Source organism: Lathyrus oleraceus, chromosome 3, assembly GCF_024323335.1.
Source record: "Lathyrus oleraceus cultivar Zhongwan6 chromosome 3, CAAS_Psat_ZW6_1.0, whole genome shotgun sequence".
Lineage (NCBI taxonomy): Eukaryota > Viridiplantae > Streptophyta > Magnoliopsida > Fabales > Fabaceae > Lathyrus > Lathyrus oleraceus.
Window position 1 is genome coordinate 336,476,013 of NC_066581.1, and position 72,089 is coordinate 336,548,101.

At 39.8% G+C, this 72,089-nt stretch overlaps 1 protein-coding gene and 3 pseudogenes across 1 annotated transcript; all 4 read left to right on the forward strand.

Annotated features, from left to right (window-relative positions):
* Positions 1-12,981: 12,981 nt before the first annotated feature.
* Positions 12,982-13,081, forward strand: LOC127133827 (uncharacterized; annotated as a pseudogene).
* Positions 13,082-21,269: 8,188 nt separating this feature from the next.
* On the forward strand, positions 21,270-25,368 carry LOC127127509 (WD-40 repeat-containing protein MSI1-like; annotated as a pseudogene).
* LOC127131153 (serine/threonine-protein kinase ppk15) lies at positions 24,717-26,066 on the forward strand. Its single transcript, XM_051060091.1, has 5 exons — positions 24,717-24,863; positions 25,101-25,208; positions 25,295-25,573; positions 25,731-25,874; positions 25,974-26,066. Exons 1-5 carry the CDS (start codon positions 24,717-24,719, stop codon positions 26,064-26,066), a joined length of 771 nt encoding a protein of 256 aa, XP_050916048.1.
* Positions 26,067-33,625: 7,559 nt separating this feature from the next.
* LOC127127510 (uncharacterized) lies at positions 33,626-36,153 on the forward strand (annotated as a pseudogene).
* The last annotated feature ends 35,936 nt before the right edge of the window (positions 36,154-72,089 follow it).

The window sequence follows — 72,089 nt, forward strand, 5'->3', positions numbered from 1 at the left end:
TCAGATGGTAACCACGACCCAAGTCGCGCTGATCGCGTAACATTCCCATCTCTGTCCGACGGAAAAAGTTTCCTCCAGTATCGCACTACTGGGGTACATCTCTGATCCAATCATGAGGCTAAACTCTTCGGAGTAACGTCTTCACCGCTGGGCAAAACCACCTCTCAAACAATAACCACGGTCTGAGACTAGCTTATGCATGTGATGATGAATGATTGATTTTTCTGCGTAATGCTCCATAATTATGGAAATGCTACGCGATTTATTATTTTTCTATGCAACATGCCATGCTATTTTTTATGATGAATGTATAAAAAAGTGTCCCCCTTAAGGGACTCCTCTGAGGAGCACGAGACACTCCTTTGAGGAACTCGTCAATACTCCGATCTCCACCCCGCTGTGGAATAGCACTGCTGCTGGGAAAAGGCATCCCTTGCTGGGGAAGAACCTCCTTTGCACCCAATCCACTCGGGAAACTGCTGGGGATAAGAACCACCCACACTCTGTGGGGATACATCGGTCTTTGACTTGCTGAGGATATCAACTCCGAACCTTCTTTGGGAAATCCTCACAGATACCTGACGACTTCACTGGGGAAATGCCCACAGATACTCTGCTGGGAAACAGCAACCTCCAGTCCTGGCAACTGGGGAAGCATCGATCTGACACCTGCTGGGGATAACCATCCTGACCCTGCTAGGGAAGCGAATGCCACTCCGCTGGGGACAACCCATGCCATCCATAGGTAGAATCAACTCAGCTGGGGATGCAGATATCAGTCTGCTACGGAAACTCATCCAATCCACTGGTAGGATGAACACTGCTGGAGATATACTTCATTGAAACCCGCTCCACTCGGGGAATAGCAACCTTCAGACCTGGCTGCTGAGGAAACACCGTTTTAAACCTGCCGGGGATAACCATCCTGACTCAGCTAGGGGAGCGAATGCCACTCCGCTAGGGACAACCCATGCCATCCATAGGTAGAATCAACTCAGCTGGGGATGCAGATATCAGTCTGCTACGGAAACTCATCCAATCCACTGGTAGGATGAACACTGCTGGAGATATACTTCATTGAAACCCGCTCCACTCGGGGAATAGCAACCTTCAGACCTGGCTGCTGAGGAAACACCGTTTTAAACCTGTCGGGGATAACCATCCTGACTCAGCTAGGGGAGCGAATGCCACTCCGTTGGGGACAACCCATGCCATCCATAGGTAGAATCAACTCAGCTGGGGATGCAGATATCAGTCTGCTACGGAAACTCATCCAATCCACTGGTAGGATGAACACTGCTGGAGATATACTTCATTGAAACCCGCTCCACTCGGGGAATAGCAACCTTCAGACCTGGCTGCTGAGGAAACACCGTTTTAAACCTGCCGGGGATAACCATCCTGACTCAGCTAGGGGAGCGAATGCCACTTCGCTGGGGACAACCCATGCCATCCATAGGTAGAATCAACTCAGCTGGGGATGCAGATATCAGTCTGCTACGGAAACTCATCCAATCCACTGGTAGGATGAACACTGCTGGAGATGTACTTCATTGAAACCCGCTCCACTCGGGGAATAGCAACCTTCAGACCTGGCTGCTGAGGAAACACCGTTTTAAACCTACCGGGGATAACCATCCTGACCCTGCTAGGGGAGCGAATGCCACTCCGCTGGGGACAACCCATGCCATCCATAGGTAGAATCAACTCAGCTGGGGATGCAGATATCAGTCTGCTACGGAAACTCATCCAATCCACTGGTAGGATGAACACTGCTGGAGATATACTTCATTGAAACCCGCTCCACTCGGGGAATAGCAACCTTCAGACCTGGCTGCTGAGGAAACACCGTTTTAAACCTGCCGGGGATAACCATCTGATCGCTCGACTGGGTGAGTCGAGAATGGGATACAAACTGCAAGTGCACAGTTCTATCGCGTAGTTTTAAAAGATATCGATCCCACAGGGACTTATGAATCGATATACCGTTATCTAAGGTTACTACGTAAATCTAAGGTGAAAATGTTTGATTGTTTGGGAAAAAACTAAGAGCTAAACTAATATCTAGATTAAATATTAATAAGACGGATATCGGTATGTAGTTCGTCAAAACTAGGGAATCAAGTCTTTGTCGGTTTCTTAGTTTTAAAATGAATCGTTTCGGTTAACTTTATTGGTTAAAGGCTCTATCTCAAACTCTCGCTCTGTTGAATAAACCATGATTTTATATTAATGTTGCTGTCACTTATAATTAAGTCAAAAACCATATTTTGAAAACAATAAAGTTGCAGAAACTCTTTTTAAGAAAATACTGACCGTTTTAAACACCCTTATCTCAAACTCTCGCTCTGTTGACTTAGGTTATATAATTAAATCCAAATGCTTAACTCTCGTCCTCACATTCAATCTTTAAAAGTACTTTTTGGAAAAGGTCAGAATTTAATTAACTCTAAAACTTGCTCTCGCCCTGATCTAGAATTAATGCCTAACTTACACTGTCCAGTTAAAATCTCAAACTCTCGCTCTATTGATTTTAACTTCTTTATGTCTTTTACTTTTGTAAAAAATCTTGTTATTAAACCTGTAAGTTGAAACCGTAAAAAGATTGATTTTGATTTTAAGTTTAGATAGACCGACTCAGTCTTGATCCCTTATTCTGCTTACTTTACATACCGATACCTAGGCAAATTAGCCAGACATGCTAAATAAATAAGAACTTATATCATGCATAAACAGACTCATTCCAGGCAGATAATATAGATAAAGAATAAAACAAAATATTAAATAACGATTAAAGAACCTGAATGCGTAATACAATGGTCTTGAACACTCCACCACAAGCCGGTAGGATTTGTTCTTGGATTCTTCAATTAAATAGTAAATTAAATCAAGGAAATAAAACTGGAATATAACGTAAGGTTAAATCCAGTATAAAGTTGCACAATAGTTTCCGGTGTAGAAACTATTATGCGAAAAAATATCTAAAAGTTAAAATTGGAAAGGTAAATTTGCAAGGGAAAAAGAATGTAAAGCTTGCAAAAGAAATAAATAAAATAAACAATGCTAAGTGCTGGAAAGGAAAAAATAAGCAAAAGGCGTGAAAAGAAAATTTGGCAGAGCTTCGGCAATGTGAGCGTGGAAAAACCGGTCTTTGAAACTTCCCAATTAGTTCCTATTTATACAGCTGCTGGTGTAACTGCATTTCAAGGGTTTCCGTGTGCGTGGTCTCGTTCCGAGGGTTAAGCGTGCGTGGAAGTAGCTTTCAACGTGGTCAGTTGAGTTCCTTGCACCAAAAATATAGAGGACTGGTGTGACGTTCGTCACACCATGTGTGACGCTCGTCACAGGAGTGCTTTTAGTGTGACGCTCGTCACACTCCTTGTGACGCCCGTCACAGGCATAACGTGCACTTTCTTTGGGCTGGGCTTGGTCTTGGTTATTTGTTTCCTTTTTATTTCTTTTTACACCTTCTTTTCTTCCCTTTTTCACTTTTGCTTCAAAATGGATACCTGACATAAATAGCAAGGAAATACTGCATAATATCTGATAAAATGAGATAAACTAAAGTAAATGATAATATAATCTAATTGAATTAAGTCTTAAAATGTGATATAATTTCGTGTTATCAAACTCCCCCATACTTAAATCTTTGGTTGTCCTCAAGCAAAATTCAGTATAGAACTTGTTAAAAGTTTTAGCCAGATGAAATTTCAAAGCACACATCAATACGTACTAGGTTGCAAATGGGTTTTTGTTTGGGAGGACTTGAGTTTAATCTTGACATCAACAACTATCGTTACAACTTAGATAACCCTACCTTATGCCAATCAGTTCAAGTACCCTATGATAGCTATCCTGGTTCCTTTAGTCTTATTTTACCCGTTTTCATTCTAGCGAAATCACATTAAGCCCTTTATCTTTTCGCGCACATAGTGGAGTAACCGGTTAGTGATTATGATCCGCTTTTTGCTAGAAGTTCTGGTACATAAGTCGGATAACTTCATTATTCAGTCCATTGCAAATTGCGGGGGATCGAACCGTAGTCCGCCCTACCAAGTTCAGTACCAGATTCCTACTGAACCAATTCATAATGGATCTTTCGTATTGTGCTTTTGCATGATCTGCAACCTTTAGATTAAATGATCTGGTAAGGATCACCTAATTTACTTAGTGCATTTCTTGATATATTTATATATTTTAGGTTACTTTGGGGATCATTCACTTATATTCATCGGCTCTCCACGTAGTTTGCTATTAAGATGGTGCTGACTTCTGTATAAACTACTTGGGGTTGCCATAGAACTAAAAGTTCAAGGAATCGGTATAATAGGTACTTTATCCTGATCTAACATATTGAGGTTCTCAGAGTGTTGTTACGGTAATGATTTTGTTTTGATCTCACTCAAGTTTTATAAAGTAAGCAACCTTTATACTTATTGGGTGTGTTAAAAATTTTTTTTTGTTATGGCTCAAGAAAATTGAGGGGAATAGATAATAAGAATTTTTCACACTAGGGACTTGACTTAAAATAAATATATATTATAATAATTTTTTTTTTTTCTAATAAGAAAGGGAAATAACAATGAAAGGGAAAATAACATACTTGAAAAATGGTAATAGGAAGAATATTGTTTCCCCCCCATACTTAAACTAAACATTGTCCTCAATGTTTTAAGGGAAAGAAATACAAAATGGAAATGCAAAGAAAATAACAACTAAGGTTGCCTTCCGCCTCTGGTTCTTGGACCTGGTGATCTTTGACGTATGTCTAAGTTGTCGAACCTGCTGAACAATTCAGTAAACCGCTGGTCGGTTATGGCATTCCGAGCGTCCTGTTGCTGTTGCATTTGACGCATCATCTGCATCATCTCTACATTCTGTGCCTGCATTCCATCGATAGCATCCATAATGTCGTCGTTGGTCGCAGGCCTTCGTCGTCGACGACGTTGGGAGGATGGGCCGGCTGCATTACTGGAAGGGTTGAGCGGGGCTGAACGTTGTGTGGGAGGATGATCACCTTGTTCATTTCTTCAAACTCATCTGTTTGTGGGTTTGTTTGTAAAGGCTCGGTGGTTTCAGGAGCGTTTAGATCATAGAGGTGGCGGTCGGGGTTTGTGACATCAGTTAGGGCGATATTTGGTAGAACAACGCTTGGGACAGCCTGGTTGTTCACCATAAGATAATATCCTCCGCCGACTCTGTTTTTAATCAGGCGGCTGGAGCGGCAATAGCTGATATCCATAGACAGGGGAGGTAGGGATTCTAAAGTTTGGAGTCTATCCCCTAGGTGTAGGCCAAGTGCTATGGAGGTTATTAGTCCACCAATTATAAAGGGTTGCCGGCCTCTAGCACATAAGGTGCGGATATGATGAAAGAGAAAAGAGGCGGCGTTTACCTGAGTATCCGGTTCGAAAACGCATTGGAGGAAAAATAGCTCCTTTGAGTTGACCTTGCTGTTGTTTGGTCTTCCAAAAATTGTGTTTTGCAAGATGCGGATGAAGTACCGGATAGTGGGGTTATGTATATGGGAGAGAAGGAGTTCTTCCCAGTTGTAGGTATCTATACCGGTAATTTTCTTAAAAAGGCCAAAAACGCCAACTGTGTTCCAGTTTGAGTTTGGAGGGATTCTGGGATGTACCTGACCTTCTATGGGAAATTGTAACATGGTACTCAATTGGTTTTGGGTTAAGGAGTACTCAGTGTTGAACATGCGGAAGGTTGCGGTACCGGTTAAAAATTCGTCTTCACCGGCGGGAGTGGTGTAGTCGTATGAACTTAAGAATTCTAAGGTTAGGGATGGGTAGGTGGGTTGATTATGAGTGCAAAGGAAGGTTAAGTCGGCTAGGCGGAGCATCCATTCGATACCTTGGAGTAATCCTAATTGTTGTAAACAAGTTAAATCGGGGTACCTGGTGGAAGCGACGCCTCGCTGTTGGAAACGTTCGAATTGCTCTTGCTGGTAGTTGTCATCTCCGGATCGGAAGATGATATTTCCAAAATTTTGATTTCCCGCCATTGTGATGAATTTTTGAAGGGGTGATTTGGAAAGAAATGTATTTGATATGAGAGAATTGTTTTGTGGTGAATGAAGGAAGTTTTGGTAGGTATTTATAGGAGAAGGATTGGAAGATAAAAAGAAAAAGTGGTTGAAGAGTAATTAAGTGTGAAAAATGAATGGGGAATGTAAAAAAATTAAAGTGTAACGTTCGTCTCCAACGGCTCCCTAACGTTCACATGTCTGAGGGGTGTTACGCTCGTCACAAGGCTGTGACGCTCGTAACAGGCAATAGGCGTGCCGTCCGTTATGGGTAGTGTGACACTCGTCACACATTTCTTTTTGGAAAGGCTTTCAGCAGCGCCTCACAGAATTACTTTGGTAGGTATTTTAATGGTTCATTTTGCTTATGATCATTTTTAGTCTGCAGTTTTAATGTATTGTGCACGCTTACTTGCTTTGTATAATAATAATAATAGGTAACAACAGTAGAGCATAATAGCCATTGCATAATAAAATTAACTAAACAGCTTCAATAAGAATGATCATAATGTATTACAGGGAAAAAAAAACAATGAAATGAAATAGAAATAAACATGAATTCGAACAACATTAATGAAAAATCTAGCCTAAAACTAAATAACTTAGAAAGAAATAACTAAATTCCATCTATCTTCGGATCTCTGGCCGGAGGGGCAAAAGAGTTAACATGATGCCGTAACATACGTAACTGACTTGCCATGCTGCTCATGTATTCTAGGATTTCAAGTCTCAAGTTATGGAAATCTTCCCTGAGGGCGTCTTGTTCTGACATCAAGGCTTCAATGACGGTTTTAATATCTGTTCCTGGCATATGATGTCGGAGATCAGGCATGACTGATTCTTCGGTCAGGGCAGGCTGAGGGGGAGGATCAATATCATAGTAGCCTGAAGGTGTCTGAGGGTCAGATTCAGCAAGAGAGATATGGTCAACATAGTGCTCATAGTCATCACAAATCTCATAATCCTGGATGGATTCAGTGGATCCAGCAGGAGTTGGGGTTTCATTCAGGTTATAGAGCCAGTTCCTTTGATTATGAACACTAGTTCTAGGATCGGGCATGGTGAATAGGCAGAGAACCTGGTTATCAATAATAAGCTCGAACTCATCAGACCCTATGTTTGCTATAAACATAGTGTTGAAGAGGAAGGGTATACTCATAGTGGTAATGCCACAAAAGGGCTAAGGTCAAGCATAGGCTGACGTAATCCAATAGCATTACCTATCATAGTGATCAAACCGCCTATTCTAATGGGTGCTCGCTCATCCTGGATAAGGTGGTCCAAATTAGCTAACATAAAAGTAGCACCGTTTACTGGACGGTTCTGGGAAGCACAAAATATGATGAAGAGTTCATCACGTGAAACTGAAGTACTATTTGGCTTCTTCCCAAATAAAGTGTGGGTCAGGATCTTATGGAAATAGCGAAAAGTCGGGTTATGTATGTTTCCAGAGAGAAACTCATGTTCTTCGGGCTCATCATTTCCAGTCAGCTTCCCCCAAAAGTGTTCAAGCTCTCTATATTCAAAAAGTTCTTCCTGGCTTACAGTGAATGTATCAAAGGAGGTAGGAAAACCCAAAAGGTTGGTGAAGTCTCTAATATTAAATTGGTACTCCATATTGAACATTCTGAACTGGATAAAACCTCTGCTAATTCCTTTTCCATGGCTAGGTAGATAGATTAATGAACTAAGGAATTCTAGTGTGAGTCTCCGGTAGGTGGTGAAATGTCTCAGGATAGGGGAGGTCTCCCATCCTATCTGATTCAGCAAAAACAGGACACTCTGTCTCAATCCAAGGGCAGTCATAGCCCAATCATCAGCATATAAACTAGGTAGCATCTCTCTAGCGGCTAGTTCTTCAAACTTTCGTTTCTGAGCCATTCCTCTGAACTTGATACCCATACGATCAGAATGTCCCATCTGGTTAGTGTTAGCTAGAGAAAAGAAACATGAGTTTAAGTCAGGATTTGGCCAAATGCTGAAAGAAGAAAAGAATTATTATTATTATATATAGATATATTTTTTTGTTTTCTTTTTGAATAAATCAATAATGAATACTAAATAGAAATTAAAAGAATAATTAAGAGAAAAATAAGGAAATGATAATAATAGTAGAATAATAAAATAACAAATTAATTTGTGGGTTGTCTCCCACTAAGCGCTTTGTTTAAATGTCGCAAGCTCGACAAAGAAACTGTTAAATATAGTCTATGAGTCCTGGGGGCGTTTCGTCTAAGTGTAGAATTTGCGAATCCTCGTTGGTTTCCGCATAGTGATAATGTTTCAGACGTTGCCCGTTTACGGTGAACGGTTCTGTAGATTGTCCTTTTATTTCTACCGCTCCACTGGGAAAGATTTTAGTGATATGAAAAGGTCCTGACCATCTGGATCGTAGTTTTCCCGGGAATAACTTTAGTCTAGAGTTAAATAAAAGTACTGCGTCGCCTTGCTTGAAGATTTTCCTTGATATGCGCTTGTCATGCCATTGTTTTGTTCTTTCTTTATAGATTTTGGCATTTTCATAGGCGTCTCTTATGAGTTCCTCTAATTCGTTTATGTCAAGGATTCTCTTTTCACCGGCGGCTTTATAATTCAAATTTAAATTTCTAATAGCCCAATAGGCTTTATGTTCTAATTCTACCGGGAGGTGACAGGATTTTCCATAAATGAGCTTAAATGGGGTCGTCCCTATGGGAGTTTTATAAGCAGTTCGGTATGCCCATAAAGCTTCTGGTAATTTCAATGACCAATCTTTCCTTGAAGTGGCAACCGTTTTTTCTAGTATTTGCTTGATTTCTCTGTTAGATACTTCCACTTGTCCACTGGTTTGAGGGTGGTAAGGTGTTGCTATCCTATGTCTCACTCCATATTTAAGTAGTAGTTTTTCGAGTACCTTGGATATAAAGTGTGATCCACCATCACTGACTACTATTCTTGGGATGCCAAATCTCGGAAATATTATATTTTTAAAGAGTCTAGTTACTACTCGGGTGTCATTTGTTGGAGAAGCTATAGCTTCGATCCATTTTGATACGTAGTCAACTGCCACGAGTATGTATTTGTTACCGAAAGAGGATGGGAAAGGTCCCATGAAGTCTATCCCCCACACGTCAAAAATCTCTACTTCCAAAATACCTTTTTGTGGCATCTCGTCACGTCTAGATATGTTTCCCGTGCGTTGACATCTGTCACACTCCTTAATAGCCGCATGTACGTCCTTCCATATAGTTGGCCAATAAAAGCCAGCTTGTAGGATTTTAGAGCAGGTCTTGGATGTACTTGTGTGTCCACCATAAGGCGCAGAGTGACAGTGTTGGATTATATTTTCTACCTCTTCTTCGGGTATACATCGACGGAAAATACCATCGGGGCCTCTTTTGAAAAGTAAGGGATCATCCCAGTAATAGTGTTTTATGTCGTGGAAGAATCGTTTCTTCTGCTGGTAAGATAAAGTAGGTGGAACTATTCCGGCAGCTAAATAATTTACTAGATCAGCGTACCATGGTATGACAGATATAGCTAAGGTGGTTTCTACTTGCATGTCGGAGTTGTTCTCTTCCAAAGTAGCTATGAGTTTATCATACGAGAAATCATCATTAATGGATGTTCTTTCTGGTTCAAGGTTCTCAAGTCTAGATAGATGGTCTGCTACTACGTTTTCAGTTCCTTTCTTGTCCTTGATTTCTAAGTCGAATTCTTGTAGTAACAAGATCCATCTTAGGAGTCTAGGTTTAGCATCCTTTTTTGTTAAAAGGTACCTGATAGCAGCGTGATCAGTGTAAACTATTATTTTGGCTCCTACCAGGTAAGAACGAAATTTATCTAGCGCAAATACCACTGCTAGGAGTTCTTTCTCGGTTGTGGCATAATTCATCTGTGCTTCATCCAGGGTTCTGCTAGCGTAATATATAACGTGAAGCTTTTTATCCTTTCTTTGTCCTAAAACAGCACCTACAGCATAATCACTGGCATCGCACATTATTTCGAATGGTTCGTTCCAGTCTGGTGTCTGCATAATGGGTGCGGAGATCAATGCTTGTTTAAGAGTTTGAAATGCTTTTAAACAGTTATCGTCGAATATGAATTCAGCATCTTTCATCAACAGTCCGGTTAAGGGTTTAGTTATCTTAGAGAAGTCTTTGATGAATCGTCGGTAAAAACCGGCGTGTCCTAAAAAGCTTTGTACTTCTCTCACAGTTCTTGGGGGTTGAAGATTTTTGATTACCTCTATTTTGGCTTTGTCTACTTCAATTCCTCTGTTCGAGATGATGTGTCCTAAAACAATTCCTTCTTGTACCATAAAGTGGCACTTTTCCCAATTAAGTACTAAGTTTACTTTTACACATCGCTCAAGAACTCTTTCTAGGTTTTCAAGGCATTCTTCGAAACTTTGTCCGTATACAGAAAAGTCATCCATAAATACTTCCATGATGTTTTCGAGAAAGTCGGCGAAAATCGCCATCATGCATCTTTGAAAAGTTGCAGGGGCATTACACAGACCAAACGGCATTCGTCTATACGCGAAGGTACCAAAAGGGCATGTGAATGTTGTCTTTTCTTGGTCATCAGGGTGAATTGGTATTTGAAAGAAGCCTAAATAACCGTCTAAATAACAGAAATGTGAATGTTTAGCTAATCGTTCTAACATCTGGTCAATGAATGGTAAAGGGAAATGATCTTTTCGGGTTGCTTTGTTTAGTTTCCTATAATCAATGCACATTCTCCATCCCGATTCGATTCGTTTAGTTATAGTTTCTCCTTTTTCGTTTTCAATAACGGTTATGCCTCCTTTCTTTGGTACAACGTGTACAGGACTAACCCATTTGCTATCAGATATAGGATATATAATACCTGCTTCTAATAACTTGGTTATTTCTTTCTTTACTACCTCACTTAGGATCGGATTCAGTCTTCTCTGGTGTTCCCTAGAGGTTTTACAGTCTTCTTCTAACATGATGCGGTGCATACAAATAGAAGGGCTTATTCCTTTGAGATCGGTGATGTGGTATCCTAGTGCGGTTGGATATTTTCTTAAGATATGTAGGAGTTTTTCTGTTTCGAGTCTTCCTAGATCTGCATTAACTATCACAGGTCGTTCAAGTTCTAAGTCTAGGAATTCATATCTCAGATTTTTGGGAAGTGTTTTCAAATCAGGGGTTGGTTTGTTAAGACACTGCGTAGGATCCGGTGTTATTGCTAAGCATTGTTTAGATTTGTCCTCTAAAAGATAGTCTGATGATTTGTCTTCTCCTGACTCTGCTTCTTTTATGCATTCATCGATGATATCCATGAAATAACATGTATCTTCTATTGCAGGTGCTTTCAAGAATTGGGAAAGAATGAATTCAATTTTCTCTTCACCTACTTCGAAGGTGAGTCGTCCTCGTTTTACGTCTATGATTGCACCGGCAGTTGCTAAGAATGGTCTTCCTAGTATAATAGGTGTCGTATCATCTTCTCTAATGTCCATAATTGTGAAGTCAGTGGGAATGTAAAACTGACCTATGCGTACGGGAACGTTTTCAAGGATTCCTACAGGATATTTGATGGAACGATCTGCTAATTGCACAGACATTTTGGTCGGTCTTAATTCTCCCATTTCCAGTTTCTTACATATGGATAAAGGCATAACGCTAATTCCGGCTCCTAAATCGCATAAGGCTTTGTCGATGACAAATTTTCCTATGTGACAGGGTATAGAGAAACTACCCGGATCCTTGAGTTTAGGGGGCATGTTTTGGATTATAGCGCTACATTCGGCAGGGAGTGTAACGGTTTCGCTATCCTCAAGTTTCCTCTTATTAAAAAGAATTTCTTTTAAGAATTTAGCATACGAGGGCATCTGCGTAATAGCTTCGGTAAATGGAATTGTAACGTTTAATTGTTTAAGGAGATCAACAAATTTTCTAAATTGGCCTACATCTTTGGTTTTAACAAGCCTTTGAGGGTAAGGTATAGGTGGTTTGTAAGGTGGTGGAGGTACATAAGGTTCCTTCTTTTCTAGGGTTTCCTTATTACTCTCTTCCTTTTCCTTAGGTTCACTTTCCTCAGTAGATTTCTTAGGGTTTTGGTTTTCTATCCTTGGGTCAGACGGTCCTTCCACTTCCGTTCCACTTCTCAATATAATTGCATGAGCTTGGCTTCTCGGATTGGGTTGGGGCTGTCCAGGGAATGTACCAGTTGGTGCAGCAGTAGGTGCTTGTTGTTGAGCTACTTGAGATATTTGCGTTTCCAGCATTTTGTTATGGGTAGCCAGGGCATCTACTTTGCTTGCTAGTTGTTTAAGTTGTTCGCCAGTGTGTATGTTCTGGTTTAAGAAATCTTTATTGGTTTGTTGTTGGGAAGCTATAAAGTTTTCCATCATGATTTCCAAGTTGGATTTTCTAGGGGTATTATTGTTAGGATTCGGTTTCTGATATCCCGGAGGTATAGATGGGGCTTGATTTGGAGACTGTCCAGGTGCGTATAAAGCATTATTACTCTTATATGAAAAGTTTGGATGGTTCTTCCAATTTGGGTTATAGGTATTCGAATAGGGGCTTCCTTGAGCATAGTTTACTTGCTCTGCTTGGATTCCAGTCAAGAGTTGACATTCCGCAGGAGTGTGGCCTTGGATTCCACAGACCTCGCAATTCTGAGTTATAGCAACCACGGCTGCTGGAGGTGATACGTTTAAACTTTCAATTTTCTGGACCAAAGCATCCACTTTTGCATTAACGTGATCAAGGTTACTTATCTCGTACATGCCAGTTTTCGGTTGAGGTTTTTCCACATTCGTTCGTTCGGTTCCCCACTGATAGTGGTTTTGGGCCATGCTCTCGATAAGCTGGTAAGCATCAGCATAAGGTTTGTTCATTAGTGCACCACCTGCAGCGGCGTCTATTGTTAACCTTGTGTTGTATAATAGACCATTATAAAATGTGTGAATTACTAACCAGTCTTCCAAACCATGGTGTGGGCAAAGTCTCATCATGTCTTTGTATCTTTCCCATGCTTCGAAAAGAGACTCGTTGTCTTTCTGTTTAAATCCGTTTATCTGGGCTCTTAACATAGCTGTTTTGCTTGGCGGAAAATATCGGGCAAGAAAAACTTTCTTCAACTCGTTCCATGTGGTGACTGAGTTGGAAGGAAGAGATTGAAGCCATCTTCTAGCGCTATCTCTTAATGAGAAAGGAAAAAGACGAAGTCGAATTGCCTCTGAAGTGACACCATTAGCTTTAACAGTATCAACGTATTGGACAAATACGGATAAATGAAGGTTTGGATCTTCGGTAAGATTTCCAGAGAATTGGTTCTGTTGCACAGCCTGCAACAACGAAGGTTTAAGTTCAAAGTTGTTTGCTTCGATTGCGGGCGGAGCAATACTTGAATGCGGTTCATCTTGCGATGGAGCGGCGTAATCTCTAAGAGCACGAGCTGGTTCTGCCATCTCGGTTAAAGAAGGAAAATCTTTGAGATCAGGAAGGTCTATAGGAGGGAGATTGTTTTCAGCACGATATTCCCGAATTCGTCGTAAGACTCGGAGATATAGTTCGATATCGTTGATTCGTAAATAGAGCGGTTCGCCTTGAGAGCGAGTGCGTGGCATACAAATCAACGAAAGAAAGAAAATAGAAGAAAAAGAAACCTTAGTCTCTACAGCGTAACGGAAGAGTTACGATATCGATTGAATAAAAGTCCCCGACAACGGCGCCAAAAACTTGATCGCTCGACTGGGTGAGTCGAGAATGGGATACAAACTGCAAGTGCACAGTTCTATCGCGTAGTTTTAAAAGATATCGATCCCACAGGGACTTATGAATCGATATACCGTTATCTAAGGTTACTACGTAAATCTAAGGTGAAAATGTTTGATTGTTTGGGAAAAAACTAAGAGCTAAACTAATATCTAGATTAAATATTAATAAGACGGATATCGGTATGTAGTTCGTCAAAACTAGGGAATCAAGTCTTTGTCGGTTTCTTAGTTTTAAAATGAATCGTTTCGGTTAACTTTATTGGTTAAAGGCTCTATCTCAAACTCTCGCTCTGTTGAATAAACCATGATTTTATATTAATGTTGCTGTCACTTATAATTAAGTCAAAAACCATATTTTGAAAACAATAAAGTTGCAGAAACTCTTTTTAAGAAAATACTGACCGTTTTAAACACCCTTATCTCAAACTCTCGCTCTGTTGACTTAGGTTATATAATTAAATCCAAATGCTTAACTCTCGTCCTCACATTCAATCTTTAAAAATACTTTTTGGAAAAGGTCAGAATTTAATTAACTCTAAAACTTGCTCTCGCCCTGATCTAGAATTAATGCCTAACTTACACTGTCCAGTTAAAATCTCAAACTCTCGCTCTATTGATTTTAACTTCTTTATGTCTTTTACTTTTGTAAAAAATCTTGTTATTAAACCTGTAAGTTGAAACCGTAAAAAGATTGATTTTGATTTTAAGTTTAGATAGACCGACTCAGTCTTGATCCCTTATTCTGCTTACTTTACATACCGATATCTAGGCAAATTAGCCAGACATGCTAAATAAATAAGAACTTATATCATGCATAAACAGACTCATTCCAGGCAGATAATATAGATAAAGAATAAAACAAAATATTAAATAACGATTAAAGAACCTGAATGCGTAATACAATGGTCTTGAACACTCCACCACAAGCCGGTAGGATTTGTTCTTGGATTCTTCAATTAAACAGTAAATTAAATCAAGGAAATAAAACTGGAATATAACGTAAGGTTAAATCCAGTATAAAGTTGCACAATAGTTTCCGGTGTAGAAACTATTATGCGAAAAAATATCTAAAAGTTAAAATTGGAAAGGTAAATTTGCAAGGGAAAAAGAATGTAAAGCTTGCAAAAGAAATAAATAAAATAAACAATGCTAAGTGCTGGAAAGGAAAAAATAAGCAAAAGGCGTGAAAAGAAAATTTGGCAGAGCTTCGGCAATGTGAGCGTGGAAAAACCGGTCTTTGAAACTTCCCAATTAGTTCCTATTTATACAGCTGCTGGTGTAACTGCATTTCAAGGGTTTCCGTGTGCGTGGTCTCGTTCCGAGGGTTAAGCGTGCGTGGAAGTAGCTTTCAACGTGGTCAGTTGAGTTCCTTGCGCCAAAAATATAGAGGACTGGTGTGACGTTCGTCACACCATGTGTGACGCTCGTCACAGGAGTGCTTTTAGTGTGACGCTCGTCACACTCCTTGTGACGCCCGTCACAGGCATAACGTGCACTTTCTTTGGGCTGGGCTTGGTCTTGGTTATTTGTTTCCTTTTTATTTCTTTTTACACCTCCTTTTCTTCCCTTTTTCACTTTTGCTTCAAAATGGATACCTGACATAAATAGCAAGGAAATACTGCATAATATCTGATAAAATGAGATAAACTAAAGTAAATGATAATATAATCTAATTGAATTAAGTCTTAAAATGTGATATAATTTCGTGTTATCACCATCCTGACTCAGCTAGGGGATGCACAGACCTTGGATATGCTGGGGAGTTAGCCCTCACAACTCTGCTTGGGGACCTAGCTGGGGAAATGATAAAAGTTGGTACAGAACACCCGTCGACTCGTCGAACCACGGTATCCGCCTCCCAATCTCGTATCAGCTTTCCACTTTTGAGAACTCCCAGACTCGTCTGGACCTTTTCTGCTCCATCATCTTGTATTCCCAACCGCTCCGCGCTCGACGGAGAGCGAACTCCTGGGGATTGTACAGACTTTTCAATTTTCCGACTTTGAAGAGTCTTCTTGATTAATTCCAAAGGTCGTCGGACGTCTCTACGTCTCTGCACTGTTCTCCCACTTGCCTGTCCCTGATTGGACCCTGCGGGGAATTTCTACAGACTTTCCAATCTTCCGATTTTGAAGAGTCTTCTTGATTAAAATCAAGGATCGTCGTACGTCTCGACGTCTCTTCACCATTCCTTCATACATTCGTCCCTGATTGGACTCCCACGGGGATTTGTTTTTTTTTGTCGACAAGCTTCCACATCACAACCTGTAAGTGAGTGAAAAATAACTAACAGCACCTGCAAAACAGATCGTTAGATGAAACCATGCCTCAGGCGCGTCAAGATTTCAACACTTGGATCACTCAACCTTCAAAATAAGATTTCAAGCTTTCAATCTTATAAACATGCATCGGAAGGGACCTGTACGTCTTAAAATGCAAGATTCTTTATCACAATAATTGGATGTTTTTGCAATCAAAGCGGTAATGAAAAATAAAAAACAAAATTATTTGACTGAATATGCATTTTATTGATTGAAAAAGTGTGTGGCTCAAATTGAGCAATACAAAGGAAGCAATTCCTGAAAAGAGGTAATCGCGCACAAAAGGAAAAATCTATCCTAATGGCAATGTGAAACCCGTGATCTCATCGAGTTCCAACTCGGTTACACCCCATATGTCCTCAGACTCTCCTTGCTTTCTGCCTTCTGAACAAGACGTTTCTAATTGATCCCTACCGGGTATTATCCATGATGCTTTAACCAAAGCGCAAACGATCATGCCAGACGCAGTTGTTCGTTTCAATCCCTCTTTTGCCTGGACCGCCCTCTAGGGTTTTCAGTCCACCGGGATACCCATTTTTGCCCAAGTCGCCTTTTCAGGTTTTCGACTTGCCGGGTGTATAATTTTTTCATTTTATCCCTAATTTTTGCCCGAACCTTTCTTTCTGTTTTTGGTTCGCCGGGATGCCCATTTTTGCCTGGACTATTTTATTCTTTTCGTCCAGCGGGTCTCTTTACACGAAGTATTTTTTAACTGCGTCCGCATTCACAGGGGATGGAAAATCCTCTCCATCCATGGTCGTCAACAACAAGGCTCTGCCAGAGAAAACCTTCTTGACCACGAATGGACCTTCATAATTGGGTATCCATTTGCCCCTACGATCATTTTGAGGAGGGAGGATCCTTTTCAGCACCATATCACCCACGTGATATACCCGAGGTCGCACCTTTCTGTCAAAAGCACGTTTCATCCGCTGCTTGTATAACTGCCCATGACAGATGGCTGCTAGCCTCTTCTCTTTAATCAGGCTCAACTCTTCATAACGGGTCTTTACCCATTCAGCCTCTTGCAACTTGACGTCCATCAGGACTCTCAAAGAGGGAATCTGAACTTCAACAGGTAATACAGCCTCCATTCCATATACCAATGAGAAAGGAGTTGCCCCAGTAGATGTATCGAAGATCGATACCCAGGATACAAGCTTCATACTCAATCACACCATCGGTGCCTTCAAGCGTTATCCGGGCAGCAAAAGCTTATTCACCTTAACCTCCCCCTCAGACATCAGAATCCGTTCAGATTCAGGGTCAGGCCCCTCCTCCGGGATCGGTTACTCTCAATCTTTCGATCAGAGCACCTCGAGATGCCCTCATCAGGGAACTCAAACTTCCTCGGTTGATAATCCTCCACGGGTTGTTAGGCGAGGTAATCAGACAATACACTCCCCTCAATTGCTTTCTGAGAGCATCACAAATCAGTCAATATTCTTTTGCACTCTTGCAACCCGTCCGGTCACTGCTGGCTCTTTCAAAAATCTACCTGATCAGATCCATCTCGAAATCCATAAAGTGGTATGAACCAGCATATACTGTCTCAGCCGGCGAGCAGCCTATGCCAAAGTACATCAAGTTTTCTCGAACAGTGAATGTACTGTTTCACAGTCGGTAAACTTTTTGCTAAGGTAAATTGCATACTCTTTTCGACAAGACTCGTCATGCTGCCCCAATACACCTCGTAGACCTCTCGAAGGCTGTCAAGTACCAGATTAATAATCGCTCCTTCCACAGGGAGGCATCCGAATCGGAGGTTCCTGCAACTTATTCTTTTATTTTTCAATGCCCCTTGGCAATCATTATTTCACCTGACCGTTTGATCTTTCTTTTTTCAACATCTTGAATATGGGTTCACACGTGGCTGTTAGGTGAGATGTGAACCATGACATGTAGTTCAATCTACCTAGGAGACCACGAACCTCTTTCCATCCTCGGTTCAGGTATTTCTCTTATTGCTTTTTTTTTTTTTTTTTTTTTTTTTTTAAGCAGGATCAACCTCGATTCCTCTCTTACAATGAACCCCCAACATCTTACCGGACTGCACTCTGATAGTGCACTTTACTTGAATTCAACCTCAGTCTGAATTATCTCCACCGGTCAAACGACTTGCCCTGGTCTGCCAGATGCCCCTCTCCTGCTTGGGACTTTGCTATCATGTCATAGCATAGCATTCATTTTCATGATGAATCATATCATGAAACAAAGTCACCATGGCTCTCTGATACAGGCACTGACGTTCTGCTTCTTTAGAGGACAATCTTCTCTCCATGGCAGCTTGTGCACAACGACATCGGTATCCGACCCTGGCATATCCTGACATGACCAGGCGAAGGTATCCACATGTCCCTTCACCAGGACTACCATTCTGCTCTCGACTCGCCTCTGAAGCGGCCTCAATTTTCACTTCTTTTCTGACCTCGGCGGTGCTTGGAATAACAACCTCAACCCGCTCCTCGTGCGGCTGAATCACCTTCTCCTCTTGTTTTGACAACCTGGCTAATTCCAGCAGATCACAATCTTCTTCGCCTTCTTCTTCGGCATGATAGATCGGTTGTCGAAGTCATATGAGGTGTAACCAAATTGTTATCAACGAGATCCGGAGAGTTATTTTTGAATTCGGAACGAGACAAATCAAAAAAGAGAAAAATGAAAATAAACATTGCCATTTTTATTTGTTTTTAAACTGCAAAAATAAATGAAAAACAGGGAACACCACTTTTTGACTGAAAAACATCCATTTATTAATGATGCAGAAATGTTGCAAATTATGAACATGAGGTGGCCCTTACAATGAACCATTACGTGTCGGGCAACACGTATGGCTTTCATGCAAATAAAACTGAAAACAGAAATTATTACTCTTCAAGTAGAGTGACCGTGATGATCTTTTTAGGCCTTCCAGTTCTGGACTTCCATCCCTGGTACGCACGGCTTTATCCAACCATCAAACTTGCAGTTACCATCAGTCTCTTCACCCATCCCACATGCGTGATCCGAATCTTCAGCAATTGCACTCACCATTGCCTGACCATGTGCCGGCATGGGATTAGCATTAACATTCGGTGATGGCGCAAAATTGATAGCCTTGGAGTCTACCAGATCCTGGACAACATTCTTGAATGCTCTACAACCCTCAATGTTATGCCCCGGTGTTCCAGAATGAAATTCACACTGGGCGTTCTCATCATAATTAGGAGGCCTTTGATCTGATCTCATCGGAACCATCGCCCTCGGCTGAACCAACCCAAGATCCATCAGCTTTTTGAACAGAACAACGTATGTCACAGGCGGCTTGTCAAAATGGCGATCAACCCCTTTTCCCCTCACCTGGTACCCAGCTCTCTGTTGAGGTGGCTGACGTTGCTGTCGTACTGACTGATTACCAGCAGGGATGGTTACCGCAGCAGTGTGCTGGTAGTAACGATCCCTACCGTGTCCTCTCTGGGCATACACAGCACTTGATTCACCGTCATTCTTCCTTTGACCGTTCCCGAATGGCTTCTTTGCTCCAGATGACGGAGCATTTCCTTGTATCTTCCCCATTTTCAGCCAACTTTCAATTCTCTCCCCTGCCACCACAATGTCGGCAAAATTCGTGACAGGACATCCAACCATTCTTTCAGCAAAAACCCCCTGCAGGGTACCCATGAATAGATCAGACATCTCCCGATCCACCAGCGGAGGTTGAACTCTGGCAGCCAACTCCCTCCACCTTTGCGCATACTCTTTAAACCCTTCACTTGACTTCTGAGACATACCCTGCAGCTGGGTACGACTAGGAGCCATGTCAGCATTGAATTGGTACTGTTTAAAGAAAGCATCGCCAAGATCCTGCCAGCTCTTGACGTCAGCAGACTTCAGCTTGGTGTACCACTCCAGGGATCCTTCAGACAGACTGTCTTGGAAGAAGTACATCCACAGCTTCTGATCCGTCGTATAGGCAGAAATCTTGCGAACGAAAGCTTGGAGGTGGGTTCCCGGGCAGGAACTCCCATTGTATTTGTCAAATGCAGGCGCTTTGAACTTCTGTGGGATCACAACCCCCTCAACTAGCCCCATGTTTGACATGTTGACAAATCCCGGAGTAGCATGGCTTTCCAGAGCCCTTACCTTCTCTGCCAGTAACTGAATTTCTTTGCTTTGTGGTTGAACACCATATTGACCGAATGGCTCATTCAGCATAGAGAACTGATCAGCCTCTTTGTCCTCCTCCCTGTCATCATCGACCCCAAAGAAAGGCGGGAACAGACTATCCTTCAGATTATGCCCCAGACCGGGCCCACCGCCAGTAGCAGCACCAAATCCACCAGCATTATTGTTCACCATACCTACGGTCGCTCTTTTTTCACCGTCCCTGGATCCACCTAGCCCCTGGTTGGAGACACCATTCAGGTTAACAACACTGTTTGCAGCTGAAGCTCGCTCGAGCTTTTCAACCTTGTCAGCTAGAGCTTTCTGACCAACTGCAAAACCCTGCATGATGTTGATCAGCTCATTCATTTTGTCCTTCAGCTCGAGGATATCTGTATTTGGGAGATCCATCAGTCTGGGAGTATTGCGCCTGGTGAAGTATCTGTGAGGACGAGTCGAGTGCAAAGGTACAACTCTACGAGCACGAGCAATGGTTCCTGAAACAATCAAGCACGTTAGAACCCGACACCTGCAAAACAGCAAACAAGTTAATATGCATGAATGCAACGTCTATCCATATGAGGAAGATTTTGTCCTTTGATTCTGGTTTCATCGAGACAAATAATATTTTGACATCCACATTCTGAAATTCAAGATGTCTCTCAACCAGATTCTCAATCAATAATACTCCCCATATGGCTAGATGTAGGCTTGATGCAGATGAATGCAAACTGAGAATGATGCAGATGTATGCAATGCATACACTACGTCAAAAATGACTTTTAACAGCGCATCTTAGACAGCGCTTTTAAAAGAAAGCGCTGTCTAAGGTTAAAATTAAAATAAAACACGGAACATGTTCCAAAAAAATAATGAAAGCGCTGTCTAAGGGGTGGTCTTAGACAGCGCTTTCTAAAAGCGCTGTCTAAGACCCCCCTTAGACAGCGCTTTTAAATATAGACCTTAGTTAGCGCTTTTGATAAAGCGCTGTCTAAAGTCTTTAAATTAAAAAAAAAATTAAAACCAGTATTGTATTTTGAGAGTGAGGTAAGAAAGGTATTGTGGTGTAGCGGGGGGTTTTGGATGTGGATGGGTAAAGAAGACGAAGAAATGAAAGGTGAAATCGAAGAACGATTAATCAACGAAGAATACAAAATCTGGAAGAAAAACAGTCCCTTTCTCTACGATCTCGTCATCACCCACGCCCTAGAATGGCCTTCCCTCACCGTCGAATGGCTCCCGGACCGCCAAGAGCCACCGGGAAAAGATTACTCCCTTCAAAAACTCATCTTGGGAACCCACACTTCCGAAAACGAGCCCAATTACCTCATGTTAGCGCAAGTTCAACTCCCTCTCGATGATTCCGAAAACGACGCTCGTCATTACGAGGATGACCGTCCTGAAGTCGGTGGGCTCGGTATATGCCGCATAATAATTTTATTATTGCTACTAAAACTATTAGTGCTGAGGTTTATGTTTTTGATTATAGTAAACATCCTTCTAAACCTCCTCTTGATGGTTCTTGTAACCCTGATTTGAGGTTGAGAGGGCATAATACTGAAGGGTATGGTTTGTCTTGGAGTACTTTTAAACAAGGGCATTTGCTTAGTGGCTCTGATGATGCTCAGATTTGTTTGTGGGATATTAATGGTACTCCCAAGAATAAGTCTCTTGATGCTATGCAGATTTTTAAGGTATCCATCTATTTGTAGTGAGTTTGATTGTTTTTGTTGTTGTTTGGTGGTTTGTTGTTTGATGTTTTGTGTGATTGTTTCGTAGGTACATGAAGGTGTTGTTGAGGATGTGGCTTGGCATTTGAGGCATGAGTATTTGTTTGGTTCTGTTGGGGATGATCAGTATTTGCTTATATGGGATCTTCGAACACCCTCTGTTACCAAGCCTGTTCAGTCTTGCATTGCTCATTCAAGTGAGGTGTGTTGTGTTGTATAATCTGTCTTAATCTAGGAATTTGTTTGTGTTATAAGGTCTTTACATTTGGTTTTTCAAGGAAGGTTAATAGTTTAGTGATTGGTTTGTTAGAACATGTGTTTGATGTGAGTTTGTTTGTTGTGCAATATTTGACGTGTAATAAAGTTGATTTATTCAGAGCATCTGTTGGAATTGCAATGCTGTTGCTTTTTGAAAATAGTAAACTTTTTTTTTGTGGAAATTAGTGTTAGGAATCAGTGAGTTTGTCAAAATGAGTATGGCCCAGGTATAATTGATTTGGCAGGGAGATGTGGAAAAGTTAAACCAGAACCGCTTGATATGGTTTATGACCGCTTGATATGGTTTATGATGTGACGTTGTGAGAGGGAATTGGTGGTTCAACAAGCCCTATTAACCTAGTCATATTAGAACTAAAGGGAGTTGGTGATTCAACATTATGAGTGTGTTGTCAAATAGCAGCGCAATAGGATGGTTGATTTTGATGAATCTGCTAAGAATACCGCGACACTATCCTAGTTTCATTATTACTAGGGTAATATAGGAAGCTATTCCAGTTTCTGCTAGCTGATGCATCTGCAATAGTAGTGTAAAAGTGAATTTTAGGTTGTTTTTGAAGATTAGAACTGACAAGTCTGCATGTGTATGAAACATTACCTACATTACCTATTTGAATTTGAATTATCAAAATACTCGATTAACCTAGTTCAATGAATAGAAGGAAATTATATGTTTGTATAAGATGAAATTAGAGTTGTGAAGTCCTAACCTAGTTGCAATTTGCGAAAGCATCCAAGTTTAAACTACTGTTTCTTGTAGTTCTCTTTCTGAAATTATTATAAGTTGTGAAATTGTGACTTGTGATTTATTTGTATGTTAATTACATAGCTATATTTGGTTTATGGTTCTATATTGTCAAGTAATTGTGAAGGGAAGTATTTTACTCTTTTCAGGTACTCAAAGATGGACTTTCTACTTTGCATGCGCCGTATGCATATGGTTTTGCAATTATAATGCTCACTGTTCTTGTAAAAGCTGCCACATTTCCGCTGTCAAGAAAGCAGGTTTGTTGTTTTTGGAGCGTGCTTCACTTGTTTTGAAAAGCTGAAAATGATCTATATAAGTCGTGTGTTCTTTGGATACTACTAAATTTATTGATATAAATCGCGTTCTTTGACGGTTAAGAGACATTTTCTTCATGTTTTCAACATAATTTAGTTGGATAAATTTTTGTCTGACTATTCTCAGGTAGAATCTGCCATGGCTATGCGATCTTTGCAACCTCAAGTGAAGGCTATCCAGAAACAATATGCCGGGGATCAGGTATTTTATAGGGCTTCTATAAGTGTTATTTTTAATAATAAAACATGTTTTATAAATACAGTTGGGTATTCTTTTTGAGATATTCTGCATGGGTATACAACCAAGCAATTTTTTTTTTGATATGCTGTGACTAGGTAATTGAATGAGCTCTACTATATTGTTTGATGAAATTATGATGCCAACACTGCTGTTAATGTTTGGATTCGGATCCTCATGGACAATAAAGATGCGGAGAAGTTATGATAGTGATGAGTGAGCTTTGAGAATTGTTCCTTTTTGATTGAAGAGTGATGTATGTTTATATAGTTTGGAAGCCGTAATCGAGTCGGGTAGCTCGGGTAGAATGGTTAAGGCAGGTTAAATTTCAGTTAGATTTGAAGAGTATGATTGTTGGGAATGATTTTAACACTGTTAATTTCTGTTAAATAGTTTGTTAAGGATCTATTCATTTTTTGACAGAGCAATTGCACTTGGGGTTGGTTACGGGATGCGATTAAGTTTGTGAATCAGAAGGAAAATAGATTGGTTATGTTGATTTGGACTAAAACAGGTTATTGAAAAGAAACTGATTATAGTTCTGAAACCTGGATTGTGAGTTGGGTTAATTTCTAAAATCGTTTTCTCTTACTGTGACTTTCAGGTTTTAGTTGCCTAGTTATTCGCAGCTTTGAAGATTGTGCACAGGAAAAACAGGCATGTCTTCATTGTGTGTGTGTGTCCATTGGATTTTTACTTTTATCTTCATTAATATAAAAATGATTTGAAATTAGAACAATTAAAACTGTTCTTGGCCATTAAAAGTGTAGCCATGTCACAAAAGTCATTTTTCTTGAAGTGGAGATACTTGATTAGGAATTTGATCTAGTTAAATCAGTTTAAGAAATAATAGATCATCGTTCTATCCCAGGGATGCCAAAACTTTACGCCTTTTATTTTAGCTGCATGCGAAATGATTTTAACGAGTTTGTGATGATTTCTTGTTAGGCTGCAAAATAAGTATGATTTGTTTATTGTTTTATGTCTTCCATAGTTTTAGCATTTATGGTCTTTCAGAAACAATGATTTGTTTCTCAGAACTGGCTTTGAGGAGGACAAGAATTTCCACGTTGCTTTAAATTCTATAATAGCCGGAAGGTATCATGTGACCGAGCATCTGGGATCTGCTGCTTTTAGCAAAGCTATACAGGCTCATGACCTGTATACTGGCATGGATGTCTGTGTTAAAATTATAAAGAATAACAAGGACTTTTTTGATCAAAGTCTTGATGAGATCAAGCTTCTCAAGTATGTCAATAAGCACGATCCCGCAGACAAGTATCACCTTCTTCGATTATATGATTATTTCTATTATCGAGTAAGTTAATATGCTATTAATCCTGTCAAATTGCTAATGTTGTGTATGTCACATTTTGCTTTCTAATCAATCAATTATTATTTTAGACGGATCAAATTATTCATTATTTACATTTTTCCCTTATATTTATTTATTTTTGTCACCAATTATATTTACAAATGTCCTATTAATCGATAGTTCAACATAATTCTGATCAGGTGATTTTAGTGCTCCATTATTTTTCTTGTTCTATTGCAGGAACATTTGTTAATAGTATGTGAACTACTTAAAGCAAACTTGTATGAGTTTCATAAATTTAATAGAGAATCAGGGGGTGAAGTTTACTTTACGATGCCGAGATTGCAGGTTTGTGGTGTGCCATTTACATCAAAATGTCTAATGTTCATCTTATCTGTTGTTATTCTAAAACTCCTATGAATTCACCTGTGCAGTCAATTACCATTCAGTGTTTGGAAGCACTTCAATTTTTGCATAGCCTTGGACTGATACATTGTGACTTGAAGCCAGAGAATATATTGGTTAAAAGTTATAGCAGATGTGAGATCAAGGTCATTGATCTTGGAAGTAGTTGTTTTGAGACAAACCACCTTTCTTCGTATGTTCAGTCAAGATCTTATCGTGCTCCTGAAGTTATTTTGGGACTTCCATATGACAAGAAGATTGATATCTGGTCACTTGGCTGCATCTTGGCAGAGCTTTGTACTGGCAATGTAAGAATAGTAGATAATTACTGCATTTCACTATCACTGTTGTTAAAATCCCTGGACACCTCACTTGTGGGAAATCAGTTGCAGAAATTGTTGTGTTCTGTGGAGTGTTTCTTTTCTTTGTTAATATGTGTGACTTTCTGTATCCTCAATGTTGTAGGTTCTCTTCCAAAACGATTCCCCGGTAACATTACTTGCTCGTGTGGTCGGAATAATTGATCCAATTGATCAAAGTATGCTTGCAAAAGGACGTGATACATACAAGTATTTCACGAAAAATCATATGCTTTATGAACGGAATCAGGTAAGAATTGTACATGTTTGGCATCTTAACCAATTTATATTGAAATTGGTGTTTGGTGAGTAAGTGGTTTATTAATAATAATGTACAGGAAAGCAATAGGTTAGAATACTTGATTCCGAAAAAGACATCGTTGAGGCACAGATTACCTATGGGAGACGAAGGGTTTATCGAGTTTGTTGGTCATTTGCTTGAGATCAACCCAAAGAAGAGGCCGTCTGCATCCAAAACGATTCCCCGGCAACATTACTTGCTCGTGGTGTCAATTCATGATAAAGCTCAATGTTTGTTCATAAATTTGTGTAATTAATGTGTACATTTGTAGTATATGTTATGACTTGTAAATGTGTACATAAATTTGTATATATTTTGATACATTTAAGGCAAAATTGGTTTGAATTGGTATATATATATTTGTTAGCCAAAAATTGGTAGAAAAAAGGCCAAAATGGCATATATAAAATGTGATAATTGTCTGTCAAAATCTGGTTGAAAACAGGTAGAAATTCTGGTTTATAAACCTGGAAAAAATGTGGTTTAAAACAAAAGTTTTAAAATTTTTTGTATACCTTAGACAGCGCTTTTGTAAAAAGCGCTGTCTAAGGGGGGGCCTTAGACAGCGCTTTTTGAAAAGCGCTGTCTAAGGTATACCTAAAAAAATTAAAATAGGAGGGTCTTAGAAAGCGCTTTTGGCCAAAGCGCTGTCTAAGGGGGGGGGGGGGGGGGGGGGGGGGGGCTTAGACAGCGCTTTTAAGATTTAAAAAAGCGCTGTCTAAACCTTTAGCAGCGGAGGTTTAGACAGCGCTTTAAAGCGCTGTCTAAGGCTAAAAAAAGCGCTGTCTAAGGTCTTGTTTGTTGTAGTGATAGTGCCATCCTCCAAGTCCTCTGATCATCTATTGCTCTGAATCTCAACACTGATCTCTGAACCGATCACAACCATCTGAAGGAAAATGTAACCACAAATCCAACTCAAGGGTTCCGAAATAAACGGAACTGAAAAGATACATCATCATCATCATCATCAGACACCTCTGAGCATATACCCATATCCATCTGAATCGGCCCGGGGAATCCTGAAATAAACGGATCCCCACTGATAAATAACTCGGACAGCACTCCGGCGTCTCAGAAATAAACGGCCATAAATCCGACTTATAAATAGGACTCTGATCAACGGAACCATTAGTCACCATCTGAGTCACCATCTGAACATGCATTTGCAAGAATCACCCTCCCCTCACAGGTAAATTCTAATCAGGTTATCCTAAGGCGGATAATAGTCTCGACAATCGGGCAGAGATACTCAATGGGTTTGCCCTTTCGGGTGTGCCATTGTAGCTCTCCTGAGATCGTCTAAACCAAAGATCCGGGAAATGATCGGTCACCAGAGTCAACAGCTCAAATGAAGTAACTCAACCAAAGTGGAGTACCCCACAGAGGAAAGCACTATCAAATGAACCTCGTCCGGTTTGTGGTACATCACGTTGCCAGGCACATGTTGACCTAACATGAAGGAGGCAACATGAGACCACACTAATCCTAGGTGTATACTCGGGCCTGGGTTTTAGCCCCACTCAGAACACCCACCCCAACAGAGGAACCACCTGCACAGAGGACGGCAGAATGATAGTATGATGCATGCAAGTATTTATGCAAATATATACACAGTCAGAATAATAAATGCAATAAATGAACAACACAAGCAACCTAAACTATCCTAGAACGCTAAGAGAGACTCGCTTAGGGAAGATGGACCAGCACAGGTCAACATCTGTAAAGTCCCCAGCAGAGTCGCCAGCTGTCGCATCCGCGAAAAACAACCGGCGAGCTGAAACAGAAAAACAACACAGAGCCGCCACTGCGCGTTATTTATCCCAAGATAGGGAAAGGAAACGCTCAGAGAAACCTGGAAAAAGCATGGTCTCGCGACCAAAGAGAAAGGGTAAGGGAGTCGGTTACGCAAGAGGAAGGTATTAACACCCCTCACGTCCGTCGTACTCGACGGGATCCACGCTCTAAGAAAAGAAAAGGTTGCTAAAACACCACACACACACACGCACCGAAGACAACACAGGTGGGGTTAAGAGGAAGAGAGCTCGATAGGACATCGCATCCTATGCCTACGTATCTCGTCTGGAACGAGAATCAGAGCTGCCGTAGTTCGGCTCACGCACGCCAAACAAGACACACACAAACACAGGCAAACCTGGAACCCGAACGCCAATCGCTGGATTTACATCGGCTTCCGAACCAAACAAACACACTCAGGATACGTACAGCCAATCGCTGGGCTTACGTCCATATCCTAACACACAAGAAGATAACAAGTAAACACACACAAAAAGAAAAAAAAGTGCCCGGAGAGACCTCGCACGGTCTCCTGCCTACATACCTCGTCTGGAACGAGGATCAGGGCGATGTAGTTCCCCTGAACGGGAAAGAAATTCTAGCCAGAAACCAAGGGGAGACACACTACCAGGGAGCTGTACTCGAGCCTAGTGTTATCATGCATCATTGCCCTATGTTATGGTTTCTACCTACTTGCACAACAGCAAGCTAATCCTATCCAGGAAGAAAGCAAGCATGCAAGCATCAACAAACAAAACAAACATTTCACATAGCACACACTATATCCAGTCAAGTGAGGCTCAAACAAGGGTGGACTGCCGAGGCAAATCATCTGTACAAGGTAGAGTTAGCTCTTAACCTTGCCATTGAGAGGCTAAGGTGAAGCTGATGAGAGGTGAGTGAAGATGAGACTTCACAGCTCTTATCCCTGTCCAGGGAGAGCTTCAGACAAAGGAGCGTGGGTCCAGAATGGAGGGACCCTTCTACGCTCAAGACTCTGACACAACTGTACAAAGTACAAGATCTTGGGTTTGTGTCCCAATGCATCAACACAGTGGTGTGAGCAGAGGGACGACTCAACAGAATAGCGGGGGATAGATTGCATATCCCTTGGGTTCCGCCAATTGCCTCATAGAGGTCTTCACCTGCTTGGCACAAAAGTAAACAATCATAAACATCGCCTCTTAAGGAGGACTTCAGACAGTTGTCTGGCCAAGTAACAGGCCAGGTTTTCCAGACTACATGGAGACAAGAGAGTCTACCTCAACTGGTTTAAAAACCAAGCAACAGCAAGCAAGTTCTTAAAGAACTGTAAGCGACTAAATGTACCTGAAATCAATCAAGTATCATCAGTACTCAGACAAACCAACAGTAAACAGCAAAAGTCAATCTATACAGACAACACAAGTTAATGCACATAAGTGCAAGCCATGAGCTCAAGCTCAAGCATCAAACCCTACAACACAAAACCAATGTTAGTTTACAACATCAAACAATCTCAATTTACAACTTGAATTTTTCTCCTTAAGCCTTTTGCACTTTTAACCTGAAAATCCAAACCAAATGTGAGAAACTAGACCACTAGGCCAAGCCTAGGGTCCAAAGGAGATAAAAAATCCTAAACAGCAAGTGAAATTTATCCAAAATCACATTCAAACAAATTAGAAACAAATGCAATTGGTCCCATGCTCATACCATTCACCATTATCATTTTATGCACAAAATAGCACCAAACATGCAATTTGCAACTCCAAATGACCAAACAGAACTATCTCAATCAAAAGCATACCAAAACAATTCAATTAATTCCACAAAAATTCACACCTAAACAGAACAAATTCAATGGATAGCATGTCAATTTTCAGCTCAATTGGACAAAAGGAAGTAGGTCAATGAAAATCAAGAAGTCCATACACATTTATACAAGCCAAAACAAGGCATCCAAACAAGCATTAACTTCCATAAATCATAAAACAGTGACAACAATTAAGAAATGAATGGGATCAAAACCACAATGTCCTATAATGTGCCTACAATGCTCACACCAAATTTCATCTTCATCCAATACAATATGAGAATTTCACAAACAAAATGCCAACATGTGTCACACAATGTCACCAAATGACCACACAGGGAAGAAAATTATCAATCAATTAGAAAACTCAAGCAAAAATTCCAGAAAAATTCACATGCAATCTTGACATATCAATGCTCATCCACACAAAATTTCAGCTCAAATCAACATCTCTAAGCATTTTAAATAAAATCATGAAGTTGACCTAGCTTGGTGTGACACAAATTGTCACACCTTAATTCAAAAAATCATATCTCCATCACCAAATATCCAAAAATCACAAACTCTACATGAAAATCACCATCAACATGTCCAGAACAAGCACAAAAATTTTCATTCATTTCTTTGCAAGCATCATCATTTCATGAAGGATTTGGCAAAACATACATAAATGTGACACATACAATCAAACCTCAGGCCAATTAAATTTCCACATGTGCAAAAATTTCACAAAAATCATAATCAAATTCTACACGTCATCATGAGAACAATGCAAAAAATTTCACAAAATTTGGATGAGTTTTGAAGCCTCTATGAATTTTCTAATATCATGTAATCAAATGAAATAACCAAAGAAAATGAAAATGAAATAATAATAAATTAAATAGGACCAGTGGCAAACTTGTAATACTAACGCGCCTGATCAAAACGACGTAGTTTCGTTTAGGTTACATGGCACGCTCTGATAGGCTGGCTTAGGCGGTAAACAACATTTGAAACAAGGCCATGCGAAATAGAAGATCAAACATGCTTTTCACACGTTCTTCACCAACAGCAAACTCAGAAAATTCCAGAAAATGAAAATCATCAAATCGCAACCAAAATCTACAAACTTATAACCGTTGGAACCGTCTTTCCACAAGGATTCAAGATATGCAACTGAAATTTCCTAATTCTAACCATGGCGAAGGGATCGAGCAAATTAAGTTATGAACACAAACATTCAAATCGTGATATCTCTCTCCACAGTTAACCAATTCACAAACCAAGCATAGCATGTTGATCTATGATGAACGAACTACAAAACGCATATGATAATTTAAGAAATAATGAGATTCGAAAATTGACCTTGTGTTAATGGCAGTTGTTGTTCTTGATGCTTTCGCGTGCAATTTTCCAAAACAGATCGAGGTTGATGTATAGGAAGATGAATGCCACTCGTGCCTTAGCTCAAAGATGCTTCAGTTGGAAGAATCATCAAGTTGCCATTGTTGTGCACATTATGAACAATTGCGATCCTTGAGGTTTCTTGCATGGATTCACCAAAACAGTTGGAGATTGATGTTCATGGAGCACGAATCAAAAAGAATTGTTCAATTTGGTGAAGAATTGATGAAGTTTTGATCAAAAATTGCTTGATGAAATTTGAGAGAAAATGGAGGGAAAATCAGTTAGATTTCTTGGAATGTGCAATTGTGATTAGCATTCTGTTACAATTAGAGCTTTATACCAATGCCTTAATCACTTCTTAATCTCAAATTAGCAAAAATGAGTTGGATTAGCATAATGTGTTTTCTTAATGCAAGGGCAAAAGTGACCTTTCCAAATTGGCTATGTGACAGCAAGATGACAGCTCAAACAACTTTCAATTGGCATTTGGAGTGTGTTGGCTTTGGTCTCATGTCAATTGGCCTTGTAAATCTCAAAATTACATGTTCACACCAAAAATACACTTAAGTCCACTTGAATTTTGACTTTTTGCATTGACCATTTTTGATGAATTTTGACTATGCACCATGAAAGTACATGTGAAATGGAGTTTGCTCATAAAAAGATCATCCATTTTGGACATTCCATGTGAAAGTTATGCCACTTTGATTATAGGCCTTTTTGGAAAATGAATGGACCATAACTTGTCAACCATACATGGGAATTTCAAGTTCTTGGACTTTTTGGAAAGGTGAGAGCAAGATCTACAACTTTCATGTTGAACAAAGTTTCATTTGAAGCTTTTTTGGACATGTAATTTTGTAGTGAAAAACTTTCCATTTTTGGAAACTTCCATTACAAGTCACTTTCTATTTTTGACAATTTTTGTCCTGACTTTATTTTCTTCATTCTTGAGCTTTTGACATGTCAAATGACACTTGTTTCAACATGAGTGAAGTGTATCCAACTCTCTCCCACCTCCAAATCCATAAAATCAAGCACAGTTGACCACAATTGACTTTTCCAACTGATAAATGAATTTGGCAATGCACTGATCAATCTGAGCCCCAATCCTCTGATGAAATGACTCAATGATGAAACCCTAGCCTCCATAAGCTTAATACAATCATGAAATGATCCCCATATCCATTGTAGACCCCATCTCCTTACCATGCCCTGATTGGCCCAATGCAACTGATTACCCTAATCTCAAGGTATATGATCAATCTTCTTGAGAATCAAAACCCTAATTTGAACCACCATATCCTCAGATGATTAGTGATCCAATCCAATGAAACCCTAGCTTGCACATAACCTCTCCATCTTCTGATCAAGATTTAGGAGGATGACTTGCACAATGTGACCACATGATATGCAACATGCAATGCCTAATGTCCTAAAATGATATGCATATATGTTAAGCCAGTCCCAAAAGAGGAGGGCAAATTTTGAGGTGTTACACTGGGCCAACAAGAGACAGTCCACTATTGCTCTATCTACTGCAGAAGCAGAATATATCTCAGCATCACTGTGCACAACTCAGATGCTCTGGATGAAAAATCAGTTAGAAGATCTGCAAATCTTCGAGAGTAACATTCCTATCTTCTGTGTAAATACTGCTGCCATTTGTCTAAGTAAGAATCCCATTCTACACTCCAGAGCTAAGCACATTGAAATAAAACATCATTTTATCAGAGACTATGTTCAGAAAGGGATAGTAACATTGAAGTTCATTGATACAGATCATCAATGGGCAGATATATTTACTAAGCCTTTAGCTGAAGATAGATTTCTTTTTATCTTAGAAAATCTGAACATTCAAAATTGCCCTGAATAAATTGTGCCTCTGAAGATGTAAAATGAGACTCTGACATAAACAATCAAGTTTCTGTCTCTGACTCTGATACTTCTACCAAGTTATGAAGATATCTGAGTTAGAAATCTCCAGGAACCAATCCTTTGGTATTCCTGAAGATCAGATACATCAAAACACGTGGAGCACTTAGCGTCTAACCTTGGAACTTCTAGACAGCTGTCCAGAAGAAATTCAAAGGCCAGACGATTGAGATCTCCTCGAGCAGTGTGCATACTGTTGGGATTAGACATTCATTAATGAGCCTTAATCATTTTTCCCCAAGCGTGCTAACTTGTGTTTTGTGCCAACGCTGAATAGTGTGTCGTTTTGCATGTGTTTTCGTTTAGGGTATTTAAACACTCCTCTCACATTTCACACACTTATCACTCTCACTCACTCTCAAACCCTCTCTGAAGCATTTCTACAAACACTTCATCTTCATTTTCTTCTTCATCAACTATGGATGCTCAACAACAACAAGTTTTCAACTTTTCTCAACAAATGGAATCCAACACCACTGCCCAAAGTTCAAGCATTTCCACTCACTACGCCAAAAAGGTTTTTTAACAGCGCATCTTAGACAGCGCTTTTAAAAGAAAGCGCTGTCTAAGGTTAAAATAAAAATAAAACACGGAAAATGTTCTAAAAAAATAATGAAAGCGCTGTCTAAGGGGGGGTCTTAGACAGCGCTTTTAGAAAGCGCTGTCTAAGACCCCCCCTTAGACAGCGCTTTTAGAAAGCGCTTTTAAATATAGACCTTAGTCAACGCTTTTGAGAAAGCGCTGTTTAAAGTCTTTCAATTAAAAAAAAAATTAAAGCTCATATACAGAGAATGAAGATGAAAATGGAGGAGCAAGAAAATCTAAACCTAATCCCCCCAACAGCAACCCTAGAAATAGACAAAGACCTCACTCTCCTACCACGCATCAAACTCAACCTCACCGTACACCCTTCCACACCTTCATCCTCCATAACAAACCAAATCGACGAATGGAAAACCAAATGAGCCTTACTCGATTTTCTCCAAACCTCTCATTCTCTTCCCTTTCCTCTCCCCGAAGAAGATCTTCAATTCAAACGCTTCAACAAAGACCTCAAAAACCGTAAACACGAAGATCCCGTCGTTTACGGTACACTCCACATCTGGGACCTGTCGTTTTTGAGTGAGAAGAATGAAAACGACGTTGTGAAATGGAGGAATGGTCTTGTTGAAAAATTGAACGGCGTTGAGTTGAATCTTCAAGGGGTTAGGTTTAGGCTCGAGGTTGATGTTCCTGAGTGTGATGATTTTGATGGGATGAAGAAGAATTGGGAAGAGTTTTATGCTTTTCGGAATGTCAATCGGAGTTCCAGGCGCGAACCGGATACGGTTGTTGTTAGTGGTGTGCCGTCGCGGTGGTTCGCGGAGACTAGGGTTTCTTCTAAACCTTCTATGCTTGTTACTCATACCATTTTTTCAAAGTTTGGCAAGATAAGGTTTGTTTTGAATACAATTTATAGCTTTTATGTGGAAACTGTTTGATTTGTATTATCATTTCTTATAAAAATAGCTAATAGCTAAACAACTTCTATGATATAAGCACTTAATTTAACTGTTTATCCAAATAGGCATTAATTTGCTTAGTTAGTATGTTTGAACTTGTTAATAGCTAGTTAGTTAATTCTTTAATAAGCTTTATATATCGATGTTTTTGAACGGGTGAGATCTTTGGGTCATGGTTTTGAATAGCTTGAGCTTAGGTGAAAGTGTGATTGATCCGGTCAAATAGTCGAAGTGTAAACAATGCAGTTCACAATTCTACTGGTTGAATGGCTCGCGGTTTAGTCTTTGAAACATTGCGAGCTTCTTGTATGCATCTTTTCAATATGATTCCTGATGAGATTTCACCTATAGCGTTCAAGCTTGCAAGCTTACCGTTTTACTCCCTTTGATCTCCAACATGATAAGCATAGGTAGATAACTAATGCATTAGGAGCATTTGGATTAGCTTATGAGTTATAGCTTTTGTGTGCTTATAAATTTAAAATTCTTCACTTATGGAAGTGTTTTTAATAGTGTTTATATAGAGGTTGAATGAGAAGGTTTTTGAAAAAATGAAATGCAGAAGTTGATTTCAACTTATCTATGAACGTTGTGGCTTAGCTCAAGCAAAATTGAAGCTTCAAGGTGAAGCTTCAATGGCTTTTTTGTGAGAGAGTGAGAGCTTTGGTGAGGGTGAGGGAAAAGATTGCAGAGAGAATTCACACAAATGCCAAGGGTGTGAAAATGAGAGAGGTGAATCTCTTAAATAGATTTTTGGTTCGGGCCTTTCTAGCTTGGGACTTAGGTATGGAATTAGTTAAACATGGTTTGGAGTTAGTTGGACTCAACTCATTGAGTTAGTTGAAAAAATCAATTAGTTAGAAACGACTCAATTAGTTAAGTGAGTTGATGTCGGTTAGTGAATGAGTGAATTGAAACTTGACTCGCTGCTGCAGGTTATGGTTAAGTTGCAGTTATGTTGAGATCATTTTGGGTGACCTGTTATTCAAGTTACAAGTTAAGTTTAAGTGACCCTGGCCTTGGCTTGGAATAATGAAGAATACATGTTAGTAGCCTTGGTGCACCAACTGGCTGTAGCAGGTAGCATGAAATTACATTCATGTTGACATGATTTTAGTGACCTGCTATCCATGTTGCAGGTTACGGTTAAGTGGCTTTACTTTTCCCCCTTTGAATTGTTGAATAGCTTGATATGTGGATGTTAATAACTTTGATACATAGGCTTAGTTCAGTGCTTCACAAGTTTTATCCCACAACTGGTATTCAATTCCTTTGCCCTTACCTGTTTCTTTTGCTGCAGCAAGCTTGAGTAGATTTGGCCTATCATCTCAACTCAAGGTTTAGCCATGGTAGACTTATTGATGCAAGCTTGGGGAATGTTTGGCCTTGAGGTGTGCATGCATCACTGCCTCAACAACTGGTTTTTCAATGCACATGGATGAATCCTATTGAACCCTTCTTCCAGTTCAGCATATGGTAGGTTGTTAGGTTTGATTTTCTTATTGAAATGCTTGGGTTGGCATTGATTGGTTATGTCCTAATGTACAAGGGAATGGTTGTGAGCTCATGTTGTGCTCTTGCTTATGGCTAGCAGGATGTAGGACCAATGTACTTCCTTTGTATCTCACTTTCAAACTCATGCCTAAAGGACTTGCAGCTCATGGTGACAAGTACTGCAAACCCAATGCATTGGTGTGGTTCCATTTGGCTTGTTGCAGGCTTTGGGGTATGTCTTATTTTAGTGACTTTGTAGCAGCAGTCATGAGTTCAGTTGGCTAGGTCCATATGTTATGCAATGATGGCTCATACTTGGTGGTTGTTGCATTATTGGTTGCAGGAATTATTGCTGCAGGAATCATCCATGTTATGATGAGTTTCAAATGGCTAGATGTATGACTTTATCAAATAGGTCAGGCCAGGTTTGTAGTATGTAATGTATGGTTGGTTTTTATTTTTTGATTGATGGCTCTTGATCACTGTTGTGTTTGCCACAGGCTTTGGAGGTTTGGCTTGGCCCTTGCAAGTTTGGTATGAAGTTAGGACATGTTTGTTGCAGATTCATAGGCTGCCTTAGGTTTGCAACCATTTCCTTGCTGCAAGTTGACTTGATGTTTATTAATGGTGAATGGTTGTATGCCGCTTTGAAGCACCAGTCTGTTGCCAATTCTTGTGTTCATGACATGTTGTAGCATGTAGTCTTGTAAATTACTACCACGTGACTCATATGCTGCAACAAAAGGGGTTCTATAGTGGGATGCTTTGCTCATTAGAAATGGCTTATGATGCTTCCCTGTTCATGGCTTCCAGTTTGTACTTAGAGAGTGGTGGTGTTCAGGAGTTAAGTCAAATGCTTGTCATGCTGAACCTGCTGCTGCATCAAGGTGATGCACTCACTCTGCTAATGGTTCCTTATGTCTCACTGTTGTTTTGTTGCAGTAGAGTCACATTCTATTGATATGATCATGACCTTTGCCAATGCTTTATGTGGGATCTGGCTACAAACAATTGCATATAGGTTGAGTCTCAATAGTTATGAACATGGTTCAGCCCGAGTTGGAGACAGGTTTTGGGGTTTAGCTTCATGTTTTCGTATACCTTAGACAGCGCTTTTGTAAAAAGCGCTGTCTAAGGGGGGGATTAGAAAGCGCTTTAGGCAAAAGCGCTGTCTAAGGGGGGGGTGTAACACCTCAAAATTTGCCCTCCTCTCTTGGGACTAGCTAATCATATTGCATATCATTTTTAGGTCATTAGGCATTGCATATTGCATATCGTGTGGTTACATTGTGCAAGTCATCCTCACAAGTCTTGACCAGGAGATGAGGAAGTCAAAGTGCAAGCCTAGGGTTTATTGACTGGTCATTGATCATCTGAGGGTTGGGCTGTGAATTAGGGTTTCATGATTCTCAATGGATGTTGGTCTTCATCTTGATTGCAAGGATACATCATCATCATCATGGTTGGATGTCATCAGGAGATTGAAGAAGATTCCTTGAGATTAGGGTTTTGACTACTGGTCAACCCTAATCAGTTGCATTGGGCCAGTCAGGGTTGAATCAGAAGATGAGGTTTGTGATGGATATGGGGTTCATTATGTGATTATTTTGTGCTTATTGAGGCTAGGGTTTCACCCTTGAGCCATTTCATCAGGAGATTGGGGCTCAGTTTGATCTATGCATTGCCAAATTCATCTATCGGTTGGAAAAGTCAACTGTGGTCAACTGTACATGATCTGATGAATTTGGAGGTGGAAATGAGTTGGATACACTTCATTCATGTTGGAACAAGTGTTAAATGACATTGCAAAGCTTAAGAATGAAGAAAATCAAGTCAGAACAAAAACTGCCAAAAATAGAAAGTGACTTGTAATTGAAGTTTCCAAAAATGGAAAGTTTTTGACCTCAAGACCACGTGTCCAAGGAAGCTTCAAATGAAAAATTGTTCAACATGAAAGTTGTAGATCTTGTTCTCACCTTTCCAAAAAGTCCAAGAACTTGAAAATCCCATGTATGGTTGGAAAATTATGGCTCAGTGAAATTCAAAAATGACCCATAATCAGGAGAGCATAACTTCCACATGGTTTGTCCAAATTGCAAGTTCTTTATATGCACAAACTCCATTTGACATGTACTTTCATGGTGCATAATTGGATTTTTCCAAAAGTGGTGAATGCAAAAAGTCAAATTTCAACTGGACAATTAAATGGACCAGGGGCAAAATTGTCCAACTTGTGAAATAATTGGAATTTTTGAGTGGGGATTTTTGCAACACCTCATGAATGGTATTTGAAATTTGTTGGAATCATCATTTCATGGCAAAGGCTTGTGGTTTGGAATTTGGCTTAAAAAATGAAAGCGCAAAATTGGACATTAAGCTACCACATGGTGAATTTCAAAAATACTCAACCAATGAGAGTGAGACAAGTTTCAACAGCTCACACATGGCATTTGGAAGTTGTGTGAGCTGTCAAACAGGTGGCAATGAGCTGGCATTGGAAATTCCCATTTTGCCCTCACTTGAAAAATTACCATTTCACTAATCAAATGCATTTGGCTAATTAGATGGATTAAGTGGTAATTAAGCTTGAGTATATATTCTTAATCACTCTCTAAGCATAACAGAATTTCATTTTCACCAAAATCTAGATCTGAAACCTTTCCAAATTCTCTCAAACCCTCAAGAACTCTCAAAAACCAAAATCCATAAAACTTCACCAATCTTTGATCAATTTGCAAAATTCTTTTTGCATTGATCTTGTAGCATCTTAAGCTTCATCTGTTTGTGCTCAAGAACCTCCCAAGCCTTGCCAAACGCGACTGCACCTTCAAGCTCCTCCAATGGTGAATTTGATTTCTGCGCATTAGGAGCAACTTCGATTGAATTGGAGCATTGCATTCAACTTCTGGAAGATCATTCTACATCTGTTTGGAGCTTTCATGTGCCAATTCGTCCCGTTTCACTACTGCCATAGCAGGTATGTTCGAAATTCGATCATCACGATTTGCTAAATGATTATGTGCGTGATGTAGTCCTTTGCTGGTAGAGTACGGTGATGGTTTTAGAATTGCGAATGGACAACTGTAGGCTAAGAAATCGTGACTCGAAGCTTTGAATGTGAAACCTTAGATCGATCGATTCGCATGTTTTAGGAACTGTTAGGTTGAATTGAATTCATATTTGAGATCTACGCGTTCATACGGTTCTAACGAGTATTCGTTTGCTCGTTTTGGTGATGGTTTGAGATTTCTATGTTCTTGAGTGTTCATGTGAGTTCTGGACTGAGAACGATGAAGAGAGGGCGTTTGATCCAGTTTTCCATTTGAAAATTCAAATACCGTGTTTCCCGCTCCCGCCATAATTATTTACAAATCTGCCATTGTATATTTCAATTAATTTTAATTAATTCATAAAAAATCATTAACACATAAAAATTCACAAAAAATTGTAGAAAAATCAGAAAAATATGGAAATTGTTGTGTTGACTTCCTTGTTGACTGTAGAATTTTTTTGACCTATTGGTCAAAGTTGTGCATGGTAAAAATATTGTTTGACCTAGGCTTATTTCACATGTGTTCACATTTGATACATTTTACCATTTGGTTTATGAAATGCTCATAATGTAAAATAAATTCTTGACAATTTTTGTGATGATTGTGGACTGGATGATGTTTATTTCCATGTAAATTTCATGAGTTTTTGATGCCTGATCATTGAGTTATGAATTTTGGAACTTAGGTGTGACAATTTGTGTCACACCTCATTATGTCAATTTGCTGGATTTTTTTGAGTGACCTATACTTGTTGGATTAATGTGAAATTTTGCATGATGGTTGATTAACATGTTAAGAGGTTATGTGAATTTTTGTGGAATTTTACATTGCATTTTCAATTTGATTTCCATTTTTCATCTCTGTTGGTCAATTGTGCAAGCTTGTGTGACATAGGTTGGTAGAATCAATGTGAAATGCTCATGTGGTATTGGATGATCATGAAATTTGATATGCTTGTAATAGACACATAATGTGACATCCCTGTTTTGGTCTCATCCATTTCTTTTTTGTTTTCATTGAGTTATGAATTTTTGAAGTGGAAGCATATGTTGATGTTGTGATTTGGGGCATGTAATTGTGTCTGTTTTTGTTGATTTTCATTGACATAGTTCCCTTGGTCCAATTAGGCTAAAATTTGACATGGTAGACCTTGAATATACCCTGTTTAGGTGTAAATTATTTGAGAATTTTTGAATTTGTTTTGATGTGGATTTGAATGCAATAGTTCTGTTTGCATGTTTGGTGCTTCATTTGAACTAATTTGCCTTGTTTTGTGCATAAAAGGAACATGATGAATGATATGGACATGAGACTAATGGTGTTTGCTCTTGTTTGACATTAATTTGACTTTGGTTGGTGAATACTTTGCTGTTTAGGAATTTTTCTTGCCTTTGGACCCTAGGCTTAGCCTAGTGGTCTTGTTGCTAATATTTGCTTGATTTTTCAGGATCAAAAGCATAATGCACATGGAGAATGAATCAAGTTAAATGCAATTGATGTTGTTTGATGTTTGTACACTAACATAACATTGTTTTGTAGGGTGTGAAGTTTGGGATTGAGCTTTGAGCTTGCTTTGTTGTGCATTGATCTGTATAGATTAATTGGTTGATACTTGCTGTTTAGTTTGTCTGTCTGAGTACTAACTGTGTTTGACTGTTTCCAGGTACTTTTAGTTGCTCAGTTCCTTGTGAACTTTTGCTTTGCTTTGCTTAAGCAACTTGCATTGAGGTATAACTTCCTAACTTCATGTAGTCTGGAGACCCGGCTGTTACCGGGCCGGGCAAATAAATGTCTGAAGTCCTCCTTAAGAGGCGATGATTGTGATTGTTTAATTTTGTGCCTAAGCAGGTAAAGTCCTTAATCAAGGCAATTGGTGGAAGGTAGGGATAAGCAATCTATCCCCCACTATTCAGTTGAGTCTTCTCCTTGCTCCCATTACATGGTTGTAGCATTGAGATTACAAGCCCAAGATCCGTGCAGTGCACAATCGAGTCGGAGTCATCGAGTATAGAAGGGTTCCCCTATTCTGGACCCATGCTCATTTGTCAGAAGCTCTCCCTGGTTAGGGATAAGAGCTGTGAGGTCTGATCCTCACTTCACCCTTCATCTGCTTCACCTTAGCCTCGTAATGGCAAGGTTAAGAGCAAACCCAGCCCGTACAGACGACTCGCTTCGGCAGTCAAACCTATTGTGTGAGCCACTTGTTTGGTTATAGTGCGTGCTGTGTGGATATCTGTTTGAGATGCTTGTTCTCATTTGATGTATGCTTGAATTATGCTGTATGCTTGTGTGCTTGCTTCTTTCCTGGATAGGAGTAGTTTGCTTATGCAAGTAGGATAGAAAACTGAACTTAGGGTAAACGATGCATGACAACACTAGGCTCGAGTCCAGCTCCCTAGTAGTGTGTCTTTTCCCCGGTTTCTGGCTAGCAATTCAGTCCCTTTCAGGGGAACTACATCACCCTGATCCTTGTTCCAGACGAGGTATGTAGGCAGGTGGTCGTGCGAGACCTCTCCGGGCACCCTTTTCTTTTTTGCGTGTGTTTTGTTTGGCAGCTATCAGGCTCGAGTTCCCGACTCCCTGTTAGTCTGTGTGTGCCGTTTCTTCTGACGTCTCAGCGTCTCTTCTGGATTGCTTGATGACTTGTAGGCTCGAGTTCCCGACTCCCTACTAGTTTGCATGTTCTTCCTTTCCCTTTCAGGGGAACTACATCGCCCTGATCCTCGTTCCAGACGAGGTATGTAGGCAGGTGGTCGTGCGAGACCACTCCGGGCAACCTTTTTCTTTTTTGCGTGTGTTTACTTGTTATTTGATTGTGTGTTTGGCTCGGATGCCGACGTAAGCCCAGTGATTGGCTGTCGGGCTCCACGTTTGCCGTTTTGTGCGTGTTTTGGTTCGGATGCCGACGTAATTCCATCAAGTGGTTGTCGGGCTCCATGTTTGCCACCCTTGCTTGTTTGTATGTTTTGTGTTGTTTGGCGTGCGTAAGCCGAACTACAGTGGCTCTGATTCTTGTTCCAGACAAGATATGTAGGCATAAGGTGCGATACCTTATCGAGCTCCCTTCTCTTAACCCCACCTGCGTTCCCTGTGTGTGTGTGATGTTTTAGCAACCTATTCTTTATTCTAGGACGTGGATCCCGTCGAGTACGACGGACGTGAGGGGTGCTAATACCTTCCCCTTGCGTAACCGACTCCCTTACCCTTTCTCTTTGGTCGCGAGACCATGTCTTTCCAGGTTTTTCTGAGCGTTTCCTTTCCCTATCTTGGGATAAATAACGCGCAGTGGCGGCTCTGTGTGTGTTTTATTTTCGAGCCTCGCCGGTTGATTTTTCGCGGATGCGACAGCTGGCGACTCTGCTGGGGACATCGGATGTAGACCTGTGCTGGTCCATCGTCCCTAAGCGAGTCCTTCCTAGCGTTATAGGATTAGTTTAGGTTGCTTGCGTTGTTTGATTTATTGCATTTATTATTCTAACCAGTGTATATATTTGCATAAATATTTGCATGCATCATACTATCATGTTGCCGTCCTCTGTGCAGGTGGTTCCTCTGTTTGGGGTGGGTGTTCTGAGTGGGGCTAAAACCCAGGCCCGAGTATACACCTAGGATTAGTGTGGTCTCACGTTCCTCAATTGCTAAATCAGCATATTGTTGCAACGTGACATGCCACAAGCCGGACGAGGTTCATCTGATAGTGCTTTCCATTGTGGAATATTCCACTTTGGTTGAGTTACGTCATTTGAGCGGTTGACTCTGGTGACCGATCATTTCCCGGATCTTTGGTTTAGACGGTTTTAAGAGAGCTACAATGGCACACCCGAAAGGGCAAACCCATTGAGTATCTCTGCCCGATTGTCGAAACTATGATCCGCCTTAGGATGACCTGTTTAGAATTTACCTGTGAGGGGAGGGTGATTCTTACAGATGCATGTTCAGATGGTGGCTCAGATGGTGACTTTTTGTTCCGTGGATCAGAGTCCTATTTATAAGTCGGATTTATGGCCATTTATTGCCGAGACGCCGGAGTGCTGTCCGTGTTATTTATCAGTGGGGATCCGTTTATTTCAGGATTCCCCGGGCCGAGGTATTTATCAGTGGGGATCCGTTTATTTCAGGATTCCCCGGGCCGATTCAGATGATGATGGGTATCTGCTCAGAGATTGTCAAGTGATGATGATGATGATGTATCTGTCTTCCATTTATTTCGGAACCCTTGAGTCGGATTTATGGTTAATCAGCACCTCAGATGGTTGTGATCGGTTCAGAGATCAGGGTTGTGATTCAGAGCAACAGATGATCAGATGACTTGGAGGATGGCCCAGTGCATTGCATACATCTACATCATTCTCATTTTGCATTCATCTGCATCAAACTCACGTCTAGCCATATGGGGAGTATTATTGATTGAGAATCTGGTTGAGAGACATCTTGAATTTCAGAATGTGGATGTCAAAATATTAGCTGTCTCGATGAAACCAGAATCAAAGGACAGAATCTTCCTCATATGGACAGACGTTGCATTCATGCATACTAACCCATTTGCTATTTTGTAGGTGTCGACCGGTGCGCATAGCTCGTTTGCTCAGATATCCTGCTAGGGGCAACAAATCCAAACTGATGGATCCTCCCAATGCCGACATCCTCGAACTGAAAGAGATGGTGAGGGATTTGTTCAGGGTTGTGCAAGGGCTGGCCTTGGGGCAGAAAGCCATGGCCGAGAGATTAGAAAGGATTGAGGGCTGGATGATCAAAGAGAAAGTTCAGGGAAAGGCTCCGTCATCTGAAGTAACAAATTCCTCTGGCTCTGTGGTGAAGAAATCCCTTAACAATGGTCAGCCCAAGGAGAAGGTTGAATCAGGTGGTGCGCAGACTAAAAGAGAATGCGGTAAGGATCGTTACTACCAGCACACTGCTGCAGTAACCATCCCTGCTGGTAAACAGTCAGTCCCACAGCAACCTCAGACAACTCCACAGAAGATACAGGGAGCTGGGAGTCAAGTGAAAGGAAAGGGGGTTGATCGCCATTTTGACAAGCCACCCATGCCATATGCTGCTCTGTTTAAAGAATTGATGGATTTTGGGTTGGTTCAGCCGAGGGCAATGGTTCCGATGAGAACAGATCAGAAGCCCCCTAACTATGATGAGAATGCCCAGTGTGAATTTCATTCTGGAACACCGGGGCATAACATTGAGGGTTGTAGAGCATTCAAGAATGTTGTCCAGGACCTGGTGGATTCCAAAGCCATTAGTTTTGCATCATCGCCGAATGTTAATGCTAATCCCATGCCGGCGCATGGTCAGGCGATGGTGAATGCAATTGCTGAAAATTCAGATCGCGTCTGTGCGATGGGGGAAGAGAATGACAGTAACTGCGAGTTTGATGGTTGGATAAAGCCATGCGCACCAGGGATGGGAATCCAGAACTGGAAGGCTTAACAAGATCGGCACTGTCACTCATCCCGAAGAGTAATATTTCTTGTTTTCAGTTTATATGCATGGAAGCCATACGTGTTGCCCGACACGTAATGGTCCATTGTAAGGGCCACCTCATGTTTAAATTTGCATTTTCTGCATCATTAATAAATGGATGTTTTTCAGTCAAAAAGCAGTGTTCCCTGTTTTTCATTTATTTTTGCAGTTTTAAAAAAACAAATAAAAATGGCAATGTTTATTTTCAGTTTTCTCTTTTGTGATTTGTCTCGTCCCGACTTCGAAAAATAATTCTCCGGATCTCGTTGATAACAATTTGGTTACACCTCGTATGACTTCGACAATCCGAGCAATCAGGCTGAAGAAGAAGACGAAGAAGATTGTGATCTGCTGGAATTAACCAGGTTGTCAAAACAAGAGGAGAGGGTGATTCAGCCGCATGCGGAGCAGGTTGAGATTGTTATTCCAAGCACCGCCGAGGTCAGAAAGGAAATGAAAGTTGGAGCCGCTTCAGAGGCGAATTGAGAGCAGAATGGTAGCCCTGTTGGCAGAGCATGTGGACATCTCCGCCTAGACATGTCAGAATATGTCAGAGTCGGAAACAATGTCGTTGTGCACAAGCTACCGTGGAAAGGAGACTGTCCTCTAGAGAAGCAAAACGCCAGTGCCTGTATCAGAGAGCCATGGTGACTTTGTTTCATGATATGATTCATCATGAAATCGAATGCTATGTTGATGACATGATAGCAAAGTCCCGAAACAGAGGAGGGGCATCTGGTGGATCTGACCAAGCTGAGTAAACAGATTGAGACAATTCAAACTGAGGTTGAATTCAAGTGAGTGCACTGTCAGAGTGCGGTCCGGTAAGACGTTGGGGTTCATCATAAGTGTAATAGAGGAATCGAGGTTGGTCCTGCTTAAAAAAAAAAAATGCCTGAACCGAGAATGAAAAAGAGGAGGTTCGTGGTTTCTTAGGTGGATTGAACTACCTGTCATAGTTCACATCTCATCTAACGACCACGTGTGAACCCATGTTCAAGATGTTGAAAAAAAGATCAAACGGTCAGGTGAAATAATGATTGCCAAGGGGCATTGAAAAATAAAAAGTTGCAGGAATCTCTGATTCTGACGTCTCCCTGAGGAGGGACGACCATCAATTGTTAATCTGGTACTTGACGGCCTTCGAGGGGTCTACGAGGGGTATTGGGTCGGCATGACGAGTCTTGTCGAAAAGAGCATGCAATTTACCTTAGCAAAAAGTTTGTCGACTGTGAAACAATACATTCACTGCTCGGGGAACTTGCTGTACTTTGGCATAGGCTGCTCGCCGACTGAGACAGTTTATGCTGGTTCATACCACTTTGTGGGTTTCCAAGATGGATCTGATCAAGTATGGGTTTGAGAATCTAGCATCGACCGGACAGGTTGTGAGAGTGCAAAATAATGTTTGGGATACTCTCAGAAAGCAATCAAGGGGTGTATTGTCTGATTACATCGCTCCGCAACCCATTGAGGATAATCAACCGATGAAGTTTGAGTTCCCTGATGAGGACGTCTCGAGGTGCTCTAATCGAAAGATTGAGAGTGACCGATCCCGGAGGAGGGGCCTGACCCTGAATCCGAACGGGTTCTGATGTCTGATGGGGATGTTAAGGTGAATGAACTTTTGTTGCCCGGATAACGTTTGAATGCACTGACGTTGATTGTGCAGAAAATGGTGGTAACCTACAAAGACTGGCACGAGATGTTGCCGTTTGCGTTGCATGGGTATCGAACGTCGGTACGCGTTTACTGGGGCAACTCCTTTCTCGTTGGTATATGGAATGGAGGCTGTGTTACCTGTTGAGGTTCAGATTCCCTCTTTGAGAGTCCTGATGGACGTGAAGTTGCAAGAGGCTGAATGGGTAAGAACCCGGTATGAAGAGTTGAGCCTGATAGAGGAAAAAAGGCTAACGGCCATCTGTCATGGGCAGTTATACCAGCAACGGATGAAGCGTGCTTTTGATAAGAAGGTACGACCACGGGTATCACGTGGGTGATATGGTGCTGAAAAGGATCCTTCCTCCTCAAAACGATCGAAGGGGCAAATGGACACCGAATTATGAAGGTCTATTCGTGGTCAAGAAGGTTTTCTCTGGTGGAGCCTTGTTGTTAACGACCATGGATGGCGAGGATTTTCCATCCCCTGTGAATGCGGACGCAGTTAAAAAATACTTCGTATAAAGAGACCCGCTGGACGAAAAGAATAAAATAGTCCAGGCAAAAATGGGCATCCCGGCGAACCAAAAACAGAAAGAAAGGTTCGGGCAAAAATTAGGGATAAAAAGAAAAACTGTACACCTGGCAAGTCGAAAACCTGAGAAGGCGACTTGGGCAAAAAAGGGTATCCCGGTGGACTGAAAACCCGAAAGGGCGGTCCGGGCAAAAGAGGGATAGAAACGAACAACTGCGTCCCGCATGATCGTTTGCGCTTTGGTTAAAGCATCATGGATAATACCCGGTAGGGATCAATCAGAATCGTCTTGTTCAGAAGGCGGAAAGCATGGAGAGTCTGAGGACATGCGGGGTGTAACCGAGTTGGAACTCGATGAGATCACGGGTTTCACATTGCCATTAGGATAGATTTTTCCTTTTGAGCGCAGTTACCTCTTTTCAGGAATTGCTTCCTTTTGTATTGCTCATTTGAGCCACACTTTTCCAATCAATAAAATGCACATTCAGTCAAATAATTTTGTTTTTGTTTTTCATTACCGCTTTGATTGCAAAAACATCCAGATATTTTTGATAAAGAATTTTGCATTTTAAGACATACAGGTACCTTCCAATGCATGTTTATAAGATGGAAAGCTTGAAATCTTATTTGGAAGGTTGAGTGACCCAAGTGTTGAAATCTTGACATGCCTGGGGCACGGTTTTATCTGACGATCTGTTTTGCAGGAACTGTCGGATATTCTTCATTCACTTGCAGGTTGTGATGTGGAAGCTTTGTAACAGATCCCCAGAGAGTTCGCTCAGGAACGAATGAATGAAAGGATGACGAAGACGTTGAGACGTACGACGATCCTTGGTGGTAACCAAGAAGACTCTTCAAAATCGGAAGATTGGAAAGTATGTAATTCCCCGCAGAGTCTGACCAGAGATGAATGGGTAGAGGGACGATGAAGAGACGTCGAGACGTCCGACGACCGTTGGAATTAATCAAGAAGACTCTTCAAAGTCGAAAATTGAAAATTCTGTATAATTCCAGGAGTACGTTCTCGTCGAGCGCGGAACGATTTGGAATATAAGATGATGGAGCAGAAAAGGTCCAGACGAGTCTGGGAATTCTCAAAAGTGGAAAGCCGATGCGAGTATTGGAGGTGGATACCATGGTTCGATGAGTCGACGGGTGTTATGTACTTACTTTTCTCATTTCCCAGCGAGGTCCCCAAGCAGAGTTATAGGACTAGCTCCCCAGCAGACTCAAGGTCTGTGGACTTCCCCAGCCGAGTCAGGATGGTTATTCCCCGGCAGGTTTACAACGGTGTTTCCTCAGCAGCCAGGCCAGAAGGTTGCTATTCCCCGAGTGGAGCGGGTTTCAATGAAATATATCTCCAGCAGTGTTCATCCTACCAGTGGATTGGACAAGTTCCCGTAGCGGACGGATGTTTGCATGCTCAGCTGAGTTGATCCTACCTATGGATTGCATGGGTTGTTCCCAGCGGAGTAGTATGCGTTTCCCTAGCAGGGTCAGAATGGGTTGCCCAGCAGGTGATAGAGTGATGCGTCCCCAGTTGAGCCTGGAGATTGCTATTTTCCCCAACGGAGTATCTGTGAACATTTCCCCAGTGAGGTCAGCAGGTATCTGTGAGGGTTTTCCCGAAGCAGAGGTGGATGTATATCCCCAGCAAGTCAAAAGACTGTATCCCCACAGGGTGTTGGTGGTGCTTATCCCAGCATTCTCTCGAGTGGCTTGGGTGCAAAGGAGGTTCTTCCCCAGCAAGGGTTGCCTTATTTCCCAGCAGCAGTGTTATTCCCCAGCAGGGTGGAGTCGAAGCAGTGACGAGTTCCTCAGCAGAGTGTCTCGTGCTCCTCAGAAGAGTCCCTTGAGGGGGATATTTTTTATGCATTCATCATGTAAATAAGCATAGCATATTGCATAGAAAAAATAATAAATCGCGTAGCATTTCCATAATTATGGAGCATTACGCAGAAAAAGATCATGCATTGTTGCAAGCATAGAGCTAGTCTCAAGCCGTGGTTACCGTTTGAGAGGTGGTTGTTCCAGAAAGCGAAGATGTTACTCTGTGGAGTTTAGCATCATGACGTCAGATCAGCAATGTTCCCCAGTAGTGCGATATTGGAGGAAATGTTTCCGTCGGACAGAGATGGAAATAAAATCAGAGGATGTTACGCGATCAGCGCGATTCAAGCCGTGGTTACCGCTTGGGATTTGGTTTTGCCGGATAGTGAAGACGATACTCCGAGGAGTTCAGCAGCGGGATTTTAAAGCAGCAGTATTTCCCAGTCATCAGTAAGTGTCTGGTCGAGCTTTCTTTGGTGTCAGTAAACATCATCATTCGATGTCCAGTAAACGTCGAGTTATTTCCCAGTCATTGTTTAATGTCTGGTCGGTCATTGTTTGATGTCCTGTCAACATCCTTGTTTGATGTCCTGTCAACATCCTTGTTTGATGTCCTGTAAACATCATTGTTTGATGTCCTGTCAACATCCTTGTTTGATGTCCTGTCAACATCCTTGTTTGATGTCCTGTCAACATCCTTGTTTGATGTCCTGTCAACATCATTGTTTGATGTCCTGTCAACATCCTTGTTTGATGTCCTGTCAACATCCTTGTTTGATGTCCTGTCAACATCATTGTTTGATGTCCTGTCAACATCCTTGTTTGATGTCCTGTCAACATCCTTGTTTGATGTCCTGTCAACATCCTTGTTTGATGTCCTATCAACATCATTGTTTGATGTCCCGTCAACATCATTGTTTGATGTCCTGTCAACATCATTGTTCGATGTCCTGTCAACATCATTGTTCGATGTCCTGTCAACATCATTGTTCGATGTCCTGTCAACATCATTGTTCGATGTCCAGTAAACGTCGAATTTTCTCCCAGTCATCAGTCAGTGTCTGGTTGAAAGTGTTACTCTGAGGAGTGTGGTACCATGACGTCAGATCAGCAGTGTTCCCCAGTAGTGCGATATTGGAGGAAATGTTTCCGTCGGACAGAGATGGAAATGATATCAGAAGACGTTACGCGATCAGCGCGATTCCGGGGTTCAAATGGAGAAAAGGAGATGTTGCGACATTTTTTGGAGATCGGGGTTCAATCAGAGAAGAGTATATGCTGAGGCATTTTCTGGGGTTCAAATGGAGATGGAGTTGAAGATTGTATCCGGGATGAGGTCCTCAGGATTATCTTCTGTTCATGTGTCACCTTAGACTTTGGCGGATGCCAGTGGAGGTCGTTACGGGTGTCTTCGGAAGAAGAGATGCACATGTTACCTTCCTTTTGTGAAGGTGTACCCTCTGATATGTCGCCCTCAGAGTGGTGTTTGGTGTTATTTCCGGCGTTGCCAGCGGAATTATCACGAGAGATTGGAGAACGGGGTTCAAATGGAGAAAAGGAAATGTGGAGACATTTTCTGGAGATGGGGTTCAAATGGAGAAAAGGAAATGTGGAGACATTTTCTGGAGATGGGGTTCAAATGGAGAAAGGGAGATGTTGCGGCATTTTCTGGAGAACGGGGTTCATATTGGCGATCGCGGGTTATCGTCAGGCGACTGGGGTCCAAATCGGAGAATGGGGTCCATTTATTTTGGCAAACAGGAGAATGGGGTTCAAATGCAGAGATCCGAGGGTCGTTTGCGCAGAGAAAATTTCGGGGTTCAAGAAAATGAAAAAGAGCGGAGAAAATTTCGGGGTTCAAGAAAAGAAAAAGAAATCAGCAGAAATTTCGGGGTTCAAGAAAAGCATGAAAAAAGAAAGGAATAATAATCCCGAGCGGATGAGTGGTGTTCAGGCCATGGTTATCCCTGCGTTACCATTTATTTTGGTATCCAGGTTGACGTTTTTCGAGTTTGTTTCTTCGCCGATGCTGACAGGCGCTGTTAATTATTATCCCATCGGAGTGCAAATTGTTCGTCTGTTCTTGGTATTCAATCACTCTTCATCCTGATCATCCGAAAGCCGAGGCTATTTCGTATCGACAGGTTCACAGTGGATTGAATAGGGGCAGCTGTAACACCTCAAAATTTTCCCTCCTCTCTTGGGACTAGCTAATCATATTGCATATCATTTTTAGGTCATTAGGCATTGCATATTGCATATCGTGTGGTTACATTGTGCAAGTCATCCTCACAAGTCTTGACCAGGAGATGAGGAAGTCAAAGTGCAAGCCTAGGGTTTATTGACTGGTCATTGATCATCTGAGGGTTGGGCTGTGAATTAGGGTTTCATGATTCTCAATGGATGTTGGTCTTCATCTTGATTGCAAGGATACATCATCATCATCATGGTTGGATGTCATCAGGAGATTGAAGAAGATTCCTTGAGATTAGGGTTTTGACTACTGGTCAACCCTAATCAGTTGCATTGGGCCAGTCAGGGTTGAATCAGAAGATGAGGTTTGTGATGGATATGGGGTTCATTATGTGATTATTTTGTGCTTATTGAGGCTAGGGTTTCACCCTTGAGCCATTTCATCAGGAGATTGGGGCTCAGTTTGATCTATGCATTGCCAAATTCATCTATCGGTTGGAAAAGTCAATTGTGGTCAACTGTACATGATCTGATGGATTTGGAGGTGGAAATGAGTTGGATACACTTCATTCATGTTGGAACAAGTGTTAAATGACATTGCAAAGCTTAAGAATGAAGAAAATCAAGTCAGAACAAAAACTGCCAAAAATAGAAAGTGACTTGTAATTGAAGTTTCCAAAAATGGAAAGTTTTTGACCTCAAGACCACGTGTCCAAGGAAGCTTCAAATGAAAAATTGTTCAACATGAAAGTTGTAGATCTTGTTCTCACCTTTCCAAAAAGTCCAAGAACTTGAAAATCCCATGTATGGTTGGAAAATTATGGCTCAGTGAAATTCAAAAATGACCCATAATCAGGAGAGCATAACTTCCACATGGTTTGTCCAAATTGCAAGTTCTTTATATGCACAAACTCCATTTGACATGTACTTTCATGGTGCATAATTGGATTTTTCCAAAAGTGGTCAATGCAAAAAGTCAAATTTCAACTGGACAATTAAATGGACCAGGGGCAAAATTGTCCAACTTGTGAAATAATTGGAATTTTTGAGTGGGGATTTTTGCAACACCTCATGAATGGTATTTGAAATTTGTTGGAATCATCATTTCATGGCAAAGGCTTGTGGTTTGGAATTTGGCTTAAAAAATGAAAGTGCAAAATTGGACATTAAGCTACCACATGGTGAATTTCAAAAATACTCAACCAATGAGAGTGAGACAAGTTTCAACAGCTCACACATGGCATTTGGAAGTTGTGTGAGCTGTCAAACAGGTGGCAATGAGCTGGCATTGGAAATTCCCATTTTGCCCTCACTTGAAAAATTACCATTTCACTAATCAAATGCATTTGGCTAATTAGATGGATTAAGTGGTAATTAAGCTTGAGTATATATTCTTAATCACTCTCTAAGCATAACAGAATTTCATTTTCACCAAAATCTAGATCTGAAACCTTTCCAAATTCTCTCAAACCCTCAAGAACTCTCAAAAACCAAAATCCATAAAACTTCACCAATCTTTGATCAATTTGCAAAATTCTTTTTGCATTGATCTTGTAGCATCTTAAGCTTCATCTGTTTGTGCTCAAGAACCTCCCAAGCCTTGCCAAACGCGACTGCACCTTCAAGCTCCTCCAATGGTGAATTTGATTTCTGCGCATTAGGAGCAACTTCGATTGAATTGGAGCATTGCATTCAACTTCTGGAAGATCATTCTACATCTGTTTGGAGCTTTCATGTGCCAATTCGTCCCGTTTCACTACTGCCATAGCAGGTATGTTCGAAATTCGATCATCACGATTTGCTAAATGATTATGTGCGTGATGTAGTCCTTTGCTGGTAGAGTACGGTGATGGTTTTAGAATTGCGAATGGACAACTGTAGGCTAAGAAATCGTGACTCGAAGCTTTGAATGTGAAACCTTAGATCGATCGATTCGCATGTTTTAGGAACTGTTAGGTTGAATTGAATTCATATTTGAGATCTACGCGTTCATACGGTTCTAACGAGTATTCGTTTGCTCGTTTTGGTGATGGTTTGAGATTTCTATGTTCTTGAGTGTTCATGTGAGTTCTGGACTGAGAACGATGAAGAGAGGGCGTTTGATCCAGTTTTCCATTTGAAAATTCAAATACCGTGTTTCCCGCTCCCGCCATAATTATTTACAAATCTGCCATTGTATATTTCAATTAATTTTAATTAATTCATAAAAAATCATTAACACATAAAAATTCACAAAAAATTGTAGAAAAATCAGAAAAATATGGAAATTGTTGTGTTGACTTCCTTGTTGACTGTAGAATTTTTTTGACCTATTGGTCAAAGTTGTGCATGGTAAAAATATTGTTTGACCTAGGCTTATTTCACATGTGTTCACATTTGATACATTTTACCATTTGGTTTATGAAATGCTCATAATGTAAAATAAATTCTTGACAATTTTTGTGATGATTGTGGACTGGATGATGTTTATTTCCATGTAAATTTCATGAGTTTTTGATGCCTGATCATTGAGTTATGAATTTTGGAACTTAGGTGTGACAATTTGTGTCACACCTCATTATGTCAATTTGCTGGATTTTTTTGAGTGACCTATACTTGTTGGATTAATGTGAAATTTTGCATGATGGTTGATTAACATGTTAAGAGGTTATGTGAATTTTTGTGGAATTTTACATTGCATTTTCAATTTGATTTCCATTTTTCATCTCTGTTGGTCAATTGTGCAAGCTTGTGTGACATAGGTTGGTAGAATCTATGTGAAATGCTCATGTGGTATTGGATGATCATGAAATTTGATATGCTTGTAATAGACACATAATGTGACATCCCTGTTTTAGTCTCATCCATTTCTTTTTTGTTTTCATTGAGTTATGAATTTTTGAAGTGGAAGCATATGTTGATGTTGTGATTTGGGGCATGTAATTGTGTCTGTTTTTGTTGATTTTCATTGACATAGTTCCCTTGGTCCAATTAGGCTAAAATTTGACATGGTAGACCTTGAATATCCCCTGTTTAGGTGTAAATTATTTGAGAATTTTTGTATTTGTTTTGATGTGGATTTGAATGCAATAGTTCTGTTTGCATGTTTGGTGCTTCATTTGAACTAATTTGCCTTGTTTTGTGCATAAAAGGAACATGATGAATGATATGGACATGAGACTAATGGTGTTTGCTCTTGTTTGACATTAATTTGACTTTGGTTGGTGAATACTTTGCCGTTTAGGAATTTTTCTTGCCTTTGGACCCTAGGCTTAGCCTAGTGGTCTTGTTGCTAATATTTGCTTGATTTTTCAGGATCAAAAGCATAATGCACATGGAGAATGAATCAAGTTAAATGCAATTGATGTTGTTTGATGTTTGTACACTAACATAACATTGTTTTGTAGGGTGTGAAGTTTGGGATTGAGCTTTGAGCTTGCTTTGTTGTGCATTGATCTGTATAGATTAATTGGTTGATACTTGCTGTTTAGTTTGTCTGTCTGAGTACTAACTGTGTTTGACTGTTTCCAGGTACTTTTAGTTGCTCAGTTCCTTCTGAACTTTTGCTTTGCTTTGCTTAAGCAACTTGCATTGAGTTATAACTTCCTAACTTCATGTAGTCTGGAGACCCGGCTGTTACCGGGCCGGGCAAATAAATGTCTGAAGTCCTCCTTAAGAGGCGATGATTGTGATTGTTTAATTTTGTGCCTAAGCAGGTAAAGTCCTTAATCAAGGCAATTGGTGGAAGGTAGGGATAAGCAATCTATCCCCCACTATTCAGTTGAGTCTTCTCCTTGCTCCCATTACATGGTTGTAGCATTGAGATTACAAGCCCAAGATCCGTGCAGTGCACAATCGAGTCGGAGTCATCGAGTATAGAAGGGTTCCCCTATTCTGGACCCATGCTCATTTGTCAGAAGCTCTCCCTGGTTAGGGATAAGAGCTGTGAGGTCTGATCCTCACTTCACCCTTCATCTGCTTCACCTTAGCCTCGTAATGGCAAGGTTAAGAGCAAACCCAGCCCGTACAGACGACTCGCTTCGGCAGTCAAACCTATTGTGTGAGCCACTTGTTTGGTTATAGTGCGTGCTGTGTGGATATCTGTTTGAGATGCTTGTTCTCATTTGATGTATGCTTGAATTATGCTGTATGCTTGTGTGCTTGCTTCTTTCCTGGATAGGAGTAGTTTGCTTATGCAAGTAGGATAGAAAACTGAACTTAGGGTAAACGATGCATGACAACACTAGGCTCGAGTCCAGCTCCCTAGTAGTGTGTCTTTTCCCCGGTTTCTGGCTAGCAATTCAGTCCCTTTCAGGGGAACTACATCGCCCTGATCCTTGTTCCAGACGAGGTATGTAGGCAGGTGGTCGTGCGAGACCTCTCCGGGCACCCTTTTCTTTTTTGCGTGTGTTTTGTTTGGCAGCTATCAGGCTCGAGTTCCCGACTCCCTGTTAGTCTGTGTGTGCCGTTTCTTCTGACGTCTCAGCGTCTCTTCTGGATTGCTTGATGACTTGTAGGCTCGAGTTCCCGACTCCCTACTAGTTTGCATGTTCTTCCTTTCCCTTTCAGGGGAACTACATCGCCCTGATCCTCGTTCCAGACGAGGTATGTAGGCAGGTGGTCGTGCGAGACCACTCCGGGCAACCTTTTTCTTTTTTGCGTGTGTTTACTTGTTATTTGATTGTGTGTTTGGCTCGGATGCCGACGTAAGCCCAGTGATTGGCTGTCGGGCTCCACGTTTGCCGTTTTGTGCGTGTTTTGGTTCGGATGCCGACGTAATTCCATCAAGTGGTTGTCGGGCTCCATGTTTGCCACCCTTGCTTGTTTGTATGTTTTGTGTTGTTTGGCGTGCGTAAGCCGAACTACAGTGGCTCTGATTCTTGTTCCAGACAAGATATGTAGGCATAAGGTGCGATACCTTATCGAGCTCCCTTCTCTTAACCCCACCTGCGTTCCCTGTGTGTGTGTGATGTTTTAGCAACCTATTCTTTATTCTAGGACGTGGATCCCGTCGAGTACGACGGACGTGAGGGGTGCTAATACCTTCCCCTTGCGTAACCGACTCCCTTACCCTTTCTCTTTGGTCGCGAGACCATGTCTTTCCAGGTTTTTCTGAGCGTTTCCTTTCCCTATCTTGGGATAAATAACGCGCAGTGGCGGCTCTGTGTGTGTTTTATTTTCGAGCCTCGCCGGTTGATTTTTCGCGGATGCGACAGGGGGCGACCCTCCTATTTTAATTTTTTTAGGTATACCTTAGACAGCGCTTTTCAAAAAGCGCTGTCTAAGGTATACCTAAAAAATTTAAAATAAGAGGGTCTTATAAAGCGCTTTTGGCCAAAGCGCTGTCTAAGGGGGGGGGGGGGGGCTTAGACAACGCTTTTAAGATTTAAAAAAGCGCTGTCTAAACCTTTAGCAGCGGAGGTTTAGACAGCGCTTTAAAGCGCTGTCTAAGGCTAAAAAAAGCGCTGTCTAAGGTCTTGTTTGTTGTAGTGACTCCAACAGTTACTGGCGTTTCCATTACTCCAGTGTACAAGGAATCCCATGTTCTTGATCGTCAACCCCATATCAACCTAGCAACCCCCTTTGAGGGACTGGAAGTGTTATGTGAAACACTGGTGGATTTCGACAACATGAGGAGAAATGGAGTAGATCTTACTGAAGAACTCCGTCAACAAGGGTGGGAAAACTACTTTCAAAGGCTTTATGGTCCTGTTTACCCAAATCTCATCAAAGAATTATGGAGATTTGCTGACGCTGATGACCATTTCACCGTCTCCTACGTCTTGGGGGTAAAGATAGTGATTACTGAAAAGTCAATTGCTTCTTTATTGAACATGGAGAAAGATGGAGGAATAAGGATTTACAACATCAACCCTAGGTCAAGGCGCGTTGCTCGGGAAATAAATCCAACCATTTTCAAACTCAACACTGAAGGCAATCCTTCAAAGAACAAAGAACTTCATCAGAACCTCAGAGTATGGCTCAAGATCATTCTGGGAACCATTCATCATCGCCCAGCATCAAACTCCTCTGACTACATCAATACAGATCAGAAGTGCATTCTGTATTGCATTCACAAGGGTTTGAAGCTCTGCCTTCCTGCACTACTCTTCAGATATCTCAGAGACTCTGTAAGGGAGACAAGAAACAACATGAAACCCAGAACCTACATCCCCCTGGGAAGACTTCTGTCTGATGTCTTCATCGAAAATGGGCTTGTAGATCATCTGGAGAAGAACAAGCTTATGGAAGATCTGGCAATAGATACTGGAAGGCCTCTGAACGCCAGAAATCTCAAGAGCATGGGAATCTTGAAGAAGATTCAAGTCAGACCCACGATGGACACCTCCTAGGACGCCTTGAAAGATCAGAGGAAGCTGCCCCATGGTCTTGCAAGGTTCTATAAGAATGAACCCAGAGACGCTATCCTCTTCTATATGCAGCGTCTGAAGGATGAAGGAGTCGACATCTCTGACTTCAGACTGGATGATTGTCTAGATTCAGAAGAAGATTTTGTTAGGTTCAAAAGAGGTCCCTCTTCAAAGGCAAAGAGAGCAAGGTTAGGAGAAACTTCTGAAACAAGATCTCCAGTGCCTCTGCAAGTAACTACTGGTAAGTCTACTCCCTCTATTCCCTCTGAACATCTTATGGCTTCTTCTAATCCTCTCCCAACACCACCTATATACACATCCTCTGAAACCCCACCTTCTACAACCAGAACCTCACAACCTCTACCCAATTTTAATCTTGCTCAGACATCCCTACCTCGATCTGAAACTGAAAAAATGAACCAAACCACTTCCTCTTCATCATCTTCAGACCCAGAATCACCTCCATACCTTATCCTCTCCTCTGACCCAGAATACTCTGACCCTAACTCTCCAACCCTAGCCCAAATTCAGGCTCAAAACCTCGCTTCACAACAACCAACACAATCTGAAGTAACTTCACCTCCCCCAGAACAAACAACCAACATCCCTTCTGAAGACCAACCTTCTGAAGCTCAACCCTCTGACCTCCACACCTCTGATATCACCCCTCCAAACACCTCCGCTGAACCTGAACCTGAAGCTGAACCTGAACCTCTAACACTAAACCTCAGCCCTCCAACCTCTCCACCTCATACCTCTGAACCTGACCTTTCTATACCTACCCTTGAGGAAGCCATTATGCTGTTCGCAGGGGCTTCAGTTCAGAAGGTCAAGTCTCTGACCAGTAACTCTGGCATCAGTGATGATCCCGATTCTGTAAGGACACACTGGAACAGAGTCATTGGCTGGATGACCTCTGAGGCTTTTAAACTGAAGCACATCTCTGAACAAGTCAGAAATGACTTTATCAGAGATGCTGAGGCAAGACTACAGGAGAGACTTGCAAGAGAAGCTGAAGAAGAAGCCAGAAGGCTGGAGGAAGAAAGAACAAGGGAAGCTGAAATCCTAAGGGCAAAGGAAGCTGAAGCTAAAGCTCTGGCCGATGCTGCTGCTGCTGCCGAAGCTGAAGCACAGGCTGCTGCTGAAGCTGAAGCACAGGCTGCTGCTGAGGCTGAAGCAAAGGCCGCTGCTGAAGCACAGCAGGCTCTGACTCAGGGGGAGTCCTCATCTGTTGTTCCTATGGTTCTCCAGACGCTGGAAGAACTGAAGAAAGATCAGAAGGAACTCCGTGCCAAAATGGATAAACAAGACACTGTCAACGACAACATTCAGAACATGCTAGCTCAATTGCTTCAGAGAATGCCTCCGCCTCCCAACCCCTAGGCACTTAGGATTTTTTTTGCCTGTTGTTTTTTGCCTTCTTTGTTTCTGATGTTTACTTTTTCTTTTTGCCCTTGTCTTTGTTGCCTTTTTATCTGAATACAATGTTTTCCTCTTGAATTTTTTTTATGTCTTTTTGATTCTGACAAAAAGGGGGAGAAGTCATTAATAACTCTGATGAAAATACTGTCTAAATACCTTAAGCACTCTGCAACATATTTTTCTTTAAAATAAATTTATCTAACACTAGACTTAAGAAATTGCAGAAGATATCAAGAAACCTCATTGCTTGGAAGCTCTGGTAAGGACTTCTGAACTCCCTAGCCTATCTCAGGGGGAGCTCTTGTCTATCTGATCTGATATTGTTTATGTTTCATCTGCTAATTGAGTTTGTTTTGTCATCATCAAAAAGGGGGAGATTGTAAGAACAAAAATTGTTCTACAACAGATTCCATGATTTTGATGATAACAAAGGATGAAACCAAAAATGGCACCCTAACGAAAAGTTTCTAAGTGTGCAGGGTTCTAAGGAAAGAAGGAAGAAATCTGATAACGTCATCAGATACAGAATCATATTAGATACAAATTATCAGAAGACCAGAAGTAGAAACACGTTCAAGAAAATCTAACTCTGAGCAAAACAGCAAAATATCAGAAGCATCTGAACAAGAAGTACGCTCTAGAAGTTCTAACTCTGAACAACGGTATGTCAAAACTCCAGAAGCTCTCAGCGCTATCTGAAGAAACCATCAGAACTCAAAAGAGATCAACATCAGAAGTTAGATAGCAAGATTCCAAGATTCTCAGAAACATCAAGACTCTGATCATGGATTTGCTAATAAAGAAAGAGTAACGTTAACTTCAAATAAAGGTTTGGAAATGGATTTCCTAATACAGAAAGAGACGTTAACTCCAAATTCATATGAAAAGGAACTATATTTAGAAAGAAGTCATTCGAGGAGAAAAAGTAGTGTTGGCATGAAGCTATATAAGTCATGGCATTAATTCAAATTATTATCCATCAGTTTCAATGACTACTTCACTCCTATATAAAAAGGACTGCAATCAACATTGAAAATTCATCACAGAGAACATACTGAAACATCAACACACATAAAAACGTTTTATTCTCTCAATCTTCACGAAGCTTTTGCTTAGAACGTGAAACACTTTTTGTTCTCACTGTTGTAATATTTGCTTATCTTAGAAGCACTCTAGATTACATAAGTCTTTATCTTTGTTGTATTTCCTCAAGTGACTTTGCACAGTCTGTATACTTGAGAGGACTAAGAGATCTTTCTCTTAGACGTTGTTTGTAATCAATCTTTCAAGATTAGTGGATTAAGTCCTTGTTGAAGGCGAAATCACCTTGGCCAGGTGGACTGGGGTAGCTTTGTGTTATAAGCGAACCAGTATAAATTCCTTGTGTGGTTTTTATTTTAAAAAGTGATTATTTTCCAAAACAATTCAAACCCCCCTTTCTTGTTTTTCTCACCTTCAGGTTCTATTCTGAGACATTATAGCCTTCAAGATCAACCTTCAATTTGAGTCGAGAACTCTCATCACCTTGTCTTCGATCGACACCTTGTAGTTCTTTTCAACCAACTGCCATATGCTGAACAAATTACTCTTCATGCCTGGTATGTACAACACATTTGAAATTACTGACCTCTTGTCATCTTTCATCATAATCAGAACATCACCAACATCTTCAGTTGCTAGAGTGTTGTCATTTGAAAATTTCACTATGTTCTTCATTGAGGGCCTTATGTTGACAAACCTATATTTTCACCATGGTGATTTTCTTCCCACAAATCGTTTCAACCGGAGCTCTTGATACCAGATGTTGGAAATCCCCAAAATCTATGGAGAATTTCAATCAATCTTGATGAACAAGATTGTTATCACCCACGCAATAGCAATGAAAAGAACAATGGAGAAAGAAAGAGTGTAAAGAACGATGATGGAGAAGAGTAATAAAATTCTACAGAGTTTGTCTCTGTCCACAAACAGTGGAAAACTTCTTATTCATTTTGCAACTGCAAATACTGTGAATACAATGTTATGCATGTTATATTCACTTCATTACAAAAATAAGGATTACTCTCTTTATTTATAGATTTAGGTTAACTTGGACCTCAAGCCAAAACCTAAAACTATAAAAGCCCAAAATAGCTAACACTGCTAAAATAGGCCTAAGTCAAAATCCTGTGTGAAACAACATGCTTCGACACTTTGACACACTAACACAACTTAACACTCTTGGTGGTTCGACACTTCCTTGTTCTGTCGAGCAACTTGCTTTGACACAAAGAATTACAATTCAATAATATGGTTCAATATGGAATTATCAATAACTCAATTAAGTACCTAACGTTTGTCCACTTACTGTCTTTATAGCTGCACCAATAAAGCTAAATAATCATCTCTCCATAAAAATGTATATTAGAATATAGATTAAAGCTCCCAAATGCTAAGGCAAAACTAAACCATATCATCGTATAGAGAGATATAAACTTGGCTTGGTAGTTTGAGAATGAAGTGAGACAGTTGAGGTTGATGGTTACATTTCCACCCACAACATAATAAAACCAAGATACTAACATTTGTTATTAGAAAAAACAACATCATCAAATGCATAGAATCTATCTCCTACAATAAACGTTACCATCATGGCTAATAACTAAACCAACAAGAATTCGACCAAGGGCATTGGAAACTACTGGATCTGAAATGAATTAAAAACATTTTGCATTGGAAATTACTAGCATTCGACCTAAACAATTTTAAAAAAAGATTAAATTGAATGTTACATGTGTTAGTGTCAGGAACTAACATGTGTCGGACACCAGACACGTCTTTTATTAGAGGTGTTGTCTGGTTCTATAGAGCACTTAACGAATTGATAACACTTTCCATCTACTAGAATCACAAATGTATGTGATTTAATCTAATGAAGTGCATGAAACTCAATACGAAAAATAGTTGGGATGTAGACCGAATTAGGCTTCCAAAACAAAGGGGCCCTGCATCTCTTTCGATATCTCATGGAGCCCATCACAGATTACTATAAAATCAACAAAAATGAACTTAACAAGTGAATTAAGGCAGCCAAATTTAATATGGAAGAAATATTGATATTAGACAAAGAACAGGTTCACTTAATCATTGCATTGAAGAAGACTTAAGGGTAAGTCCGAAAAAAGTCTATCCCTGCGAAATGGTGCATAATGGGATGCCTTAAATTGCTAGCAATAGTAGGATCAACACAATCTAATACAATGAAAATGTCACATACACTTGATCTATTCATGGACATGATCATAACAAGGGTGTGGTACCTACAAAGTCTCCGACGATCAAGTTAGTTATGGATTCAAAATAATGTTGGGAAATAAAAAAATATAACCAAGAATGCAGAGTTAAATGATAATAATAGAGAAAGAATAACCATAAAATAAAACCATCAAATAGTTCATCAACCTATAACAAATAAAGATAGCAATGAGTTAACATGCACTTCGTCAAGCACCCTTATGACATGAACAACCACTAAGAGTACATTTTAGAGTAAACAAAAGATGGAAATTAGCAAGACATGATGGAATTATAATCATAAAAGAGTGACACTAACCTTTATGGGAAGTCTGTGAAAAAGGAAAAAGAACAACATACTAAATGTCTTTCTATTTCAAGTTACTTTGTATGAATGCATTGTATAGGACCTAAACTGCAACCTGATTATCATATGTAAGAAATGAGTGGGACAAATAATTTGATTGTTAGATCACACAGTAAGTGTAAAAACACAGATACATTACCTGAAGAAGGAGTTTCATCCTACTCATCATGACACAAGCATATATTCAAAATAACATTGGGTAAATAAAACAACGTACCTAACAAAATCAATTTGAAATGAATAAAAAGTTGTTAGTTACTATCTAAATGACATCAAGATTGTGATTTTCCTCGTTCTTTCAGCATCGATGGCTTCTTGGGCGTTGTTAATGAGACGAAACCGTTCTAACCATATCTCACCAAGCTCAATAATTTCATTCATTAACGGTAATCGTGTTTTCTGCAGTGGTGAGGGAGTATGATGAGGTGACGATAGTGTGATCATGTGAGGAATCTCATCATCTAAGAACTCTATCTTTTGTTTCTTAATCAGCGTTAAAATAGATGAAGAATAAATCACAATTTCCATTGTTTGCTTCATCTTCGATTAACCGAATCACTAGGATTGAGGCATGACTCCACACTTCAAACTCATCCTGACCCAGGAACCAGTTGTCACCCAACATTTTCACCCTCTGCCCATTTCCAATGTTCCAGCAGGCCCTCGAGTCAATGACACTCATCCACTCGTAGTTGGGTTGAGGAACAGATGGTGCTTCCAATAGGGTAGACCGCAGGCTGCTTCTGTTCTTGAACACTCTAGCAGCTTGTTGAGCATGATCAAAGGCGTCCCTGCATCACTTTCTAAATCTCATGTAACCGATCACAGCAAACCAAACTTCCTACAATTTCCTTTATGTTTCATCATACTCATGAACATAGCATGACACGGCAAAGGTGTGGTACCTGCAAAAACTATGACGGTCAAGTTATGAATTCAAAATAATTTTTGTAAATAAAAGAACCTACTATCTTAGACATTCTTCCGCAAATCATGACAAGTTTACAATTGCATATTCAAATATTGAGAAAGATTATCCATAAAACCATAACAAGGGTATATTAAGCCATCCCTGCAATTTTTCTTATAGATTGCAGAAGGAGATGGATAATTTTGAATGAACTGTAGCAATGTTGTATCGAGTAGAGCTGAGACAATGAAAAATCCCTGCAACCACATTTGAAGGAAAACCACTTCAGCAAATTAGAACAAATCAGAAAATATGCAGGATAACTTTTTACCTACATATTGTAACCACATTGAAGTAATAATAAAAAGATTTTGGTAGTCATACTTGGAAATTACTCGGATTTGAAATGAATTATAAACAATATGCAATTTTTCAAGTTGATGTACATCAATATCTATTAAAGACACAATTACCACATATGGATAACAATGACCAGAACAAGGCACTGGAAATTTCATATTATGGATTTCAAACTTTTCTTTACACACTAATTAATAAATTAACCTATAGAATACGGACATGGGACATGATAGTGACACGTCAACATCAGTAATAATTTGAAAAAATTAATCAATTGAATGTGGATGTGTCAGTGTCAAGAACCAACACGTGTCTAACATTGGACACACCTTTGATCGGAGGTGTAGGTACTACAGATCAATTAAAAAATTTATGTGATTTAATCTAAAGAAATGCATGAAACTCTATATGAAAAATAGATGGGGTGCAGACCGAATTGTACTTCCAAATCAAAGGTTCCCTACATCACTTTCTATTCTCATGGAATCGGTCACCAATTACTATAAATTCAGAAAAAATAAACTGAACAAGTGAAGCAAGAGAGCCAAATTTAATATGGAAGAAATATTGAATTTAGACAAAGAACAAGTTCACTTAATCATTGCATAGTTAAAAAAAACCTGAATAATATCTGAAAAAATGTTCAAGTCAAGAAAAGGCTTCACGATTTTACAAAACTTGTATATATTAATAAATGAAATCAACGAATGAACCTGAATAATTTATTGAGCACAAATAAATCATACCAAATTAAAAGAGGCCAACAGAAGAACATTACCTCTAATGACCTCAAGACTGACATGGTCATAGCAAAGGTGTGGTACCTACAAAGCATCGGACGATCAAGTTAGTTATGGATTCAAAATAATCTTTAGCTAGTGATGTTGGTTTGATCACACTCTTGGGGTTGAGAACCTTCATAAGTTTGAACACGACCTCCAAAGATGTACCAATTGTATGCACTGCAGCATCAACACCTTCATTTGTAACCTCAACTGCTGGCTCACCCTATCAAATATGATCAAAAGAAACAGTGAAATCAAAACACAATACAACCCTTACCAGTATAATATAAAAAAGAAAGTGCCAGAAACTGCTCAATATTTATTATGGATTTGTGCAGTATTTACTACTTGTAACAAAACAATCACTTTGCATATATTATAAAAACCAAATGAAAAGAAGCAACCAAACGAAAAGAAGCAATAGAAGAATATTATCTGTAATGACCTCAAGACTCATTTTGATCTATTCATGACAAGAGCGTACATACCTTCCTACAAACACTCCGACGAACAAGTTAGTTATCACTTCAAAATAATTTTGGGAAATAATAAGAGTAACATTTTAGAGTAAACAAAAAGACAGAATTATAACAACACATGATGTTATAAGCCTAAAAGACTGACATTGATCGAACCAAACATAGTATTTCTAGTTACCTTTGGAAGATACCAACAAGTTAAAGTGACTTACTTTCTATAAATGCATTATCTATATTGGTTATAGTATTTTTTTTTTTACAAAAATTAGTTTATGAGACAACTTGCAAAGTAGAATTAATAAAAAAAAATTGTTGTGTTGAAAACATTGTTGTGCAATCTCTTAGTGAAAAGCTTTATTATACATACACTTTTTATCATAACAAATAGAGACAACAGGACTCAAAACCCATAATTTAGTGGACAGAGGTAGATAGCACAAAGAAATCACATAGATGAAAACAAATTCACTGATTTAATGAACAAATGTTTGTAGTATTATACTAATACAAATTACAAATTACAAAAGAGAAATAGTTAAAAGCAACAAAAGTTCATATGATAACCTCATCATATTTTAAGAAAAAACTACACGCATGCATTGTTATAAATCTTGCAAAGGAAGAAAAAAAAATATCAGTTGTAAATTCAAAATAATATTAATAAAAAAAAGAACATACTACCTTAGATATCCTCCAACAAATCATGACAACTTCACAATTTCATGTCAAATTCTTGAAATATGAGATTGAGGGACATTTGAATTAACAGTATGTCATAATAACATTATGAAGATTATATTACATTAATTACATAAGGAATGTGCAATGGTATATTCTATTATATTTTAGATAGGTTCAGAAATATTCTATGGAATATTCTATATACAAATATTAACACTCCTCCTCAAATTTGAGCATATAAGTTAAATGCACTAAGCTTGCTACATATATAATTTGTTTTAGGACATCGTAGGGATTTTGTAAACACATGACAATTGATCATTAGAGTTGACAAAACTTGTGACAATGTCACCTGATTCTATCTTCTCTCTGACAATGTTTGGTCCTCTCATGAAACCTGGATTCGAAGCAATATGTAATGGAACTTGGTTATCACAATGTTTGGTCTTCTCTCTGACAATGATTGTGAGATAATTTAGCTTTTCAAATAATATCCTATACATCCTTAAGTCATATAGAAGCTCCCCCTGATTAGGTAGAATTTGAACACTTGGATCCATAAGAGTATTAACTAGTTTAGCATTCTACAAAGTTGTTTCTTCAAAAGTATCCATAGCATATTTCCCTGAAAAAATTACCATATCATCTTTAGATTGGACTACCTCAATACCCAAAAAATATAGGAATTTACCAAGATCTTTCGTCTGAAATTTATTCGATAGATAGATGTTATTTCAACTGGAATATTCCCTATTGATCACTAAAAATTATGAAAATGTCATATACATACACAATAAGATTAATACACTCTTGGGATGAGTGATGATAAAAAAACAAAATGGTCGGCTTCACTTCGGACTATACCAAACTGTTATATTACAGTACTGAATCTGTGAAGCCAATCTCTTGGAGATTGCTTAACACCGTAAAGAGATCTGTGTAGCCAACAAACCATAGTCGAGGACTCCCTCTGAGCAACAAACCCATGTGATTGGACCATATAACCTCTTCAAGATCACCATGTAAAAATGCATTTTTGATGTCAAGTTGATGAAGAAGGCATTATCGAATGGTGAGAAGAAGTCTAACTTATGGCATATTAGCTACAGGTGAAAAAGTATCACTGTAATCCAACCCAAAAATCTGAGTGTTCCTTTGGCTACCAACGACAACCTACCAAAGATTTCATAGGGGGTAGAGGAACCAATTCCCAAGTACCACTGTATGGAGAGAACACATCTCGTCAATCATTTATTGCTTCGTTGAGGGCTGATGAGTCATGGCTTCTCCTATAGCGGCCGCCATGTGCAACGCCATGTGTACAATATTTGCCGGAAAACCCTCATTTTTGGTTTTTTTGCTTCGTTTCTTCTAAAAGGGTCCCGAAAGAGCTAAATATCTATAAACAACATAAAAGAGAGCATAATACAAACAAAATGATAATAAAGTCCTATTAAACATGTGAAATCCGAGTCAAAAATACGGTGTGATTCAGTGTGATCAAATTCTCCCACACTTAAACCTTTGTTTGTCCTCAAGCAAAATTCTTTATAGTTTATGCAAGAAAAACAGTATCAACTAGAGTTAATTCAAGGCAAAAAGACTTATGGTGGGGTAATGCGATCGTAGGCTTCTTTTTGTTTTCTTCAAGTCCTTTTCATTCAGGTGCAATCACATTAAGCCCGTTATCCGTACATACTCATAGTAAAGTGACCGGTTTGTGATTATGATCTTAAGCATGTGGCTCTGGTACATAAGTTGGTGTAACCCCTTTATTTAACCCAATTTGCAGTTGTGGGGGATTGGATCGTAACCCACACTACCAAGTTCAGCACCAGATACCTCTGAACCAACCAACAATAGGCATATTCTTATATATATATTTTTTTATTTTTCTAAGCATGGGGCTCTGGTACATAAGTTGGTGTAACCCCTTTATTTAACCCAATTTACAGTTGCGGGGGATTGGATCGTAATCCACCCTACCAAGTTCAGCACCAGATACCTCTGAACCAACCAACAATAGGCATATTCTTATATATATATATATTTTTATTTTTCTAAGCATGGGGCTCTGGTACATAAGTTGGTGTAACCCCTTTATTTAACCCAATTTACAGTTGTGGGGGATTGGATCGTAATCCACCCTACCAAGTTCAGCACCAGATACCTCTGAACCAACCAACAATATATATATATATATATATATATATATATATATATATATATATATATATATATATATATATATATATATATATATATATATATATATATATATATATATATATATATATATATAATATATATATATATATATATATATATATATATATATATATATATATATATATATATATATTGCATGTTTCGCATATGTCTTTATTTTACTGGGTTAAATGACCGTGTGAGAGTCACCTAGCCCGAATTTTCATATGACTTAAGAACAAAGCAGGAATTTTTTTTGTGATCATTCACTTATTTTCATCGGTCTCCTACGTAGAGCATGCTTAAGCCGGAGCTGACTGCAAGGATAAACTACTTAAGGACTTATTTGGAACAAAAATTGGGGTCACAACATATGGGGTATCGGGATTGACTCTTATAATCATAAACCCTACGGTGTTAAGACAATACCGATTTTTAAAAAAAGTTTTCCCAAGTCTTTTACATCCCGTCATAAACCTGTCTTATAGCCTGAATATTCAAGATGCACTGTTTTCTTTGCTCACAATTTTTTTTGGTAAGGTTAAAGAAATGAAGAAGTACAGATAGACTACACAGATGACTCGTCAAACACATGTTATTTTATTGAAAGGAAAAGTAAACAACTGAAAATGCACAAAACATACTAAAAATAAAGAAAAAAAATAAAAACGATAAAAATCTCCTCCCACACTTAAATCGAACATTGTCCCCAATGTTTCGATATGAGATAGGGTAGGAGTAACCTAAAAGAGAGAGAAAGAGAACCATGGGTGATCACAGGTACCGTCACCGTCACGAGCATTTACTTTAACAAATATTGTAGACTCGAAGACACGAGGAGGAATTGGGTGAAGGGGGAATAAGGAAACAACAAAATTAAGTGAGGGATATTGTTGTTAAGGACAAACGAGGGCATGAGGTTTATAAGGTAACATGCCATATTAGCATAATATCCCCCATAACCAGAATGGAACATTACCATAGAGAAGTAGGGTCCAAGCGGTTTCTACAAATCAATCCACATTACCCCACCATACTTAGGCCTTCTTTTCGTTTTCTTCAAGTCCTTTTCATTCAGGTGCAATCACATTAAGCCTGTTATCCGTACATACTCATAGTAAAGTGTCCGGTTAGTGATTATGATCTTAAGCATGGGGCTCTGGTACATAAGTTGGTCTAACCCCTTTATTTAACCCTATTTGCAGTTGGGGGGGATTGAATCGTAATTCACCATACCAAGTTCAACACCAGATACCTCTGAACCAACCAACAATAGGTGTAACACCCTTCTAAAATACCCCAATTATTTAATAACAACAACAAATATTTATATATATCAGAGTAATCATGCACCAAGGGTGTCACACAACATTTCACACCACAAAAACTGTCATGCTCTTTATTCAATCAAAATAAACATTTTTGTTTGCATAATTCGCAGCGGATATAAATCAACCAACCATTCCAACATATAACATATTACAGATAAAAAGGTTCAACAATCAACAATAAAACAATTAAAACATCCCGTCCCGATGTTACATCTATCAGAGCATGACCCACTTAGGAGACTACACTAGACTCCAAGCATTAGCTTCTACTCAACTCATTGCTCGTTACCTGAAAAATAGTTGTAAGGGTGAGTTCCTCAATCGATATAACAAACATTATAAATTATCATGTTATGTTAAGTAAATTTACACGTTAATCACCCTAATCATATCATGCATTTAGTAACGTCACATCAACTCAAATATCATACTCAATAACAACGTAAAATGCAACTCAATAACGACATAAAATGCAACTCAAATGAGACTCGACTCGTCATGCATGTGGTACCAATCGGAGTAAAACTCCCAACTTAAAATCATTGCCATTTTAGTGGGCATCAAGGCATAAGCCTTCAACTTTCAACTTAAAATTTTGCCAATCCAGGCCAACGTGGTGTGAGCAAAGCTCCGATTTTTGCCAATCCAGGCCAACGTGGTGTGAGCAAAGCTCCGACTTAATGCATATGAAATGTACATGGCATACACGACTTTAAACTTTCGACAACATAATCATAATAGCAACACAACAAGGTTTTCAACATAATCAACTTATAATCAACTTTGGCTCATCAAGCCTACAACTCAGTATTTTCAACAAAATCAACTTATAATCAACTTATCAACATATTTATATCAACACTTCATAACATAACCCAACAGAATTACTCATCAAAATTAACGATAATATGCTAATCACCAATTATGTTCACAACATTAAAAATATCAATTTTCCCACTCTGCAACAGTGTTAACCGGTTAACGCCTTGGGTTAACCGGTTAACGCAGGACAAAAATACATTTTCTGGCAACACGCAACAGTGTTAACCGGTTAACGCCCTGGGTTAACCGGTTAACGCAGGCAAAACAGCACATTTTCACAATTATAACAGTGTTAACCGGTTAACACCCTGGGTTAACCGGTTAACGCAGACAAAACAGCAGTTCCTGCGCTAACACAAGGCAGAATGCAGAGTTCTCCGCATTTTCCGCCGTTGGAGGACTTCCGGACCTCCGATTCAACTTCCGTAAAAAGCTACATTATCGGAAAATCACGACACATACAATTATCGATTCAATTTCAGTTTTCATACAACTTAATCATCACAATTTTCTCAGCATTCTAAATCCCAATTAGGGTCAATTCAACGGTTATCACTACCCATGACATGTTAATCTATAATACCCATTAAACGACGATAAACCCCCCTTACCTGAGATAATCCGGCAATCTCTAAGCTTCAAGCTTTTCCGTTCTTCAACCTTTGCTCTCTAGCTCTTCCTCTTTGCCCTTTCTCCACTTTCACCTTTCAGCCGCTTCTCTGTTTCACGTGAAAACTCTTTACCAATACTGGAAACCCTTTTTCCTTATTCCAACTTATATATTTTCCACTAATTATTATTCCAAATAATAATAATAATAATAATAATCCAATAATTCAATTTATTTAATTAAATTATTAAATATATTATTAACTTAATTAAAATAATTCTCTTATTTTATTCGGGGTGTTACAACTCTCCCCTACTAAAAGAGTTTTCGTCCTCGAAAACATACCTCAAGCAAATAACTCTGGATAAGACTCTTTCATCTGACTCTCCAGTTCCCAAGTCACATTGCCACCTGCTGGTCCTCCCCAAGCTACTTTCACTAAGGCAATCTCTTTACCCCGCAACTGCTTCAACTCTCGATCCTCAATCCTCATAGGCGATATTTCAACAGTCAGGTTATCTCTCACCTGTACATCATCTACTTGGATCACATGCGACGGATCATGAATATACCTCCTCAACTGAGACACATGAAAAACTTCATGTAAATTCGCAAGCGACGGCGGTAAAGCGACACGATATATATATATTTTTTTTAAGCATGAGATTCTGGTACATAAGTTGGTGTAACCCCTTTATATATATATATATATATATATATATATATATATATATATATATATATATATATATATATATATATATATATATATATATATATATATATATATATATATATATATATATTTTTTTTTTTCTTCTGCATGTTTCGCATACGTCTTTATTTTATTGGGTTAAATGACCGTGTGAGAGTCACCTAGCCCAAATTTTCATATAACTTGAGAACAAAGCAGAATTTTCTTTTGTGATCATTCACTTATTTTCATCGGTCCCCTACGTAGAGCATGCTTAAGCTGGAGCTGACTGCAAGGATAAACTACTTAAGAATTTATTTGGAACAAAAATTGGGGCCACAACATATGGGGTATCGGGATCGACTCTCAGAATCATGAAACCTACGGTGTTAAGACAATACCGATTTTTAGAAAAAAAATTCCCAAGTCTTTTACATCCCGTCATAAACCTGTCTTATAGGCTGAATATTCAAGATGCACAGTTTTATTTGCTCACAATTTTTTTTTGGTAAGGTTAAAGAAATGGGAGAAATACGGATACACTACACAGATGACTCGTCAAACACATGTTATTTTATTGAAAGGAAAAGCAAACAACTAAAAACGCTCAAAACATACTAAAAATAAAGAAAAGCAATAAAAAACGATAAAAATCTCCTCCCGCACTTAAACCGAACATTGTCCCAAATGTTTCGATATGAGATAGGGTAAGAGTAACCTGGAAGTGAGAGAAAGAGAACCATGGGTGATCACCGGTACCGCCACCATCACGAGCATTTAATTTAACAAATATTGTAGACTCGAAGACTCAAGGAGGAATTGGGTGAAGGGGGAATAAGGAAACAACAAAATTAAGTGAGGGATATTGTTGTTAAGGACAGACGAGGGCATGAGGTTTATAAGGTAACATGTCATATTAGCATAATATCCCCCAGAACCAGAATAAAACATTACCATAGAGAAGTAGGGTCCAAGCGGTTTCTTCAAGATGCATATTTTTACATCCGGCTACCTCATTTTGTTAAGGTGTATGAGGGCAAGATGTTGTATCGAATAAAACTGAGACGATGACAAATCCCTACAACCACATTTGAAGGAAAACCACTTCAGCAAATTTGTACAAATCAGAACATATGCAGGATGACTTTTTACCTAAAAGTCTCAATAAAAAGATTTTGGTAGTCATAGTTGGAAATTACTAGGATCTAAAATGAATTATAA

What these genes read in the sequence shown, in the direction of transcription:
- LOC127131153 (XM_051060091.1), top strand. Translation starts at nt 24,717, where the DNA reads ATGGATGTCTGTGTTAAAATTATAAAGAATAACAAGGACTTTTTTGAT. An exon ending in CAGAGCTTTGTACTGGCAAT is followed by an intron (nt 25,574 to 25,730) that starts GTAAGAATAGTA and finishes TCAATGTTGTAG; the next exon opens with GTTCTCTTCCAAAACGATTC. An exon ending in TGCTTTATGAACGGAATCAG is followed by an intron (nt 25,875 to 25,973) that starts GTAAGAATTGTA and finishes GGAAAGCAATAG; the next exon opens with GTTAGAATACTTGATTCCGA.